The sequence below is a fragment of the Marmota monax genome, unplaced genomic scaffold (assembly GCF_021218885.2).
Source record: "Marmota monax isolate L192 unplaced genomic scaffold, Marmota_monax_Labrador192_F-V1.1 WCK01_AAM20220418_F8-fsc00050, whole genome shotgun sequence".
Taxonomy (NCBI): domain Eukaryota; kingdom Metazoa; phylum Chordata; class Mammalia; order Rodentia; family Sciuridae; genus Marmota; species Marmota monax.
In genome coordinates this window covers 2,611,315-2,672,262 of record NW_026694552.1, presented here as the reverse complement: position 1 = coordinate 2,672,262, position 60,948 = coordinate 2,611,315, and the positions used below count along the sequence as shown (strand labels likewise).

Here is a 60,948-nt window from a genome sequence, read left to right as displayed (position 1 = left end):
AGGGGGAGGTGGGAGGGAGGGAAACATCTTTCTACCGGTCTCCCTCCTCCCTCCCCTCCAAGACTCTCCAGGGCTTAGAGGGTGATTGCTGCCCAAAGAGAATCTTTTTTGGCTCCCTGGCTGGCAGGCTGAGGCCCTCCGCAGCCCAAGGCGAGCCCAAGCAGCCGGTAGGGTTATCTGTGTCAGGATCATTTCCAGGGGAATAGTTCTGGCCCCTGACTGATAAAGACAGGGCAGAGAAGAGGCAGAAGAGGAAAGAGAGCACAACTCCTGGAGCAGCCCAAGTTGGAGGAAGGTTCTATACTTTCAGCGTTCCCACAGGGATATTCCCCTCACCTTGGCAGCCAGGCTGAGGAAGGGCTCCAAGGTCCCCACGGAATGACAACTCTTGTTCCTGCAACCCTCTCCTTCCCTCTTCTGTGGACTCTGCCAGGGCAGGTCCTCCTCAGGTGAGCTGAGTGGGGTGAGAAGAAGGTGCATGCAAACACTGGCAGGAGGTTGGGGGCAACCTGGGCAGCGGGCACAGTTTCCTCTAAGTTTACAAAAAGCCCACAGTCTGGAGGGTTCCAGGGGAGGGCACACGCTCCCCCAAACAGGACCCAGGAGCTTTCCATTAGAGATGTCAAAGCTGGTAGGAAGTCTTCTGCATGGGCAAGTTTCCTGGGCCTGGGGTAGGGGCTAGGTAGCTGAGCCCCCAAATGGAGGCCATCTAACTTGCCACCTAATCCTGTCTCCCTATCAGCTGGGCCACATCCTGCTCAGTTCCATAAATACAACAGCAATATCTGGCAGTTGCCTGCACAAGAGTCTTCAAGTAACACAGGTTTGCCCTAAGACCACATGGGCTGCCCAAACTTTGGCCTTCTGCAATCACCCTATCACCCTGACTGTGCATATATGGCTGCTCACTGTCCCTTGAGGGGTACCAAGTAGCAATCATTTCCTGGGCTTGCATGCAAGGCATGCTTGGGCTCCTTGTAAATGTCTCCCAACCAACTGCCCCTTTCTTGTTAGGTCAGGAGCCAGTCTAGGTTGACAGGATGAGCTGAGCAGGAAAGATAGTTATGGCTTGGACTGAAGTGCATCCCAAGAGCAGTGTACCCCAAAGCAGAAGGAGCAAGTGTCACTGCAGTATCCTCCTCCCCCTCTTAATCCAAGGAACACCCCAGAGCTGCTTGTTTCTGAGGAGTCTCCTATCCTACTGCTTGCAGATACATTGGCTGGCAGGCAAACAAGGATGCAGAGCACAACAATAAACTTTAGACTAAAAAGTAGCTCAGAGTGGAATGGCAGTTCACCTGGAGTTGACAGGAGGATATAGAAAAAAAGGAGGGCATGAAGCTGCGACTTGCTGGCCCTCTTGGAAGAGAGGCTGCCTCAACGACCCAAGCTCCAATGGCAGCTTTTCTACTTGGGTTTGGAGACTGAAGGCAATTAGAGCAAGATGGGCAATTTGATATGCCCATATGAACAATATGGAAACTGAGGCCTAAAGACGGGGAATGACCAACCGATGTTGTTCTGGTATTCAGTAACTGATTCAGAGTTCTCCTCTTACCCCACCCCAGGGCCTTGTATGAGAAAGCCTGTCAGTTCTGGAACCTCCTAGGTCCTGTAGGTGTTTGGGACTTTTGCAGGAATGAAAGGGAGGAAGGAGTGGCTATACACAGTCACTGTCCTCTCAGGTCCTCAGACAAAGTAGCCCCAGAAGTGGGGGCCAAAAGAGGAATTGGGGCTGAAGACAGCTTATCCCACAGTATGTGCAGGGTTCCTAGGGCTGATACTAGTGGGAGAAGCGACCTGAGAGTGGGGATGAGGACTGTAGAGGGTCTGGTTGTTCCATTGTGCAGGGCCATGTGGCCTCCCAGAAAGCAGGTGGCAGGTGGCCAGCAGCAGCAGCAGCAGCACCTGGCTAGCATGGACATCCTGTGGTGAAGTTGCAGACTTCTACTTGCTCCAGCACCACCACCAGCCTCCTCGGATTTCCACAGCCTGCTTAGGCCACCTGCTGTGGCTGTTCCTGCTGAGGGCCAGGGGAGCCTCTGTCTCCAGGGTAAGGGCTTTCCCCTGCTTGGGGGAATTCAAGGAGATAAGACTCTAGGAGGTCATGGAAGAGCTGCCACTGAACTTCCCCAACTCTGGTCCCTTGGCAGCTCACCCTGCCACACTTGCCTCATAGTACTGTGGTAGATTTGGTCTGAAGTCAATAGCTCTGGGTTCAAATCTTGGCTTTATTATTTGTTAGCTAGATGATTTTGAGGATATCACTTCACCTCATGAGTTCTCAGCCTCCACATGTATATATAGTTGGCCCTTCATATTCATAGGTTCCATATGCATGGATTCAAGCAACCATAGGTCAAAAATATATTGAAATAATAGCACCTGTACTGAACATGTACAGACTTTTTTCTACCATTATTGCCTAAATGTACTAGTATAACAAGTATTTGCTTAACAGTTACAACGTTTTGGGTCTTATAAGTAATCCAAAGATGATTTAAAGCACACATGAGAATGTGCATGGGTTATATGCAAATATTACATCATTTTATATAAGGGATTTGAGCTTCTATGGATTTTGGTATCTGAAAGGGGGTCCTAGAATCAATCCCCCATGGATAACAAAGCATGAGTATAATAGGGATGATCAGAAAGGACTGATATGAGAACTAAATGAGATATTGTATGTGAAGAGTTTAGTATGGCGTTTTAGCTATTTTTGTTATTCTATTGGTCACTGGCTGGTGCATGGGAAAGAGAGGCCCACTAGCTCAAAGAAGACTGAGACTCAGAAGGACAGCAGCCACCCTGCTGCCCAGTTCCACAGTAGGAGCAGCCATGTCAGCAGTGGAGCTGGTTGTCATACCTGGCACAATGATGATACCAAGATGAAGAAGGAGACACCTGGCCTAGCTAGTAGTCCAGCCTGAACTCTGCCCCTGCCCCCAAGGTTTTGCTGAGTTTCTGGTCCCTAGTCTATATATTGGCTGGTAAGCTGGCAAGCAGGCATGCCAAAGAGACTTTGCTGCACTTGAAAGGAAACTTCTCAAGGGAAAAGGAAGCTGGCTTCTAGGCCAGGCCAAACAATACTGGCCCCTTCCTCAAAATCAGGCTGTTCAGGGGGAAAGATGGGAGTTAAGCTTCTTTGCATGATCGCCCTACTGGGGGGTTTTCCCATGAACAGGGACCTGCTTCCTCTCAATAGTTGAGTACACTTGCTAGCAGTGGCCATGGCCCTGAACCAAAAGAACTCAAAACCTAGCTTCTTGCTACAACAAATGCCAAAAGCCACACCTCCCTCTTCAGAAGCAGGGCCTTACATTCTGTTCATTCTCACGTGAAGCCCAAGCAACTGACACCAATTCTCAGGGATGTAATTTGTCCCTAAACCCCTCCCATCTTTGGCCAGACCAGATTAGCTAAACATCCCAATGGCTCTATCATAATCAAAACACTGCAGTGAGATATCACTCTTCTTTGAGTACTTTCAAAGCACCTTCACAAAAAGAACTCTGTACAAGACCACAGTATGATGTTCAAATTCTAACCCTATATCTGACCAGCCCTGAGACTTTGAACAAGTCACTCCTTTTCAAACCTCCATTTTCTCATCTGTAAAATGGAAATAACAATCCTCACCCCCCCAACTCAATGAAAATTGTAGGGTTAAAAAAATCTAATCTTGGGGCTGGGGATGTGGCTCAAGTAGTAGTGCGTTCGCCTGGCATACACTACTTGGGTTCGATCCTCAGCACCACATAAAAATAAAAGATGTGTCCACTGAAAACTAAAAAATAAATATTAAAACATTCTCTCTCTCTCTCTCAAAAAAAAAAAAATCTAATCTATGTGAAAGCCATTTCCTAGGACTAGTGGCTGAGCTGCCATGTTGGCTTATGGCTATTATTGTTCTCCTCATTTTGTACATTGTTACTCAGAGACCCATTCTCTCTTATCCTCCTGCTTGATGAGGAGGCCAGTCAGAGGTGGATGAGGATGAGAATGGAGAGTCTCTGACAAATGCAACTGGCCTCAGACTTCTTTACCTCTCATGTCCAGGGTGGCTTTGGCAAAGGAGGATGTCAAATCTGGAAACAAGGGGTCTCAGCCTATGTCCCCCTCTGATTTCCTGGACAAGCTTATGGGGCGAACATCTGGATACGATGCCAGAATTCGGCCCAATTTTAAAGGTAAGAAAAGTCATTCTATAAAACCATTCCCTCCTTACCACTTTTTGTGACACACTACCCAGTCAGCCCCTGTGAATTGCCTTAAGGAAGGAGACTGGTATTCCAGGGCTAGTTCTTATAGCTCAGAAACAGCCTCCCCTCCTTGTAGTCCAAAGGCTTGTGTAGCTGGCACTATCTTCTCCCAGCCTGAAGCTCAGGGAGAGTGTCCTCAAACCTGCTCCCTGCCTTCTGGAATGCCCTGACAATGGGCTGTGCTTTGCTACCCTTAGGCCCACCTGTGAATGTGACCTGCAACATCTTCATCAACAGTTTTGGCTCCGTCACCGAGACCACCATGGTAAGGAGTCTTCCTGTTCCCCATTTCCACCCCAATGTGAATGGAGAAGCCAACCAGGCCACACACATTTCATACCTCTGTTGTCCACTTCCTGTTTCATTGTCATGGCTAAAGCCATAGGGGTCTGAATTTGGCCACTGGGAGAATATTTTTCCCTAGCCTTAGATTTCTATAGTTAAAGATGAACTAGCTAAGCAACAAACAGATGGCCAAATATGTGAAGTAGCTCCATGCAGACAACAAGCTTTGGAATTAGACAAACCTGGGTTCAAATGCTGGCTCTACTAACAGTGGTGTTAAGGTATATCTACTTAAATCTTTCTTGGTCTCAGTTTCTCATCTGTAAAATAGAGATCATGATAGCACTCTCCTCAAAAGATTGGTGTAAAATTTAGATGAGATGATACATATAAATAAAGCACTTAGCAGAGAGCCTGGCACATAGTAGATGCTTAAATAAATGCCTTTTTCCTTACCATCTTTGCTTTATTAGCCCCAAACAAGCTCCTCCAGCGGAAAATGCCTAGTGTCCCCAATATGCCCCAGAATTTCCTCCTCATGACTCTCCTGCTCACGTAGGGTTGCTGAGCCCCTGGAAATAGCACTGCCTCTGATGGACCCATATCTGCACCCTCCCAGGACTACAGAGTCAATGTCTTCTTGCGGCAGCAGTGGAATGACCCACGCCTGGCCTACCGAGAATATCCTGATGACTCTCTAGACCTCGATCCCTCCATGCTGGACTCTATTTGGAAGCCAGACCTTTTCTTTGCCAATGAGAAAGGGGCCAATTTCCACGAAGTGACCACAGACAACAAGTTGTTGCGCATCTTCAAGAATGGAAATGTGCTCTACAGCATCAGGTACACCTGGTGAATGGCCAGGAGAATTTGCATCAAGGGGAAGAAGACAAATGGAGGCTGAGGGTGGAAGAAGTGTCCCCTATGCAGTGTTAGATCCCAGTAAGCTAATGTCACTTCTTTCTTACTGTCACCACCAGATTGACCCTCATTTTGTCCTGCCCAATGGACCTCAAGAACTTCCCTATGGACATCCAGACCTGCACGATGCAGCTAGAAAGCTGTAAGTGTCTGTAGAAAGTCATGGAGCAAGGCCTGAAACAGCAGCTAGTAAACCCCATCTCATGACATCCCAGGTATTAAAAGGGCTACTCAGAGTCAGGCAGGATCTACAGAAGCACACACAGACAATTCTTGGCACAGATAAGACTAGAATCTAGGGTTTTCTGACACTCAGTCCAGTTCATTTTTCCATTTTCTGGCCTGGATATTCCAAAGACTAGGACATGGGATAGCACAAGCCTGATGCACAAATATGCTTGTAATGACTATGGAAGGGGATTTGAAAGGGTGTGCTCTGCCTAAAGATATGTTCCCTTAGTATTTCCCTGAGTTAAGACCTTAAAGATATCTATAAAATGCCACTGTTGGGCAAGGTAGGGTATTCTCTGAACTCTGATTCCCATGAACAGAGATAATCATTATAGAGAAGTAGGAGAGGATAGTTTCAAACATAGAAAAGTGGCTATAAAGGAGAAGTCACCCAAGGGTTCCTCTTTGGCAGAGGTACCAGTCTGTGAGGGCTGTCCTAAGTACAGAGGAGCCAAAGGATGGCAAGGCTGGTCTGTCACCTGTTTCCATTCCTTCCCCATCTCCTGGGTGAGTTGAGACTACAAAATCAGAAGACATCCACAAGGTCCTCAGAGAAGTCATCCCATAAGGCTATTTCTAGTACATAATAACAGTGACACATAGAATGTTTCCTGTGGTCAGCTCTTTAAGAATTTTTAAACCACAATCACATTTGGGCCTTTCTCATGCTTTTGAACTTGGTAGGAGGGTAGGAGAGGAGTCTGGAATCTTCCTGACTTACCCACTTAGGACAGGCCCATGAGACAAATGAACAAATATCCTTTTAGGAAAAGTTTCCCTTTCCAGGGTCCCATAATCCATTCACAACAACTTTGAACACTGAGCAGAGCTGGGCACAATTGTGCACAATTAACAATCCCAGCAGCTCAGGAGGCTGAGACAGGAGGATCATGAGTTCAATGCCAGCCTCAGCAATTTAGGGAGGCCCTAAGTAACTTAGTGAGAGCATGTCTCACAATAAAAAATAAAAAAGGAACTGGGGATGTGGTTTGGTGGTTAAGTATCTCTGTGTTCAATCCCTGGTATGGAAGGAAGGAAAAAATTATGGAAGAAAGGAAGGGAGGGAGGAGGGAGGAAGGAAAGAAGGAAGGGAAGGAGGGAAGAAGGAAGGAAGGAAGGAAGGAAGACAGACAGACAGAAAAATAGAGCAGCTGCTGTTCTCATTAAACAGAAGGGGAAGTGACTCACCCAAAGTCACACAGCTACTCTGGGTCAAAGCCCTACACTGGATTCTGTGAGCCTTAGTGTTTTTGTTCCCTTCTTGACTGACATACAAGAATTGGTACTATAAATGGCATGAACTTTAATGAACTGCTCTCTGTGAGAGATTTGCATGTTCAGATAGTAACCCTAAATTTGACCCAATTCAAGGCTCTGGCTAGGAGTCTGTGGTATGCACATTGTCCCATGCATGACTGGCAAGATATAAATAGCTCTCTCTTCCCTGAGGTGAAGTGGCAGAAGCCCTGGCTCTGAGGCTGGCTTAGCTCAAGACATGTGGTCAGTACACATGCTTGCTCCTCTGGGCTTGAGATATAGCAGGATGTTCCCAGCTGGGGCCCTTGATACCATCCCAACCCTCCTGGACTTCATTCTAGGTCTGCCAGAATAATTCTTCTTTGGGCCTTTCTCATGCTTTTGAACTTGGTAGGAGGGTAGGAGAGGAGTCTGAAATCTTCCTGACTTACCCACTTAGGACAGGCCCATGAGACAAATGAACAAATATCCTTTTAGGAAAAGTTTCCCTTTCCAAGATGAGCTGCAGTTCCTAAACCCCAGGACATGTTTTTCATCTGTTCTTGCCTGCTTGTTTTAACACTACCTCTAACCCTATCCAACACCCACTCTGCAGCTCTCTGCCATCTCTGTCCCTTGCAGTTGGCTATACCATGAATGACCTCGTGTTTGAGTGGCTAGAAGATGCTCCCGCTGTCCAAGTGGCTGAGGGGCTGACTTTGCCCCAGTTTATCCTGCGGGATGAGAAGGATCTAGGTTATTGTACCAAACACTACAACACAGGTAAGAACCAGGCTTTTTACTTGCTAGGAGGAACATGAGGGCCTCCAGATGGAAAGCAAGGGGACAAGGCAGCTAGCCTCTACAGAAGTTCCAGTCTAGGTGAGAAATGATGCTATGTGCTTCATAAACTTTATCTCATTGTGGTCATGATTATTAACACATTTTTCAGAAAGAGAACACTGAAGTTCTATGAGGTTACATTAATTGTCCAAGTCACACACTTTTAAGTGGCAGATTCAGAATTCAAATCCAAATCTAAATCCAAAGCCCATATTCTCGTCCCTGTCACATGAAGTAGAGCTGTGACAGTGAGTAGCAGGAATTTTCCACTTTTCCTGGGGCCAACTTTGTGTGAAAGCTGGGAAATCCACATTTTGAAGTAGTCAATGGCTGTGCTGAACAGGGAACAGGCCTGAGATCAGCAGCCAGCTTAGCATCCATACCTCTCAGGTGTGAAATATAGGTCCAGAAATGGAGAGAGGCTGCTTTTCTAGCCTGAGTGTCTACTCTTTGCAGCTTCCCTAAGAGTTGCTGATTCCTCATTTCCCCTGACAATTTGTGAGGAGCTCAGATTCTAAGATAGAGGTAGCAGACTAAAGGGAGGGAGATCCTGGGTTCCTCCTATGGTGTTCTGATATATTTTGGGTGCTCCTTATCAACATGTGTGTGCACATATGTGAGATGCATGGGTGTGGGGAATGGGTAGAGAAATAGTTCATTGAATTCAGAAAAGGCCAGTGGAAGTAGACATTGATATAACATTTTGGGGCTAAAAAATTGGCAATTTTTATGTAGGTCAGTGGTTTTCAAACTTTGGTATGTAATATATTTCCCTGGGGAGTCTGCTAAAATGTTGATTCCTGGACTCTACCTCTCAGGCATTCTAATTACACATGCCAGGAATGATGTCCGGAAATTTGCATTTTAACAAGCATCCTGAGGATTCTAATGCAGGTAATCCAGGAAAAAAAATGGTACTTTGAGAAACTTTTTAATCTACAAGTTAAATTTTTTTGTACTTGTTTATCAGGAATTCCACTCCTTGGAATGTATTATAAGGAAATGTTCCAACATATCACATTGACTTTAGACCCCAAGATGGCTCCTGGGTCACTGTTTATACTGCCCAAACCTTGGAATTGTTCTCACTATCCACCAGTAGGGCAAGGTTAAGTGTGCCTGCTTGGTGCAATAGTATGCAGACATGAAAAAGGATGCTTGTGCTGGGTGTGGTGGTGCACAGTGACTCAGGAGGCTGAAGTAGGAGAACTGCAAGTTCAAAGCCAGCCTCACAACTTAGTGAGGCCCTGTCTCAAAATTTAAAAAATAAATAAACAAAAAGGGCTGGGGATGTGGCTCAGGGGTAAAGCACCCCTGGGGTCAATCCCTCAATCCCCAGTACAAGAAAGAAAGAAAGAAAGATGCTTGCAAGGTTCTTGTATTTACATGGAAATGTACAAATTTTAAAAAGTAAGATTCAAAGTTGAATACACAGAACATTTGTATTGTGATAAACGAAACAAAAAACATGCATTTAAAATCCTAGAAGGAAATATGAGCTGAATGTAAAGTAGTGTGATACAACAGATATGAGCAAGAACTTTGGAGTCAGATAGTCCTGAGTTTGGATTCTGGCTATATTATTCACTAGTTGAGTGTCCTTGAGAAACATAACAATCCCTTCATGCCTCAGTGTCCCTATCTGTAATATGGGAAATAATAATAGTACCTGCCTCAAAGATTTACTATAGTTTTAAATGAGATAATGTCAGGGTACTTAATAAGGGCTTCATAAATGTGAGCTTATGAATATTGTTATTTTCCCCTTCTTATTTTTTTCTAGTGCATTGGCCCCAGGCATCTGTACCAGTGCTCTGCCTCTCCTGCCAGCCGCCTTCTAAACAAGTATCAATTTCATAATGAAAAACAACTGCTATTACAGGAAAAGGAAGGAATGAACAAAGGGAAAGAAAATATAGGTACTTAGTAAAAACATGTCATGGCAAGAAGCTCAGAGTGGCATGAGGTAGGGTAGGATCAGGGAACAGTAGGTAGTCATAGTGTTACACAGGTTCTCAAAACCTTCATCAGTCATTGATGAAATCACTGGGCTTGAAAAATCTGGTAGGCCTGGTAAGAGTAAGCCTGGATCAGGATAAAATAACAATACACAGTTGGCCCTCCATGTCCACAGGTTCTACATCCAATGATTCAACCAACTGCAGATAAAAAATATTCAAGAAGAAACTGCATTTATGCCAAACATGTACAGACTTATTTACTTTTAATATTTTTTAGTTGTAGATGGACATAATACCTTTATTTTATTTATTTATTATTTTATGTGGTGCTGAGGATTGAACCCATTGCCTCACACGTGCTAGGAAAGCACTCTACCACTAAGCTACAACCCCAGCCCTAGACTTATTTTCTTTGTCATTATTCTCTAAGTAATATAGTGCAACAACTATTTACATATTGCTTATACTGTGTTAGGTATTATAAGTAATCTAGAGTTTATTTAAGGTATATAGGGGGATGTACACAGGTTATACACAAATTCTGTGACATTTTATATAAGGGACTTGAGCATCCACAGGTTTTGGTTTTGCAGAGGGGTCTTGGAACAAATCCCCCATGGAAATCAAAAGATGACTATGTATACCCTCTCGTTTTTGTTTGGGTTGTCTTAGGCTTCTTCTTCTGGAGAATCTATAAGCAACTGTTTTCTTAGCCTCAGGGTCATGGGAAGCAGGGTAAAGTGAAGATGGCTGAGCACTGGTACATGTACCTAGGGCTAATGTAACTTTTGTTGGTAGAATATAATGCTGCTGCCTAATGCTCTATGGGAAACTACGGCCCACTGTCCAGAGCCAGTCTCTGATGGGCATTGTTTATAGATGTCTGTTATATGGCTTTTCTCACTTGCTTAAGACACAGGCAGTCTTTATCCCAGTTCTGTTGCTAGACAGCTTCTGGGATACTAGCAGTTGCAAGCAAGGCTGCTTATATCTGAGTAGAGTCTGAACTAATTGTCTTGTTAATAATCATACAGCAATAATAATAGCTACTTATGAGTTGAACACCTCAAATACATCATTTTATTCAATTTTTCCAATAGCCCAGTGATGGCACTGATATTGTGACTACTCTGTTTTATAGGCAGAGTCTGAAGTTCAAAAAGCTTGGGTGTTATGCCCGGGGTCACACAACTAGTAAGTGAAAGGTTCAGGATTCAAACCCAGTCAGTCTGACTCTGGAGCCTTCTTGCTTTTATCCTCTTGCTGTGCTGTCACTCAAAAGACCTCCTGCTGGAAGCCAAAGTGCTAGGAGCAAGAGGGCATGTCCATTATGGCTGCTCTGTGAACTTTCTTAGTAGATGTCAGGCACTAACTGTGACCATTTTCAAAGGCTCATTTATTGGCCAGCTGAGGTGCCCCAAATTGTTCAACATAGACAGGGATATCCTAGTTCTGCCATTTAGGATCAGCAGAAGGCTGAGGACCCAGGGCCTGATACTTCACCTCTTTCCTTGCAGGGAAGTTCACCTGCATCGAGGTAAAGTTTCACCTGGAACGGCAAATGGGATATTATCTGATTCAGATGTATATCCCCAGTCTACTCATCGTCATCCTGTCCTGGGTCTCCTTCTGGATCAACATGGATGCTGCCCCTGCCCGTGTAGGCCTTGGTATCACTACTGTGCTCACCATGACAACCCAGAGCTCTGGTTCCCGGGCCTCTTTGCCTAAGGTGAAGAGACATGCAAGGGAACCTGCTTGTCATCAAGTTTCCCATTTCTTATTCATCACATGCTCCCTCCTGATCACTACTGACCTGGGATTTAAGGTTGAGAGGAGCCACTGAGTGGGAACAGGCATCCAACACACTCTCTTCCCCCACAACATATACCAATAATATAGATAACAATGTGGAGGCTGAGGTTAGGGATTCTGTCTGGTTAGGGAGTGAGTACTTTCTTCAGGACATACTAGCATGTCCAAGATCAAAAGACCCTCATCAAGTAAAAAGTCATACTCCCTCATGGTACAGATGAGGAAACAGCTCAGATGGGTAAAATGACCTTCTCAAGGTCATGTCCCACCAGAAACAACCAAAGCAGTATCAGGATTCTGAACCAACTTCTGTCTTCTTACTATGGGAGAACCAAGATACTATTACAAAGAGCTCTAGATATAGTGTCTATTCTTTGAAGATGAAAAAAATTTGAGGTAGCAAATAGAAATTAAAGGCCGTAGACTCTGATCATCTGGAGCCTAGTTATGTTTTGATTACGCAGAAAGATTTGTGCTGATGGGACTAGGAACAGCTCTCCCTGTCTCATGTCTTCCTGTAGGCAATTTAGAGGTCACCTCAAAGTCCTTACAGTCAGCAAGGCTCTGAGCACATCGGGGAGTTAGAAACTCATTTATTCAATAAATATTTATTGAACATTTACTATATACCAGGCACTGTACTTGATCATGGAAAAACAATGGAAAGGAAAAACAACACAGTTTCTCCTGGATCTTTCAGTGAACATATTCCCTCTTGCTCTGATTCATTAGGAACCAGAACCTTTGATCTCCCTTCTCTCAGTGCTTGTTCATAATAAGACTTTTTACTTAGGGCAGGGGGTAATCTGGGACATTCATGGCAAATTTATGAATTTGCTATATGGGGGGAATAGTGGTTAAGTGTATGAAATTAGAGTCAAGCCAATTTGGGTTTAAATCCCAGACTCATCATTTACTAATAGTGTGACCTTAAGTAAATTCCTTAACCTCTCTGTCTTACTCGAAACATGGGAATAAGAATGCTATTGCAGCTGGATGTGGTGGCTTACACCTGTAATTTCAGCAGCTTGGGAGGTTGAGGCTAGCGGACTGTGAGTTCAAAGCCAGCCTCAGCACTTTAGCAAGGCTCTAAGCAACTTACCAAGAACCTGTCTCTAAATAAAATATAAAACAGGCTAGGAATGTGGCTCAGTGGTTAAGCACCCTTGGCTTCAATCCCTAATACTAAAAAATAAAAAGAATACAAATATATATATCAATATATAAGGCAGTGTTTGACAATAATAACCACTCAATAAATGTTAATTATTATTATATGTACCATGTGTCAGATTTGAAAAGAAACGTGATGGATATGATAAAGCAGCAGCTAATATTGACCCCAATTATTTTTGATCTGCTGAGAAACCATTGAGGTAGTCCAAAGTTCTAGAGAGAGAAATAATTAAGATCAGGATCAAGTATCCAAGGAAAAGTTATTGGGGTCACTTCCTGCAAATATGTTTCCTAGATGGACAGGGATATTTATGAGGCTCTGAGAGGCAGGATGGATTTAGGCAAGGACCATAGGGCCCAGGCTGGGCTGTGGTAGCTATGTTTTGATAGTGGCCTATATGGAGACCAGAGGCAGTAAAGTAATTCAGCCCTAAGAACTCTGCCCTAGTTTATTGCTTCTGCCATATCAAGGAGATTCTTCTCTAATTCTAGGAGCTATTATAATTTATGCCTTCCTTTTGCCAAGAGAACTTCCTTTTCTGGTCCCCTCCTGTGAGTGAGCACAATCCATCTGCCCCCAGGAATCACTTAGTTTCCTCATTTGGAAAAAGTAGACTTTATTGGGAGGTTGTTTGTTTACAACATTTTGTGCCTTCTTTTACCTCACTGGACAGTAAGCAAAATACCCAGGCATGCACCCCAAATGAAACAGCCTCATTAGTCAGCCCCACAGAGCAAGAAACTCAGTAACCTAGGAAGCATCTGCTCACTCTTTTGAGTTTGTGCAGCATTAAGTTCAGTGGAAGCCCTGAGAAAAGGGATGGGGCCAAGCCAGGGGACTCTGAATTCCACTCCACAACATAACTTAAGTGTCTAGGATGAAATTCGCAGAGACTTGCTTTGTAGGGGAAAGGCTTGACTTGGCTTGACTCAGCTGGGGTGTCCATTCTCCATGATCCCATGAAACCACTCCTTTGCTCTTATGGGGGACCTCCAAAGACACTCACCACTATCTCTTTCCAAGGCCCTTGATTTCCACAAATGCAGATGCCTCAGAAAAGAGGCTAAATGAAAGATTTTTCCAGGTTAGACCTAAAGTTGTAGAATAAAGGAAGGACCCAATTCTCTCTAGATCTTGTTATCTAACTAGCCTTTAGCTTTCAGGGCAAGCAGTGGAAAGGAGAGCATAGAGAGCAAGTAGAAGCCAGTAGAGAAAAACTCATTGCCAAACCATCTATCCATTCATTCATTTTAAAAAATTAACTATGTGCCAAGAACTCACCTGGGCACTGGGACTAGAACAGTGACGAGCATATAAATAATCCCTGTCATGGAAGAGCTCACAGTCTAGCGGAGGGAATAGTCAGCTATGTGATGGATGCTAAGAAGGTATAGGTAACCTGGGCACATATACCAGGACAACCAACACAGACTGGAAAGATCAGGGAAGGCTTCCTAGAAGATGTGGTATCTAAAGTGGAAGCTGGAGGATATATAAAAGTTATCTAAGTAAAAGACAGACAGAAAAGCAGAGATTTGCTTCTTAGAAAACTACTAAAATAGTTCACCATAGTGGATCATAGATTGCAAGGGGCATGATGAGGCTGGAGAGGTAAGCAGAGGCTCCATGTCATGATTAAGTGGAGTGTGGACTGTAGCATAAGGGTAATAAAGAACCACAAAGGGGTATAAGTGTGGGGGGTAATATGATCAGATTTACATTTCATAAACAAAACTCACTATCATTTCGAAAACATATTGGAGATAGCAAATGTCAAAGCTGGGAGACCATTTAGAAACTGTTGTAGTCCTTCAGACGAGCTATAATAGTAGGGGATGAACTCCTGAGATTTAAAAAAAATATACTGATACATTCATCATTAACAAGACATTATTCCTGGTGCTTAATGTGTCCTTTCCTTTGATGGTTCAAAGCCCTTCATTATGCTCCTTTGTCATTGACTCATCATTGATTTCACAACACACATTTGCCATCCCTGGGGGCACAGTGGGACTGGGAGATGGAGAATGAAATAAGTGGCAAAGTGGAGACACCAAGGGATGTCTAATCGTAGTTGCCTAGCAACCCATTACCACCCTTTGTGGTATCACCCTAAAACAAGTAGAATAGGATTTCTCAGCCTCATAGCATTACTGCCATTTGAGGGAGATAATTCTCTGGTGTGTGTGTGTGTGTGTGTGTGTGTGTGTGTGTATACCGAGGGAAGGCTGTGCATTGTAGGATATTTACTGCCACCCTAAAATTTTACAACCAAAAATGTCACCAAACATTGCCAAATGATCCTCAGAAACTGAACAAAGTTTTTTGTTTGTTTGTTTGTTTTTTTTTTCAGTTAAGAAATGCTAAGGTCAGGGGTTGGAGGTATAACTCAGTGGTAGAATGCTTGCCTAGCATGCCCTGGGTTTGATCCCCAGCACTAAAACAAAACAAAAACTAAGGTAAAGAATTATTCCATGAGACCTTCTCCTAACCTAGGATCCATAGCACCCTTGCTGCCCAACAAAACAGAAGCTGATAAAAGAAGTCATGTGTCCTGAATTCTACCCCTGCTGAGGAGCCTTATGCCATGAGCTCAAAACTAGGTAGAATTATATCTGGTTACGGAGATGAAAGGATTTCAGAAATCTGAGCTCTACTCTCCTCCTGGCCCCACCCAGCTCTAGCCTTGTTCCAGGAGAGGTCCATGTTCAACCTCCACAAGGGTAGTAGGAGAGAAAAGTACTTAAAGACTGCCAAGGAAGGTAGTGAGAGGAGAGTACTAGAGTGAATAATTGTATGCCAACAATGCATCCTCATGATACTGGCCTATTTTCCTCTCCAGGGTGAGCCCCATTCCTAAGTAGGCACTCTTAAAAAAGAGCAGGAAAAAACAGAACTCCCAATACACACCTTCACATTGGGTAATCTTTGCTAAACCCTTCTCTCTGAGCTTTAAGTGTCCTCATGTCTCTCACATGGGCATGGTGAACCCTGCCCAGTTACCACCAGGGTTATAAGAACTTGAGGAGATAACACAGGCAAACAAATGCAGTACTCGTGATTACTGTTGTTTATTGAAATAAAAGAATCAGAAGACGAATGAAAAGAATAATAAAAAGCAGAAGGAAGTCGGGCAAGGTGGTGCATGCCTACAATCCCACTGGCTCAGGAGGCTGATGTAGGAGGATTGAGAGTTCAAAGCCAGCCTCAGCAAAACCAAGGCACTAAGCAACTCAATGAGACCCTGTCTCTAAATAAAATACAAAACAGCACTGGGGATGTGGCTCAGTAGTTGAGTACCCCTGAGTTCAATCCCTGGTATCAAAAAAAAAAAAAAAAGCAGAAGCAGAAGTAGAAATGCAAGAAGAATATAAAGGAAGAAAGGAAAATAAGTACAGGGAGGAAATGCAGATGGAAATAGAAGGTGGAGAGTGCAGAGAAGTGAAAGATGATAAGTAGGGGCTGGGTTGTGGCTCAGTGGCAAAGTGCTTGCCTAGCATATGTGAGGCACTGGGTTTGATTCTCAGCACCACATATAAATAAATGAATAAAATAAAGGTTCATCAACATCTACTTTTTATCTTTAAAAAAAGATGATAAGTAACTCAATCTCTTTGACATGAGCTTTCAGACAATGGGACATATCATGGAAAGCTTCTTCAAAAAACAAAAGAAATTCAGGATAAAACGGAAGAACATCAGGCAGTTGATACAGGCTAGAAATCCACTGGATAGACCATGGAAGGATGTCAAGATGGCTGACTGCCCTGTTGGTGGATGTTATAGGTATCCTATGTGAAGGCAATTGACATCTGGATGGCCGTGTGTCTGCTCTTTGTGTTTGCTGCCCTGCTGGAGTATGCTGCTGTCAATTTTGTCTCCCGTCAGCATAAGGAATTCATGCGACTTCGAAGAAGGCAGAGGCGCCAACGCATGGTGAGTACAACTAAGGAGGTGCCCGCTTTCTTTTTCCTTTGGACTCCTTCTTCCCTACTACTACTCCCACAAACCAAGACCCAACCTAAGCTGCAAGAACTGAACAAGCAGTTAGGAACCCTGGATTTTAGTCCCAGGCTGGGCACAGTTAAGCTAAGTACAATACCTCTTTGATTTTGTCTCCTATGTATTCAATGGGACATTAACCCCTATAAGGCAGTATAGTAGAATGATTTAAGACCATGGGCATAGTGCCTAGCATACAGTATGCACTGAAAATGTGTCAGTTAGTATTAGAACCTTACCAAGTTCATTCATATGACATTGCTTTGAGAAATAACAATGGTTGCTCCTGGCTCTCTCTGCACCAAGAAGGACCCCAGGTTTTCCACACTAATCAGTGGTAAAGAATTCAAGAGTCAGACATTGGTGCCTTTCTAGGGAGCATTATAAGAGGATTCTTATAATTAAGTTAGAATTGAAAGAACACTACTTGCCTCTTCTGATTGTTGGATTTCTTCTTGATCTTCACTGGACATATCAGAGTTGTTGAGCTTGGACTGTTGTTCTCCCTCATTCTTGTTTATTAACCCCATTTCTTCTACAGTAGAATGATCACCTAGGGAAATATAAGAGGAAGCTTGTTGTCATGACAACACAGGCAGTTTACCCTCAATTGCCCAGACAATAGGTGCTAAGTGAGTTGTCATGACAACAGAGGTACCTGGGCTATCCTCACAGAAGCAAGCTTCCAATTATGAGCAAAGCTAAAAGTCTTTGCTAAGCTACATGCTAGTTGCTTAATCTCCAGGGACACAGAGTTCTGGTCTGTCTTCAACTGTGACCCTATGTTTTCTGCCTAATTTCAATACTTTAAAACTAAAGGGGCAAGTGCAGAATGACCTCTAGGGGATAGGAAACAATTACAGTTTCCTAGGGTGTATAGCACCCTGGATTCGACTCCCAGCATCACACATACACATACAGAATCCTGGCTCTAGCCAGTCTGAACCACAAACTGTATCTGTGGTTTAATGCCCCTTGCTAAGGTCCTTCTCTGCAGAGGGTGGGGTTCCTGGATCATATAGGGGTTTGTCCAAATTTATGTACTCTTGCCTCACTTAATCCCTTTAACTGGGTTCTGGGCAGCATGCCCTCTAGTGGATTGATCTATAACTGCATGTCCTTGGCTAGGACTTTTTTGAAGAAAGACTTTCCTGTCCCATACTGAGGGTTAGGGCAGAAATATAGAATTGACAGGGAAAGGAAAGAGGATTCTCCTTCTTCTAAGCTAACTGTCTCCACCCCTTCTTTTGTTGGGTCAAACCTACTTGCAGGTACCAAAATCTTATTCTTACAGGGGGTCTGACCTTGACAACTTCTGAATGTTTTCCTTGGAAAAAAAAAAGTAGGTCACCAACCAGTCCAGAGTCCTTTTCCCAGTTACACTGAGTGTGGTGATGTCTCAGCACCAAAATATTGCTAAAGTTACCATAGACCTACTCCATGTTGACACTAGTCCCACCTCTTTCCCTGCATTCACCCAACCCCCAACTGGCCACAAGCTGTCCCCTCCTGCTCATATATAGGTTGACCCTGAGTTCATAATGGAGTCTGTCATAACCAGTGCTCAATTATTACAAAGTTATAACAGCATCTTGGGACCTGCTTAGGACCCTGAAGCCTTCCTGCAAGTGGTCTGGAGTTTACTATTAAGGTGAATAAATCTGTGCCATAAATCATGTTCCTTTTCAAGTCTCCTAAAGCTACTGTCATTCCAGTAGAACTGTAACAGGAATACTGGAGGCAACAGGCAGGCTAAACAAGTTGATGGAGAGTTCACCCATTACTAGAACCTCTCTGGGTCCTACCATTTCAGCAGAAGGAAATCCTTAGCCAAAAAAAAAAAAAAAAAAAAAAAAAAAAAAAGATAGGAGGGGCTGTGGTATAGCTTAGTTGAGGCCCTGGGTTCAATCCCCTGCACCACCAAAAAAGAAAGGAAGGAAGGAAGGGAGGGAGGGAGAGAGGGAGAAGAAAATAGGAGCCAGTCATCCCAGGGTCTTCAGGCTTAATCCTTTTCTTCTCTAATCTCTCCTCAACCACCCATTTCCACTACGTGGTGATCTCCTTCCATGTCACTTACTAAAATATTTGAGGTTTTTTCCCCATGTGTTTCTGCTTTATCTTCCCAGTTACTCTACAAGATTTATAGGGAAGGATGAAGCTCTCTTTTTTGTCATCTCTGCAGGCCCTAGCACCAGGCTTTAAAAATAGCAACCATATAACCCAGCCCACCAACTTTTGCAGGCTGTTTGGTAAGGGTACTCTGTCAAATTGGACAGAGAGAAAACCTTGCCATTATCAACAGAATAACTTGAAAATGGAAAGAATTTTCAAAGTACTGCCAAGTTCTCTCAGGAACTTAGTCCCAGAACCCTGCTTATCTCTGCCATCCTCCATCCAGCACCCTCCCCCTCCTCCAGTCTCTTTTTCCTGCCTCTCTCACGTCAATACTGATTACTTCACCTCCCACACTGTGTCTTCACTCCCCAGCTTGATTTGGAATATCTTCTCTCTCTAGCTTCTCAGTCCTCCTCCCTTACAGATATCTGGGAAAAAATGGAGTTCTATGTCAACAGCAATAGAAGTCACAAAGTGGTATTTATGGCTCCATTTTCCCTCCCCCCCCACACACAAACACACACACACACACACACACACACACATTCACACACCTCAGAATTTGGCCTAAATGGATAAGACACAAATCCAGAACTCCCTATTTCAGGTCACTCATCTTTATTCCTCCAGCTACAAGAAATACCTGTTAAAATCAAAAAGAGCCTAGACTCATTTATTAGCCATATTTTTTCTACTGTATGAAATGTCTTTTTATGGCCTGGGAAATATTTCCAAATAATTCCTTTTAGATTTACTGTGATTGGAGAAAGAAAAAATAATTGGATATAGAAACAGAAACAGCAGTTGTAATCTAACCTCCCCTGTGAAAATGAATTAGAGAATTCATGTGAGATGAGCCAAGTCCTGTGGTGAAAGAGACAATGGGAATTATCTTGAACACAGAGCTAAGACTTCCCTATTACAACCTCTTGGGGTTAAGGTACACCACAACAGCAAATTGTCTCTGGCCTACCCACATACAACTCTTTCCACAAAGACCCTGACAAATCAAGGATAGGGCAGCAAAGCTCTAGAGTTGGCAGACAGATTCTTTCCTATGCCAAAATGCTAATCCCTTTCTGGAAGTCAAAGAGCATCAGGCCATTGTGCAGGGTGGGCAAGGAGTAACTATTTTTCCTGCAAAGTATTTTATAACCCAGGGAGTTTCACTTCTGAGTAAACTTTGGGTTTAAGATCTTGAAAGGATGCTGGCTGCATAAGAACAAAAAGCTCTTCTCTTCCTATATTCTGAAGCATGTGGCTCACCAGTCCATTCGTTCACTCCACCAAAGTCTACTGAGTTCCTGTTATGTTTCAGGCACAGAAGTAGACACTGGAAATACAGCAGTGAACAAGACCAACACAATGCCTACTTGACAGGCTTGCCCTCGTGACAGGTCAGCTTCTGGTGATATAATAATCAAGGGTTACTAGGACTTACCACACCAATTGGCATTTCAATGTGCTACCATAGCTGCAGAGGTCCCATTATGAAGATCCTATGATGTCCCTCTAACCGCACAAAATGTTTAAAATATATTTGATTCACATTTTAAAAATATCTATGTCATACCCATATAATACACCTGTATCTTGTTCTTATAATTATACTAACTACCTTAGGTAGCTGTATGGTGATTAACTCTTTCTGGTTTTCCTTGGTCTTCCCTAGTTTTAGCACTAAAGACTCAAGTCTCAGGAATCCTCTCAGTTTGGGGCAAATTGAGATAGCAATTGGCATTTCAGGTGATTTCTTTTAGATAGCTTAAGATTTTGCCCCCGAACCTTCAATATTTTCTAAAATTATAAACATCTTTCAAGGATATATTTCTTAACACTTCCCTTTAGAGGAAGATAAAATCAGGCTTATTTGGGTCTTATATAAAATAAAAGTAAATAGGTTCTAAATGGGTGCCTGACAGCCTCTTATATTACTAACACTCCATTGATCACTCAGGGGCTTTTGTCTTTGCTCTTTCCTATATCTATCTTTCTGTGCTTACTTCCTGGCTCCCATCTGACTACTGGATCAATGGACGTTTTGTAGTTTGCCATATTACTTAGTGCTTAATGAGTTTATCATTATGCACATATTATATATGAATGGAAAGTGCATTGGGTAATAACTGTCACTCTGGATATATTGACCCTTGTGTCAAATCTGTTGCTCTGCTTAGAAGTACACATATCTGTAACAGAGTCATTAGCTTTACTCTGCTTTGGATAACCCATTAAGTTATTTAAAACTTTTGGAATTCTCAGCTTTGAATCAAGATAATTGAACTTTCAAAAGATACTACATTCAAGAAATACTATTTCTGAAGCTTTTGAAATTCATTAAAGTCAATTTCACCGAGTCTAAATATCTCAGCTCCACTATTTGATGTTTCATTTATTTTTTGGAACCAGGAATTAAACCCAGGGGCACTCAATCACTGAGTCACATCCCCACGCCTTTTTAAAAATCTTTTTATTTTTTTGTGGTGCCAGGGATTGAACCCAGAGCCGTGTGCATGTGAGGTAAGCACTCTACCAATTGAGCTATATCAAATTGGCAAATTTTATATATATATATATATATATATATATATATATATATATATATATATATATAGTTATATAGTTATATAGTTATATTGGTTATATGAGCCAATAATTTATGGTGCTAATCATGGCTGTACTTATAAAGATGGCTCAACTACTCTAGGCCATATTTTCTCTATATTCTCCCATTTCTCATGAGACTGAGGTCTGGCCTTGTTTCTGGAGCCAGGATGACTTTCTGCCCTTGCTGGGGCCCCCTCTTTTCCACTACTCCAGTGGAGAATATTCAGACCATTGCTACTAGTTTCTGATGTTTGTCATCTTAATATAGCTTTTTTAAATTTTTAAATTTTAAGACAGGGTCTTACTAAGTTGCTTAGGGCCTCAGTAAGTTGCTGAGGAGGCTTTGAATGGAAATGTGCATTGGGTAATAAATGTCCTACCTCAGCCTCCCAAGCCACTGGGATTACAGGCATGTGCCACCATGCCCAGCTGGTTTTGTTCTTTTGTTTACTACCAAAGATGACTTAATGTTGAGATGTCCCTTACAGTTGGCATTTCACTGGAATTTAAATGACTTTAAATTATGTTATACATTTTTAAAAGGCAGCTCAGGGCCTAACTGTTAATACAGAAATTATATCATATGTAGCACATATAGCTGCTTAGCCTTCATCTACCTCATGAAGAGTTTTGTGGCAATCAAAAAGCATGTGCCTGGTGAATCTGGAGACTATCATGCTAAGTGAAATAAGCCAATCCCCAAATACCAAAAGGTCAAATGTTTTCACTGATTTGTGGGAGATAAACCACAATAAAGAGGGGTAATAGGGAACAAAAGAAATTCAGTAGATTAGACAAAGGGGGAAAAAAGAAGAGGGGGATGATAGGAAAAGGAAAGACAGTGGAATTAATCTGATATAATTTTCCTATGTATATATATGTGAAAATACCTAAGTAAATCCCACCATCATGTGGATCCACAAGAATGGGGTCCTAATTAGAATAAGATATAACCTATGCTTGTATAATTTTTATCAAAATGGATTCTACCATCTGCATGATTAAAAAGAATCAATTAAAAAAAAAGCTTGGCTTGTGTATACAGCCACCTTCTCTGCATTAAGCTATATGTGAGATAGTTATGTGAGGCCTGGTCTTTATCCCTCTACTTTACAGGTTTGACCTCAACTTTTGCCTTTTCTTCCTTGTAATCCAGGAGGAAGACATCATAAGAGAAAGCCGCTTCTATTTCCGTGGCTATGGCCTGGGCCACTGCCTGCAGGGAAGGGATGGAGGCCCAATGGAAGATTCTAGTATTTATAGCCCCCAAACTCCAGCCTCTCTTCTAAAAGAAGGAGAAACCATGCGGAAACTCTATGTGGACCGGGCCAAGAGAATTGACACCATCTCCCGGGCTGTCTTCCCTTTTACTTTCCTCATTTTCAATATTTTCTACTGGGTTGTCTATAAAGTGCTACAGTCAGAAGATATCCACCAGGCACTGTGAATAAGGTGGAGGTTATAGAGTCCAGCTTATGGCTTTCTGCTTCTTCCTGGATGGGCTTTCCCTCCCCATTAGACTCCATTGGGGAAGACAGTTCCTTCCCAATCTCCCATTCAGAATTTCCAACTACCAGTCCCAAAGCTATGTGAGCCAATACTGCATGGTGCCAATTGTGGCTGTACTTATAAAGACGGCTCATCTACCCTAGTCCATATTTTCTCTATATTCTCCCATTTCTCATGAGACTAAGGTGCCAAGATGACTTTCTGTCCTTGCTGGGCTCCCTCCTTTCCTCTACTCCAGTAGAGAATATTCAGACCATTGCTACTAGTTTCTGATGTTTGTCATCTTAATTTATACCAGTCCTCACCCTACCACCTCTCCCCCCCAGATCCTAGCTCATACTTGACCCTCTATCCCTCCTATCACAACCTCAAATAGGAAGTCTTTCCCATACTCAAGTGCTGCCTGTGTGACCCAGTCAGGTTTCCTTACAGTGAGAGGAAGACAAAGATATAGGTTTTCTTCCTCTTAAAAAGAATGGAAGAGTCATAGGCTGAACAGGGCTAGGAAGGCATGTGAACATTGGGAATATGACCCAACAAAGGACTGTTCAAGTTTTCTGAGAAATTCAACACTATCAGAATTGGGGAAGAAACCCTTGGGGCCTCAGAAAGATCACCCCTCCATATCCACCTGAATTTCCTCATCTCAGAAATATCTATTCTATTCCATAGTTAGCATGGTGGCAGGGTTCATTATGCTAGATAGTGTAAAGAGAGAAAAAAAAATATTCTCAAAGAAAAAAATTCTTTATGAAATGTATGATGCTAGGAAACTCAATAAAAGTGAGATCAAAAGTAGTAGAACCCAGGAAGAGTATAAATATAGGAACCATCCTCGGAGAGTTTGTTGTTAACTAGGTTTTCATTTGTTTCTTCTTTTTTCTCCCAAGTCTTTATTTTCCAGGACCCTCATTTAAAACTTGTTCCTTCATTTCCTTTTAATGAGCAAGTAATGGTGCCATGCAACCCTGTTCAGGTCAAAGTGGGCTTCAAAATTCCTGGGAAGGAACTAGGCATATAAAGGACCGCTATCCTGGACAAACATTGACTCAACCAATCTCAGAGTAGTAGCTGTCGAAGTTAGAGAGCCATAATAAGTGTTGTTTGTTCACCCTTCTCGTTTCCCTTTCTCCTTCTATAGTAAGGAACAGTGAGAGATACAGCAGTCAGTTAAAGCTACTAGAAATGTCAGAATAGAGAGGCTGGTGTGGTATGTTTCAGGCCTAACATACCACTGCAATGTGGGAAGCATGGGCCTGGTACACTAAATTCTTTGAATTATCCTAACTATGGAGGAACAGAAACAAGATATGAGAGATTAAAGTGTGGGGATAACAGCTGGACCAAGTGATCAAATAATCTCTCAGACATCTTGACCTTTTCTCTGGAGCTAGAATAATTAACTATGTAAGTCCAATCTTCTCTCCCCATGTCTCACTCTCTCCCAACTTACTCATTCCACATGGTATCCAATTGAAAGTCAATAAATCCAACGATCAAAGTAAATACTATAGTCAAACAAAAAACTCTTGCTTTCTTTCTTCCTTGAGGTTGTTTGCTCTTTCCTGTTCATACAAACGCTCTTTTCGTGAAGAGAATATTCTGGTCTCTTCATCGTGAAGAGAATATTCTGGGGTGACCAAGGTAGCTTTTCTAGAAGTTATTTTTGTTTGTGATATTATCACTCTGGTGACAAGAAGACTCAAGATTTAAAAACTGGTTTAAAGGAAGAGATAGAATGGAGAATAGCAGAGAGCCCCTGTTTTCCCATTTCTGCTCAGGTAGTGCCAATGAATGAGAGGCCACAAGCAATACCCCTTTGAAAGGAGCAGAGAGTATCTCTTTGATACTCTCCATGGTGGGGCTGGGGTGTCAGGCTGCCGCAGCCCGAAGGCGGGGGTAGAGGGGGGTGGACTATGGAGATGAGCTTATTGCACAGAGCTCTGCTTGTTGTAGATCTTGTCCAGATGGGCCAACTGCACAAATCTGCCCTGTTGGAAGTCTCAAGAACAATGCCCTGGAGACAGCTACAGCACTGAGCAATAGAGCCTGCCCAACTGGGATCCAGATCAGGGCATCAGCTGGTGCTGGGAGCCAAAGAAGTCAAAGTACCAACCAACATAATAGCCCAAAGGAGCTCACAGAGCTACTCAGAGGCAGCATCAGGTGGAAGGTATTACCCCTTCCACTGGAATCCCTAAAAGGAGAAGGGTGATGCATTGTGTCAAAATCAGGTACACCCTTCCCACATATGTACAGGGGCTGGGGAAATGTTAGGTCTCACGGAGAGCATCATATGCCTAGCAATCCATTCAATCATGAAATTCTTAAACTTAGACCCTTCTAACCAGAGTGCATTGGCAAGAGGTGATATGAAAGACTCACTTGGAGGTCACTTCCATTTATGTAGTCATTTATGTAGTAATCACCCCTCCAGAGACCCACACTACTTTCTGCCTGAATCACATCTGAAGTGATTTTGAAATTTAAAATAGCATTTTTTAAAAGGGGAAAAACTTCCTACATAAATAAAGTATTTTGGGTGTTTTCATTAATTCATTGTTAATATTTAATGTCAGTTAAATATTTTATACATATATTTTTTCCAGAGAAAAGGCTTTATTTATTCAGTTGTTGTTAAGACTATCATCTCCCCTTGAGCATGCTCTGCTCTTTGTAAAACCAGCAGTCTGTCCTCCCTTTTCCACTTAATCCACTAGCAGAGCTTCTTGCTCTCCCAGAATTCACAGGCAAAGCCAAAATAACTTTCTATATGGAAGAAGGATAGTGGATAAAATTTATTTCTTTAACTTTCTCCCATAAACATTTTCCCCTACCTATCACCAAAGAATACGTGCTCTTCTATTTAAAATGTTAAGCTGGCTTAAAGTTATTTTCTCTTTTCACTAAGTTACACAAATATCCCAATGTTGTGCAGAACATATCACATCCTGGGAATCTTTATATGTATCCTCATTTGCTTCTCTCCACTCTCATTCTAGTATTATCAATACTGTAGTTCTTATCTCATCATTTCTGGCTACTAAAATCTTAAATTTGACTTCACTATATTAGTATTAATGACTTTAGGCTGCTCTGTTCATTCAGACAAATCAAACAAGCATGGGACCCACCCAGGGATTGGGAAGTCAGGGAGTATTACCATTGGTTCAGTGGAAGAAATGTAGAATATGCTCTTTGAGGAGAGAGACTGCATCTTATACAACTTGTTAGCCCACTCTGCTCCTGGTATCTAGCAATACTCCATATGTGTACAAAATAAAAGCAAGACTTCCCACTTTCCTTATCATATACCATACTTCGGTTAATTCCCTCTCCATGAATGTATTAATCACAGAAAACCAGACCTGAAAGAGATCTTATAAAATCACATAGAGTTCACACACACATGCATGTGCACACAGGCTAGTCTTTGGTTAAGTTAAAGTTAAGAAGACAGCAAAAACCTTATAAATTGCATTACTGAATTAAGAATGATAATGAATTAAGAATCATAATGTTGCCAGGCACAGTCGCACATATCTGAAATCCCAGTGGCTTGGGAGGCTGAGGCAGGAGGATTGCAAGTCTAAAGCCAGATTCAGCAACTTAGTGAGGCCCTAAGCAACTCAGCAAGACCCTGTCTCTAAATAAAATATTAAAAAGGGTTGGAGATGTGGCTCAGTGGTTAAGTGTCCCTGGGTTCAATCTCCTATACCTAAAAAAGAAAAGAACCATAATGTTCTTTTTAAATTATTTTTTAGTTGTAGTTAGACACAATACCCTTATTTCACTTATTTATTTTTATGTGGTGCTGAAGATCAAATCCAGGGTCTCACACGTGCGAGGCAAGCACTCCACCACTGAGCCACAACCCAAGCCCCATAATGTTCTTATTAAACATCAATAATACTCCATATAGCCAGCCATGGGGTGGACACCTGTAATCCCAGGTACTCAGGAGGCTGAGACACGAGGATCACAAGTCCCAAGGTCAGCCTCAGCACCTTAGCAAGATCCTGTCTCAAAAGTAAAAATAAAATAAAATAAAAAGGTCTGGGGATGTAGCTCAGAGATAAATCACCCTGGGTTCAATCCTCAGTGCTACAAAAATGATAATAGTAATAATACTCCATATATGAAGACTAATATCAAGCTATATTTCAAAAACCAATCACCAAAGGACCCTGGTGGTGGCAAGCAAGTACAGTAGTGGGGATTTGGGCATCTGCATCTGTATCCCTTCACCTTACTCCACACATTGTTCTTGCTGGGGAGACAATCATTTCCGAAGTTGCTCTTCCTAGCCTCACACTATGCTACATCATAATTCACAACAATGATAATGTCTACAGATATGGGCTGGTGAAATCATAACAACCCTGTTAGCAAATCTTAGGATTAGGAGGAAGAAGGACATCTGAGCCAATGCACCCTCACAGAGCAGTTTCCCTGAAGAAGAATGACAAAGAATGTCTGCCATCACAGGGCCACCTGAAGAAGTCTCATGAGAACCCAACTATTGCCACCCATCATAAGTAGCTTTTTGCAGCCTTTGTTTTCACCATGAGTCTTTCTACAAGTATCCTGGCACATTATACCACGTGGTGCATTACAAAGGAAGTGTACCGTTTTTTACGATCAATTTCCTGGAGTAAGGGCAAATTCTTACCATCTCTAAAATTTAGGGTGCATTTTTGCCTTACTGAGCTGAATTGAAAAAATATACACATATTCTCTATTTTAACAGTTTCCATTCATGACTGTGGTAATTAGGATAATGTGCTGGCTTTGGTACCAGAAAGACACTGGGTTTGAATTACAATTCCAGCAATAGTGTTCTTCCTGCTGGTATATAACATGTTTACAAATTATGTTACCATGGAAAATTGCTTAATTTCTATAAGCCTCAGCTTTCTGAGAGAGAACAAAGAAGAAGAAAGAAAGGCGGTGGGGGTTGGGTGTGAGGTGGTAGTGGAAAAGTCATCTCTCCTCACCAAATGCCTACTGCTTGGTTGTTCTCAACTATTTCCTGAATCCCACAAGTACTTCAAACTCCACATGTCTAGAGTCAATTTATGATCTCCTTCAAACTTTCTCCCCACCACATCTTAAAAACTTTTCAATTTGAGGAGGAAGAAATCATGAGAACACTGACTTTCAAAAAAAAAAATTAGATGTTCACAGTCCCCATAGAAAGGGGATACCTTAAATGTTGACAATGATTAGGATAATATTACTGGGGTAGAAAGGTCATGCTGAACTACCATTCTAGAAACTTGTGGTTCCTTCACAAGAGTTTCTTTGTGAATTTATGAATCTCATGGATTTACGCTTCTTTTGGCTCTTCCTTAGTAGAAATATGATATTATCATCATTTGATTGACCTAAACTTCAGGATGGTCCTTTAAGGAAGGAGATAATGTAGTTTCTTATTAATATAGCATTATCCTTCTCTGAAATGCATTCCATTGATTTTTTTACTCCACTGATTTGAAATTAACCCGTCCTGTCCCATCTCATTAGGATTTCAAATTCCAGTATTATTATGAACCCTTTTCACCTAAAGACACCTAACAGAGAAGAAATCATAGGAATTAACCTCATTCATTTCTGTTACTTACACAGTCTCCTTCCATAATATCCTGATAGTGGGGTCATGTTCAGTGTAAAGGATTCAAGGCAGAGAGTGAGGGTCAAATCTAATAAATTTAATTTCAAAGTGTCACTGATAACTATGTCTGATATTATTCTTAAACCAAGAGATATCCAATTAGGAATACAGCTACAAAATAGTATGCTTCTTCCTTTTAACCTTCCTTGGTGCAGGAGTCAGGGAGTGAATGGGGTGTGTATGCACTGCTTCTCTGATATTTTCATTTGCTATCCTCCTAACCACCTGGGACCTGAATCAGAGATGAACAGAAGCCAATCCCCTGGCATTCATGGCTACCCCACTGTAAGGATGGTTTTTCTCCAAATGTCTCTGGAAATCTTGGAAATATATCATTGTTTCATCCCCCTCAGGATATTGGGCAGCTTCTCTATTTTTTTTTTTAATTCAGAAATCCCATTCCTTTTCCATTCCTTGAGTTCCTCAACCTAGCTTCACTTAAGAGGATGTGCCTTGGTGGCCTATTTGCATTAGTAAGATGAGTCTAATAAGGTTAAAGGATGACTACTGCCTGAACATCCTTCCAGACATTCTCTATACTGCCATTTAGGAAGGGGGAAAGTCTGGTGTAAATTGGCATGTGCATTTGTTTTTGGAATCTCATGGACTCCCCAGTTTTGCAAAGAGTGTACCCAAGATTGAGGTCCTTTTTCAGCTGAAAAGTCTCCCAAATTGAGCCCAGGTAAGACAAAGCCCAGAAATTTGAACCTATCAGGTGAGTGAGCATTGTAAGGGATTCACTCAATTGTGAGCCCGATTAAGGAAAGGAGAAAGTTTCCATCATCTGCAGCTATGAGTGCCATGCTTGGAACAATGGAGGTAGAATGAATGCCAGCTGAATGAACAACTGTTCATGAAGAAATAAATGTATTTGACCATACTGTCAAAGCTCTCTGGATAGAAGCCCCAATGAGAGTTAAGTATTCTTGTGCTTCTGGAGGAGGAATAGGAGGAAATGGGGGGTGGGCAAAGGAGGTAACATGGGCCCACAGAAAACTAGGATGCAAAGTTTTGGGCTAAGTTAAGATTGGAGTTCTCTGGGTTTTGTTATTTCAGAAGTTAGTGTTCTTCAGAGGCTAGGGTATAGCTCAGTGGTAAAACACTTACCTAGCATGTTTTAGACCCTGGGCTTAATGCCTAGCACCCCCAAAAGCAAGCTAACGAAATAAGTCAGTGTTCTCTCATGATTTCTTTCTCCCATAATTGAAAACTTTTAAAGGTTTCTCTTTGTACACAGGTATAAGATCAATCCTTTAGGCTGGCTTTCACCTACCAATACTGCTTCATCTCCTTTGGATTCATTCAAAAATCTCTGTGCAGTACCCACCACAATACATCAGGCACTGTACTAAATACCAAGGACACATAGTGAAAAAGAAACACCTCCTGCTTTCAGAGGGTTTATATTCTGGCTAGAGAAACAAACTTGAATTAAGTTGTTGGAGAACAGCAATATAGAGAAAATGTTCAGGAATCACAAAAATATATAAGAGGAGGACTTCAACTATTGTGGTAAAAGTTGGAGAAGAGGATGTCATGGAAGGCTTCCCTAAGAGAAAGACAGTTTAAGATGTTATCTGAAGGGAAAGATAAAGGGAAAAGAGCAGAAAGGAGAAGGGAAGAAAAGAAGAAGGAAGGAGTGAGAGATAGGAGAGTTTTAAAGACAGAAGTAAAGGAAAGGATTTGTATTTTGAAAAAAAAATACTGATTACAGTGTGGAGAAGAAATTGTAGGGAGAGAAGAGGAAGTCATCAGGTGAAAATGGTGGTTTCTTGGGAAGAAGAAAGTAGCAAGTGCTACAGAAACATTCAGCAAGATAATTTAGTCCATCAGGGAAGACATTGTTGAAGAAGTGACATTTAAAGAAAGACTTACTTAAAAGCTTGGTAAGTCATGGTGAGAAGGGTGAGAGAGTGAGATGTGAACAGAATCTATGGCACACTAATTTTCTGCTTAAGCCAAAGCTGTCCTATTTTTACTAATTACTTGGTCATATCTTGGAATGCCATGCACCTTTTTTTCCTAGTCAAATCATGTCTATCTTTCTACAACCCTCTCAAATTCTACCTTCTCTAATAATGACCAGAGAGGACGACTGTTGCTTCTAACCTTGTGTTTCATGTTTTTCACTTAGCATTTAAGGAGCTACTATTGGTATTGTTATTTAACTTCACCCATATTCCCAAACTCCTTGTAAGATCCTTCAAAGTATGTACTGTCTTCTATTACTTCAGCATCACCCAGGATACTTAGTACAGTGATGGGCATATAAGATACTTATTGAATGAGTGAATGAATGAATGATATACTAGAGTCTCTGTAGGCCTCCATTAGTAATTCACTACTATCTGCGAAGTTGACACAAGAATGGGGGCTGCTTTCTCTAAAAGATTTCTAGTACTTGCATCCAAAGACCTAAAATCTAAAATTGACATCTCCTTCTCAGTGGTCACTGCTTCTCAACCCCTTGCAATCTCCCCCGACCTTCTATTGTTTCCTCTGTCTCCTGGGTGTCAGCCAGGATGAGAAAATGGTCTAGCTGTCCTCAGAGACTTACACCAGCCTGGACTGCTCTGCAGTGCCATGAAGGGCTGGGACTTTTGTTTACAGCTGGGAGCCTGGTGAGGCAGTGAGCACAGCTGACAGCCCCACACTGGAGCAAACATCAATCTTCCTCTGTCCTCTCAGCCAAGTTTCACAGACCAGCTCTATTGAAAGCTGGCTGTACCCGCCTGGATCCCACTGACATCCCACCCACAACTCTGGTCTGGGAGCAGCTGGGTGAATCTCAGCTTTGTACCTTTTAGGAACTGCTCTTGCTCTCTTCTCTGTCCTCAATTTCAATCACTTTATCTCAACCTCAGGGCCTTGAAAGAAGATGTTCTCTGATGTCCACATACCCTAAAGAGTACCCCACATCTCTAACCATATCTGTTCACTCCTAGCAGTGTGTGAACACCTTCATTTGCTTAATTACATGCTAAAAATACAACAAAAAATTAGAATGAAACCACAGTTTCAATGTGTATGTTGCAGAACCTGTCTTTCCAAGCTGAACAGTTTTCATGTCTTTAAAAGTGTGTTGCTAAGTGCAGTACTTCATGTCTATAATCCCAGCTACTTAGGAGGCTGAGGCAGGAGGATCACAAATTCAAGGCCATCTTGGGCAACTTAGTGAGACCCTTTCTCAAAATAAAAAATAAAAAGAGCTGAAGATATAGCTCAGTGGTAAAGTGCCCCTAGGTTCAATCCCCAGTGCCAAAAAAAAAAAAAAAAAGTGAGCATGTGTGCACACTCAAACACAAGATCTGTCTTTTCAGATAAACCACAAACCAGGGAGCTGGGGCTGTGCTCAGTGGTAGAGCACTTGCCTAGCAAGTGTGAGGCACTGGGCTTTATCCTCAGCACCACATAAAAACAAATAAATAAATAAATAAATAAATAAATAAATAAAATAAAGATATTGTGTTCATCTACAACAAAAAAAAAAATATGTTAAAAAAAAAACACAAACCAGATGGGACATGGCACCTTCCAAAGGATACCCATGAGATCCTGAGTGAGAGCCTCTGTCACATATTCTATTCCCTGGTCTCTTCCCTCCTTAGCAGCTTTGTCCTCTGCAGCACTCATCTAGGGTGAACATGAAGGCCCATTACACTCCCAGTTCTCTCTTGCCCCCAGATTCCCTTTGCCTGTGTTTCTCTGCCTGCTAGCTGACATGGTTTTCACCAATTAGCTGAGGCCTCTTTCTGCAGTTTTCAACCTCCCTCCACTCCTAAATGCCTGAGGGATCTGAGACACTTCTTTTACTAACAGTGGCTCATTACAGCGATGCTTCTTATGAAATCTGGTGGAGGGGGACTGTAGGCAAGAGGAGATTTCCTCCTAGGAGACCTTATCAGAATTTCTGGGGAAGAGGCTTCTTTAGATTTTAGTCTCCCCTCCCCAAATTCTTGCATGGTCCATCTCTATTAACAAGCATCCATTCTGCCCAAATTTTTATTTAATAAGGGGACTTCTAAAGAGAAACTCATGTGTGTTCTCCTCCCCAGAAATGATAAAGCACATTTAATTTTTTTCTCTTTTAAAAATATTTGATTATGGAAACGTTCAAAATTACACAAAAGGCTGGGCACGGTGGCATGCTCCTGTAATCCTAGCAGCTTAGGAGGCTGAGGCAGAAGGATCACAGGTTCAAAGGTAGCCTCAGCAACTTAAGAAGACTCTAAGCAACTTAGCAAAACTCTGTCTCAAAATAAAAAATAAAAGAGCTGGGGATGTGGCTCAGGGATTAAGTGTCCTTGGTTCAATCTCTGGTACCAAAAAAAAAAAACAAAACATAAAAATAGGAAAAATAGTATGAACCTGCATGTACCCATCATTAAGCTTCATTAATTTAGATGTATCACCTTAAGTACTAGTAGCTTGTCCTTTTTAAATAATATGACAGCTAATATTTTCAAATTCCATAACTTATATCATTTCCAGTGAAAAATGAGCTGTAGGTGGATGTTAAAAGCATAAGCAAACTTAATTCTCAAAGAGTGGCTCAAAGCATCTTCTTGAGGCAAAGCTCAAATTATAGGTATCAGCAAACACTGGTAGAAATCAGTTCTCATCTTTTTTGGTTGATGTGTAACACAGCCAACTTTATATGATCATTGTAAGTGAAGCACAATGTTCATTTAAAAAATTAGGAAATTGCATGCTAAACTAATAACCCAGGAAGAGAAAAAAAAAAAAAATGTCCAAGTCTGGTATCCCAAGGTCATCCAAGGACATTTTTAATTAGGTTCAGCTTCTCAGTATTTTCAGTCATTTGAAATAACCTCTTTCTGGCAAACAGATGGGTCAATCAGCAGTGGAAGTTAACTGCAGGAGGAGAGAATAGGTATTACTAAAACAATAAAATTTTCCCGTTACTACTTCCAATTTTTGCTTTGTCACAGGCTAACAAACTAGAGAGATTCAGACTAATTTTCTGGACTGGTTTTCTGAAATTGTATGGAATGAGGCAGATATAAATAGATGGAAAAGCATCATCATTACAGAAATACCATTTTGCTTAGGCTTGAATTATTACATTTTGTTTTTAACTTTCACATCAAATAAACATTCTTTTAAAAACATCCAATAAGCTAGCAAGAATCAATTTTTTTAAATGTCGAAACCTTAGGATACACCAGTTTCATCTACTACCCAAAATCCACAGGAGGACATTGGTGTCTCTCCCTACCCTCCAGAACAGACTACTGCCTTTCAGACATAGGAAGGCTCTTAGCCACAAGATAAAACAAGTAAGGCCAGCAGATAATGTTGGGCAGGTTGTACCTTGTACAAAAGTAATAAACTAAGAGAGCACAAGTTTAGGCTGATATTTATTTTTCAACTGCCCGAGAGAGGCTGCAGCAGTCTGGGGGTGGGGGGGGACATTTTTCTCATTGTTCCACTGAGTGGACATGTCCCTGCAATTTGTCTGCCCCCAGGTGGCACATGTTTCTAATTAGCACAAAGGCATTGTATGAGCTAATGGTGGTCTTGCAAATTAACACAGGGTTCTTGGAGTCACTGGGTGTACTGTGAAGGCTGGGACATAAATAGTTTCTGTCTGGCCTTGGGCCTTAGAACCAAACAAACCTAAGCTATCTTTCCCTTCCAATTGAAATAAAATGTGAAGACAATGGTTCAGCTGTAAATTCTAAAGAATAACAACCAGCATTTTCAGAGGACCCACTTAAGTCAAGAATCTGCTGAAGCCTTATCCCACTAATAAGTGGAGATGAAGGGGATATTCATATTGAGAAAGTAGTATTGCATAGTAAGATAAAGCCTACACTTTAGAATCAGAGAAGTTTAAATCCTTGCTCTGCCATTTACTTGCTGAGTAACTAGGGGTGGGTGTTTTAACTTCTCTGGGCCTCAGTGAGGATTTGCTAAGATAATAGATGTAAATTGCTGGCCACAGTGCTGCCTGGCACATGGGAAGAATTCAGTTTCTATACCTTTTTCTGCTACCACTATGACTCCAAAGTTAATTCACATTAATTAATGTCCTTGACCTTGAAATCTCACTCAGTAAAGCATAAGGATGGGTCTATGAAACAGAATGTTGGAACAACACAGGAGACATGGATCCCAGTGCCAGACATACCTCATGTTATGGTAACCTTGGGTAAGTTATTCCTGCATCCTCACCTCACACCATCAATAAAAGTGAACACTCCTAGCTCTGATGCTGAAAGGAATGAGCAGAGGAAATCCCTCTTTGTCCCCATTATGCCTTTAGTATAGTAGGCCCTTTTACATACCTTATGTCCTCTAAATCTGTACTGTTCAGCAGAATTGTGATGGTGGGATTATTTCATTTCTATGCTAATACGATAGTCACTAGCCATTCATAGCTATAGAACCCTTGAAATGTGGCTTGTAAAACTGAGGAACTGCTTCTTTAAATTTTTTATTTAATTTTAATTATCTTACATTGAAATAACCACATATGCTAGTGGCTACTATATTCAAAACTGTGGCTCCAAGATTTTGAAGCAGAGTTATTTGCTCCTATTTAATATACAGTGACATTGGACCTTAGAAAAGTTACAAAATTTATTTAAAAAAACTTAAATAGCTATTTAAGTAGCTAAACCAGATTCAAAGCAGAGAAGAAAGTTTAGTAGAATCATAGGGTCAGATATACAAGAAATTATAAAAGCACCACTACTTACAAGTTATATGACCAAAGAAATATAATTAAAGATTCTAGACTTCATTTTTGGTATCTACAAAATAATGATAATTGTCACATAACTTACAGGCCTATTGTTAGGATTAATGGGTATAGAGCAATATAAAGTGTATATCCAATAATAGGTTATCAATATGTCTGTTTCCACACCACACTGATTCCTCTATCACTCCTAAGAAATTAAGACATAAAAAGATAAATGTACAGTAGAGACAGCACTGAGAAACAAAAAAGCAAGAAGGAAAACACTCATGAGTTTTTATGTGATAATCATAGAATGTAAATGAGGAAGAATATAAAAATCATCAGCATATTTCATTTACTTGATTTGCTTTCTTACCCTCTTTTTGACACTCCAGTCAACATTAGCCAAAGCAGGGTATACCTATAATATATCTTGAGGCTCTGCAAGATAAGCTATCATGGTTGAACAAAAGAAGTACTGTTAAGGGCTTAGGCTCAGAAGCAGGTAAAGTTCAAATCCTAGTCCCCATACTTGATTACACAGATATGAAATAACCCCACCATCACAATTCTGCTGAACAGTACAGATTTAGAGGACATAAGGTATGTAAAAGGGCCTACTATACTAAATGCATAATGGTAAATGCCCCCAAAAGAGTGATTTCCTCTGCTCATTCCTTTCAGCATCAGAGCTAGGGGGTGTTCACTTTTATTGATGGTGTGAGGTGAGGATGCAGAAGTAACTTACCCAAGGTTACCATAGCATGAGCTATGTCTGGCACTACACATTGGTCCTCAATCTGTAAACCAGGACTGATAATATGCATTGTCACATTATATACATATATATATATATATATTTGCTTTACATTCTGTGGCACCCTCTAGTGGTGTGTACAAAAATAAGCATTGCATTTCTGCCCCACCAAGCGGTGGTTCTCAAACTTCAATGTGCATTGGAATCACTGGAGCAGTTTATAGCAATACAGATTGTCAAATTCCACCTCCAGAATTTCTGATTTGTTAGGTTTGAGGTGGGACCTGAGAATCTGAATTTCTGACAACTCCCCAGATGATGCTGATACTTCTGGTGTGTCCAGAAGATACTTTTGAGAACTAATGTTCTTTAAAAATCCCTGGCTGCTATGTGTACAAGTATACAGGCTTGATAAGGGAAAGATTTTTGTTGTGATTTTGATGTAGTAGTACCCATCTAATGAGAATTTGGGAAAGAAAAAAGAATATCTATGAAGGTTATAAAAATAACATCTAAAATGTAGAAAGCATGAAAAAAAAAAAGGAAGATCACAACTTAAACACATTTTCCCAGGGTCAGATGGCTAATAAGTAGTGAAAGAAGGTTTACAATTAAGTGTCTAGCTCTAAAGACACAATAAAATTTAGTATTACCACTACTGAAAATAAGAGTGTAAACACACCTGATAAAAACTTTTTAAAAAATCGGTTTTCAATTCCAGGGTCTAACTTTGTCCTCTCAGTTGTTACCGATCTTTATTGGCTAACTAAAGTCATCTTTATTTTCCATCTGGGAATACTATGAGCAAAATGGTTGGATTTACACCAGCATCAGCACCTAGGGTCATTCCTCAACTCTCTAAAAACTCCAAGGGAACCAGACCTCAGCAATCAGGGACACTGAAGCAGGAGGATTGCAAATTGGAGGACAGCTTGGGCAACTTAGCTGCAAGATAAGTTATCATGGTTGAACAAAAGAAGTACCGTTAAGGGCTTAGGCTCAAGAAGTAAGTAAAGTTCAAATCCTAGTCCCCATACTTGTTGACTACACAGATATGAAATAATCCCACCATCATAATTCTGCTGAACTGACACAAAATAAAAAACAAGCCAGGTGCAGTGGCACACATCTATAATCCCAGCGACTATGGAGGCTGAAACAGGAGGATTGCCAAATTCAAAACCAGCCCCAGTAACTTAGCAAGGCCTTAAGCAACTTAGCAAGACCCTTGTCTCAAAATAGAAAATGACAAGGGCTGGGGATGCAGCTCAGTGGTTAAGCACCCCTTGGTTCAATCACGAGTACCAAAAAAATAAAAGTAAAAACACATAAACAAAAGGAGGCTGGCGATGTACTCAGTGGTAAAGTGCCCCTGGGTTCAAGGATCAATCTCCAATACCAAAGGGGCAGGGGACACAAGGGACAAAAAAGAGAGGGGGGATTTTTTTAAGGAAAGAAATTTGCAAAAATATTTGGATCTTGGGTCCTAGACCTCTGGCTAACAGGGTTATTTACAGACGCTGTTTTTTTATTTTTCCTTAAAAGAATATCCACAACAACCCCCCCCCCCCTACCCTCTGCTGCCCCCATTGTTTGGCTTGTTCAGCAAACCAGGAAGGTGGGGGCCGGGGAGGAAGACAAATCCCATAATTCCAGGGACCAAACAGCCAATCCTTTACTGGGATTTGGCGGCATCTAGCGGCAGGCTTGAGAGGTATAAACCTTACCCAGAGAACTTTCTGGAAAATTAGCTGAGTGCGTATTTGAGGAAGGACACAGTGCTTGGAGACCAGGAACAAAAAGGTAAGAGAAACTCGGCAATCACAGGAATTTGGGATCGCCAGCTGAGGGGAAGGGAAGTGTGTTGTATGTATCACTGGAAAATACTTTTGCAAAGAGAACTGCCAGCAACTTGGTGGGCGGGGTGGGGGTGGGCAGGAGAGGGGAGGATACTAGAGAATTGAAGCCGCCCCTTGTTGTTGCTAATATGGGAATGGGAAGGTATGATTCTGAACTATTGGAGAACTAATTTAGAATAGGATTTTGGCAAAAAGAAAAATGTGGAAGGAAAGTGTACCTTCAGGGTCTAAAATCAAATTGGTAGGGTAGCCGAGCTACTTTGAACAAAAGCCCCTTTTTTTTTTTTATGACCACCTTGCCTAAATTATTTTCCTTGCCGTTCAAACATATACAGATAGAAAACCAAAAGAGAGGAGCTCACGTACACACTCACTCTCCTCTACCCCCGCCCTAAAGCTAGGGCGGACGCCTGCGCACACCCACCTCCTCCGGCGCCACGAGGGCTGGAGCGCGATCACACCCCAACCCCCCAGGCCACGCGAACTTGCCCGCGCTTGTACACCCTGGCCCACACGCCAGCAGCACTCACCACCCCCATTCGCGCACACACATCAAAACTTCGATTTTGCCTTTTTTTTCCCCTGCTCGGAGAATTGCGCAACAGGCTCGGGGGCGTGGCTTTACTTTGACCTCGCTCTTCCCCACTCGCGGGGACCTTAGCTCATTTCCGCCTATCCTATTTCCGCAGGCCACGTAGACACTTCCTTTCCCAGCTGGGGGAGGGGCACAAACCCATAATGCCTCCCTGCCAGAAAGAGAAAAAAAAAAAAAAAGCCCCTCTGGTCTGGTCAGGGGAACTCTGGGTCGTGAAAATAGGCCACGTGAACACTCTGCCCTATAGACTTATGACCCAACGGCTGTCGCGCTTCGGAGGGCGGGCTAAGAACCTAAGAGGGGGAACGTCATTGGCTAAAACTCGCACTAAAGGAAGACTATGGTTGGTTGGTTTCAGGCCTTAACCATGAAGAAGCAGGTTGCTAGCACCCGCCTTTACTGCGGCTAAGTGTCACTGCTGACGTGGGGGTGGTGGTCCAATCATTTGGTTATGGAACATTCTAAAACTTAGGCAAGACGATTGTGATTGGTTGATGGGCATAGGCCCGCCTCCAGAGTGACGTGTCTGCCTATGGATATCAGTTGCCAGAGAAACCTGGCTTTACTATGGCGGTTGGAGGGACGGCAGTGATCACACGTCGGCCGCTGGAAAGAACTGGATTCTCGTTTCAGGTTTCGGGGTGGGGGTGGGGAAAAAGGATCGATGATTTCCTCTTCTTGTGTATATAGACAGGATTAGCAAGTGGCTTTACGATCGGCAGAGCTAGATTCATTCCTGTTCGCCAACGCCCAGCCTGGGCAAGGCTTCTGTTCTTTCTGTGTCTCGGTTTCCATGTTTGTAAAATGGTGATAATAATAGTATCTACCTCATCAGAGACGTGTACTCAGACGTGTACTGTATTATGGTGCGTAGAAGGCACCTAATAAGAAGCCTGGCTCTTAAAGATAATTAGCTATTGTTAACGGAGATAAATATTCGCTTAACAGAATGAGAAAATTTATAGTTGATGTAAATACTGTCATTATAGTGCCTTTTCTGCATATCATCTTTCCTAGAAGAAATTAAAGATAAAAGGGATAAATTAATTTTTACCGATGAAATAATGTGCTACCTGAGAAATGCCTCATACCGCGGGGATTGGAATTTTCCCATATTGAAAAGTTAAAAGATGGGGGGAGGGGGGAGATCGGGAACGAGAGCGAGGTAGAGATGAACCATGCGCGATAAGTAGGCCTTGTTTGGATCCTGATTTGAGCAAGGCAACTGTAAAAACCCGTTTAAGACGCATCAGGAAAATTTGAACGCGGATTCGATATTTGATGTTTGTTAAGGAATTGATGTCAGTTTTTTTAGACATTACAGTGGGATTGTGGTTATGTTTTCAAATTGTCTATTTTGTGGACATATATGTATAAATGCTTAAGGATTAAATAGTATATTGAGATTGGTTTCAAAATATGTTGGATGACTAGGATTTGCTTCAAAATTTCAGCGGTAGAAGGAAATGGGGAGGAGGGGTATAAAGAAAAAAAAATGGGGCTCTAAATTAATAATCATTTAAGCTGAATGAAGGGTAGATGGGTTTCTTTATATTAATGTTTTCCTTGGTATATTTTTGGAATTTTTCATTATACAGAAATAAGCTATTCAGTGAGCTAAAAAAGTCAGGGGGGGGGAGCAGTGGGTGGGGTTACAGATGAAACAAGATGGCCTTCAGTTGGTAATTACTGAAGCTAGATGATGGATTCGTCGTGGGTTTGTAATACTGTTCCCTCTACATTTTTATTCATTTGAGATTATCCTTAATAAAGAGTAAACATTTTTCAAAAATTAGATAAAGGTTCAACAAAGTAAATTTGAAAATATAACCACAAGAAAGGGGAAAATCATTTTTACATTATTTATCAGCTTTGGTGTCCTTTGTGTGTGATAAAATTGCATTGGCTCATGAAGAAGAAAATCATCATCTCATATATTTTTATGTCCTTTCCTGTCCCTTTGTTTGACCTTCCAGATCACCATCAGAAAAGCTAAGTTTGCCTTACAGTAAGGATCAGGAGATCTGATCTGTTTGCAGAACTACCCCTGATTACAGAGCCTTGGGTAAGTGCCTTCCTTCTCCTGGCCTCAGTGCTCAAATAAGAAAATACCACATAACCTTCTTAACTGTCCAAGAATATTTTGAATATAAGCCTCCTATCTGGAAAGTAAATTCTGAAAAAGGAATAATGGAGGCAAATCTATTGCTGCCTCTAGTACAGAAAGTGAATAAGCATCTGAAGGCTGCATAATTTTATATCCTTTAATAAAAGATACTAAAATGGATCCCCTGCAGTAATTTTACATATCCAAATATTACATTATTTATTTCTTTGCTACAGATGCAGAATAGTATTGTGGTTGAAATTAAATAACTGACTTGCTAAATTTAAATTCTGGCTCTGCCATTTAACTTTGTGAATCCTGAGAATAATATTTATTTTGTACCTAAGCTTTCTTATGTGTAAAATACAAATAATAATAATAATAGTTCCTTCATATGATTGTTGAGGTTGAGGGGATTACATGTAATGTAACCAAGACAGTACGTAACACATCCTGTTTTCCCTGTGGACACTTATAAACACTTCTAAAACAATGGATACCTCTTTTTTGAAATGAAAGAAAATTAATATTGTTGATTTCAGTAATTTTCCAGAAAAAGCAGTTACTACTAGAATTCTGAAATTATGGCTTCTGGCTTATTCTAACAATCTAAAGGTTTTTAACTATATTCAGTGAGCTAAAAAAGTCAGAGATAATTTCCAGGAGCCATAATTTTAACTAGCAAATCATACCATATTCACTCTGCTAATAGTTGTTATGTTATTTCTCTTTATTCAGACTAAAAAAAAATCTGATAAACAAAGGAAATGTTCAGCATCCAAAACAGAAAATTGATATAAATGTAACTAACAATGGCACATGTGAATTTAAAGGTTTTTTTCCACCAGACTGTAGGAGTTTATAATTACACTCATCCTAGTACACACATAAACAAAAGATGTTAGCCTTTGGAGTCTGATTCACAAATGGCCGATTGCTTACATGAAGAGGGGAGGGAAGATTTTCCCATCTCTTGACAGCTGTGTTTTCTTATGAAGCCACAGTATTTTTTCTTCTTTATTTTCCTCCCTTTTGAAAGCTAGGTTTTATAGGAGGGTCCTTCCCTGGTTGGTAGAAGAGATAAATTACATGGGTAGGCTCAGAACCCCTTTCCATGAGGCCATTTAGGGAATGATTAAAAGCTGATGGGGGAGGGTAGACCATTAGGTCAATAGGAGCTCAGAGAAAGCAAGGGCCAAAGTGATTTGAAAGAGCAAGCTTCAAAGAGGAAGACCTTGACTTGGATCTCTAAGGATGGGCAGAATCTAGAAGGAAGGTGGGAATTCGATCCAAATGATATCCCTACAAATTATAGAGTAGACTCAATTTTACTTTTCTCACCACCTTTTACTCTCCCTAGAATTAATCACTTTTATCATTTTGCTCTGTTTCCTTCCAGACTTGTGTACTATCTTGAATGTCTTCATGTCTATTCATAAGAGTTGTGATTTCAGTTGTAGTGACATTCCCTTAACTAGCATGATATTCAATATTATAATTGTAACACATTATTTTGCCAATTCACTATTGATATCCTTGTAGATTTACTCCAGTGTTCTGCTATTTCAAATAATACTGCATCAACACCCTTGGTGCCCATTTCCAAGTGTTATTCTAGGGCAGTATTTGTGTCTTGAGCTAATAATTAAACCATCATGATATTGGTGTGAGAACATTAAAATATAGCACCGACGTGGATGGACTCAACACAGTGATACCTTTAAAACTAAATAATCAAAAATCATTGGGAAGAAGGTACCTTAAAAGACTCACATTACTTTGGGAATTTGAAATGTTGTGAAATAGCATTTCAAATCATTGGAGAAAAGATGGACTCTTCAGTAATGAATATTAGGAAAAGATTGTTATAAATTTGAGGGAAACTATAAGAAGGCATAAGAAATCACTTTCACAATATTGGTTTTGGAGCCTTTTCTTAAGCATGACATAAAGCCAAAGGTCACAAAGGAAAATATTGACCAATTTTGTCTGTGATAATGAAATAATGCATATTCACACGGTCTCATAGTATGATATCATTAAGCACTTGAAATATTTTGAACATACAAAAACCCATAATTATTATAAATCAATAAAGCAGCAAAAGACCTCATAGAAAAGGTAATGAAAATACTCATAAGAAAAAAGATAAAATGGCCTAAAAGAGATATTCAATACCTCACAAATTCAAATAAAAAGGGCTGGGGTTGTGGCTTAGCGGTAGAGCGCTCGCCTCCCACGTGCGAGACCCTGGGTTCCATCCTCAGCACCACATAAAAATAAATAAGTGAAATAAAGGTGTTGTGTCCAACTACAACTAAAAAATAAAATATTTTTAAAAAATTCAAATGAAAGTACCTTACTAAGTGTTAGATTGGGGGGGGGAACAACTTCTTTTAAAAGAAGTATTTTGGGGTGTAGTTAAGTGCTGGAGAGCTTTCCTAGCATGCACAGGGCCCTGGATTTGTTCCTCGGCACCGTAAACAAAAGAAAGAAAAAGAAAAAAACAGTGTTGCTAAAGGTATGGAAAAATGAACTTACATATTTCTGTTATGAATAAAAATTAAAGTAGTTATTTTTAAGGTGAATATATTTAAAATTATAAAATGTCATTTTTTGTTCTTAATTTTTAAACTTAGATGGAAAAACTACCCATCTGATAATATAGAACTTTAAAAATCCTAAAATCAGACTAAAAGAATACCCAAGGGGGAAATATTTGCCAAAAGAAATTCTGGCCAGGCACAGTGGTGCATGCCTGTAATTCCAGTGGCTCCTGAAGCTGAGGCAGGAAGATCACAAGTTCAAAGCCAGCCCCAGCAAAAGCAAGGTACTAAGCAACTCAGTGAGAATCCTGTCTCTTTAAAAAAAACAAAAAGGCTGGCGATGTGGCTCAGTCGTCAGGTACCCCTGAGATCAATCACAGTACACACCCATACCCACCACATCCCCAAAATAAATTCTACAAGTGTTGAAATCACTTGTAGAATGAGCCATACCTGGTGGTTCATGCCTGTGATCCCAGCTGTTCAGCAGGCAGAGGCAGGAGGATCACAAATTCAAGGTCAGCCTCAGCAATTTAGCAAGGTTCTAAGCAATTTAGTGAGACCTTTAGAATTTAAAGAAAAGGGGAAGGGAGCCAGGAATGTGGCTCAGTGGTTAAGCACCTTTGGATTCAATCTCTGGGGCCCTCCAATGAACTCAAGGACAAAAACAAATGGACAGTGGACATTTTTTAAATGTTGGTGCCCACTGAACAATGAAAGTGATCCATTTTTCTTAGCGGATTTATACATTTTTAAGTGAAGATTCTCCATTGCTGGCCAAAGTATGGGATATGATTTTTGCTGTGCTGCAGATTGAACCCAGGGGACTTTACCACTGGGTCACATGCCCAACCCAAAGACAGGATCTTGCAGAATTCCTCAGGCTGATCTTGAACAGGTGGTCCTGCCTCAGCCTCCAGAGTTGCTGGGGATTTGTGCACCGAACTGTGATTGACATTTTTACCTGCTATTTTTAGGATTATAAATTGATATAATATAGAGGAAGAAGAAATTTTGGCAACATTAAGAGCTTTAAAAGTGTTTTATCTCTTGGCCAACTAAATCTGCTTTTTTAAATATTTTTATTAGTTATTGATGGACTTTTATTTATTTATGTGGTGCTGAGACTCAAACCCAGTGCCTCACACATGTTAGGCAAGCACTCTACCACTGAGCCACAACCCAGCCCTAAATCTGCTTCTTATAGTCTTATAGGAACAAAAGGAAATTATCCAAAAGTGTTTATACTATGTTTAAATAATTTGTTAAAGGATGAATAGCTGGTAGAACACAGACTATTTCCAGAAAATGAGTGGCTAAGGTATGCCATTCAGAACAGCTCTGAAAGCATATGTGTTATAACCTTAACATGGGAAAAAGATTCGTTACAATAGTTTTTTTTTTAATGAAATCTGTTGTTTAATTGTATGAGTTAATTTCTTCAAATGTAGAGACCAAATAAACTTATGAAATTAAAGCAAAACTGTAGCAAATATAAACATGTTTTCTCAATTTCTGAAGCAGATGGGAAAGTGACTGTTACCCCTAGTTTATATCTCCATTTTAGGGACTTAAGTGCTGCTGTGCAAGAAGTAGGATAGGTATAGTACAAGCCCTGTGGCAAATTGAATTGAATAATACAGTTTCGTATAGTTTTGGAGGTTGGGGAAATGGTGTAGGATAGGAAAGATTTAGAGAGGAGGTGGGACTTTTCTTGGTATTTAGTTAAAGCCTGGTGGACAAAGAGTAGGTATGCTGAGTAAGCTATATTAACAGTATGAAACTCAAACACTCAGTTTAAAAAAGGTGATAAATAATGGCAGCTTTTTAGTGAAGACAGGCACAGAGATCCATGTCTGTCATGGATCCCTGAAGCAGTATATGCAAGTGTATGTAGTAGGTTCAGCTATCAAGTTTCTCAGTAAGGAATTGCTAATGACCATTTATCTTTTCATAGCAAATTCATTTTTTTATTAAAAAGAAACATTTTGAAAGGGATAACATCATGATACACACCACTATCTGAATCTTTACATGCTGTGTCTATCCTCCTTAACCAGGTTTCTGATTCCCACAGGGCAAGTCATCATATTCACAGATTGTGTTACTTTGAAGGTTGGTTTTGCCCTTCACTGCCTGCCCAAAGCTTTGTGTCCTTGCAGTTAGAAGGTACTGTTTGCTTAGTGATACTAAAAAGTTTTCCTAATCCAGGGCTCTCATTTTCAAGCATATCTTAACTGGTTTCCCCTTTGGGCCTACCCTTTAACTGCCCACAGGAGTCTTAAGGGTTATTGATTGGCTGGTGACCCTCTCTGGATGAAACTTATTACTGGAGATACCTAGCTGAAGGCTGGTCAGTCTTCATCCCTTTTTCAGAATCTCCCTGACTTTAACAAGCTGAAGAATATGTAGGTTTCCAGTTCCTCCATGTTACAAACCCCACTACAGCAGACATCTTTGTATCTACATTTGCATGTGCAGGTATCCCTATAAGATACTGTGCTAGCAGTTCAGCCACATCACATTCATGTAATTTTTTAAAAAGCCTGTGAAGGCTAGGAATAATTTGTTATAGGCATAAATGAGAAGAGGCTGATAGCATACTTACCTTGTCCAAGGTCTCACAACTCTGTGTTGGAACCTAATTGGAATAAATGTCCGTCTGATAAACTGACTCTTGTATTTTCTTTCACCTCTATTGAATACCATGTTTATAAAAGGTATTTCACTTAGATGACTTCACAAAAGTTTATCTTAATTGCAGATACCTGTTTCCTTTCTAGGCTGTGTCTCTCACTTCATCCTTCCAGATCATCCCAGAAGATCTGTAAGATTCCATCTGGGAAATCACTAGGAGTTCTTGGAAGGGAAAGAAGGAAGATTGTGTAAGTCAAAGGAATTGTTTCATCTGTCACACCATACGAACAGTAGGAGACTGTTTTCATCCTTATCTTATTAGTTCTACTTCCTGCAATTTTTCAGTTTAGATAATCTCTTTCCCTTGGAATTCTCCATTTCTTTGGCTTCCAAAATAACATTCTCCTAATTCTGTGGCTACTCAACATTTGTGTTTCATTTGTTGTCTCTCACCCCTTAAGTATCTTTCTTCCCTAGGTTTTCCAGTATTCCATACGTGAAATTCTGCCTCTCTTAACCCTGAAAGATTTCACTTACTTTCAGTGTCCACTACCAGCTAAATAACAACCACTGTTAAACTTCCATTTCTGGCTCTGAACTCTCACCTGAGTTTTAAAGTCACATGCTTAACTGCACAGTTCACATGCAATAAGTCTAACACTAAACTTCTTTCCCCTGAAGTCACTTTCCATCTATATATAGCGTCTCACTTGGTGAAAATACTAATGACCTCATCACCTGTCCTCCACCTGTCATCACTGGCTCTTCCCTCACCAATTTTTCACCTCCAGCGAGTAGTCAACAAAAGTGGTATCATATGCCTCTTGTGCTCGAAAAAAAATTCCATGCCTATAACTATCATTGTATTAGTCTTATTTTATAACTGTCACTTTAGATATTTGAATCCCTCACACTTATAGTATTTGCCTGGAAGCAGATATGCAGTATTAGATGACTAACTGAATAGATTAACTAACAAATGAATTACCGGTGCTTTTATTTTCTGCAGATTTCAAACCTTTAAAATCATTCTTAGTTAATTTAATAATTACCCAGGCTTAAAATGACAGGATAATTACACTTTTTTCTCTCCTCAGTTACCATATTCTTCAGTATAAGTTCTGTAATTTCTGAAGAATTCCAGTTTTCACTGTCATCAGAGTAGTTCAGGCCTATCTGGACTTACCAACAAAAACCTTTACTCTTATATTGCCTCCAGTCAGCGAAATTAATTTCAACTGTAGTTCCTTTCATGATTTGCCATTTAATTCCTTCTTTCTCTAAAATTACTTCCTTGGATTATGGATGGCATTGAAGAACTAATTTATGGGCATATTTGATGAGCAGTGGGATGGGGGGAGGAGGTAGAAAGTTACTAATAAATGGTCCTGAAATAGGATATGAGATCCAAATTCCAAGACAGTTAGCATGTATTTTGCTCTTATGGGCTTTTATGAAGATAAAGGTTACCATAGAAAACAGTCAAGTAAAATACTTTATATTTACAGTGGTTGGAATAAAAACAGGGTTGAATGAGTTCCAGAAAGCAGGGTTCTCAAACTCGTGGACAACAATCTGCCGAAGAAGACAACTTTAAAAAACCAACTCGAAGCAACATGCAGAGAAGTAAGATGAGAGGGGCCTCCTCAGGAAAGAAGACAGCTGCTCCACAGCCAAAGAATCTTGAGCCAGCTCTCCCAGGAAGATGGGGGGGTCGCTCTGCAGAAAACCCCCCTTCGGGATCTGTGAGGAAGACAAGAAAGAACAAACAGAAGACCCCTGGAAATGGAGATGGTGGCAGTACCAGTGAAGCACCCCAGCCCCCACGGAAGAAAAGGGCCCGGGCTGACCCCACTGTGGAAAGTGAAGAGGCATTTAAGAATAGAATGGAAGTTAAAGTGAAGATTCCTGAAGAATTAAAACCATGGCTCGTCGAAGACTGGGACTTGGTAACCAGGCAGAAGCAGCTGTTTCAGCTCCCAGCTAAGAAGAATGTAGATGCTATTCTGGAAGAGTATGCCAATTGTAAGAAATCACAGGGGAATGTTGATAACAAGGAATATGCGGTTAATGAAGTTGTGGCAGGAATAAAAGAGTATTTCAATGTGATGTTGGGCACTCAGCTGCTGTACAAATTTGAGAGGCCCCAGTATGCTGAGATCCTTTTGGCCCACCCTGATGCACCAATGTCCCAGGTTTATGGAGCGCCACACCTACTGAGATTATTTGTAAGAATTGGAGCAATGTTGGCCTATACGCCCCTTGATGAGAAGAGCCTTGCATTATTGTTGGGCTATCTGCATGATTTCCTAAAATACCTGGCAAAGAATTCTGCATCTCTGTTTACTGCCAGTGATTACAAAGTGGCTTCTGCTGAGTACCACCGCAAAGCCCTGTGAGGGTCTACTGACCACTCACTATTATGTCTGGTATCTGTAAACACTTTCTGTTCTTAGTCCTTTCCTTGTAAAATTGATGTTCTTTAAAATTGTTAATGTATAACAGGGCTTATGTTTCAGTTTGTTTTCTGTTCTGTTTAAACAAAATAAAAGGAGTACAAGCTCCTTTCCTCATTTCAAAGTTGCTACCAGTGTATGCAGTAATTAGATAAAGAAGAAAACATTCAGTAGAACATTTTATTGCCTAGTTGACAACATTGCTTGAATGCTGGTGGTTCTATCCCTTTGACACTACACAATTTTCTAATATGTGTTAAATGCTATGTGACGAAACGCCCTGATTCCTAGTGCCAAAGGTTCAACTTAATGTATATACCTGAAAACCCATGCATTTGTGCTCTTTTTTTTTATGGTGCTTGAAGTAAAACAGCCCATCCTCTGCAAATCCATCTATGTTGTTCCTTAGGCATTCTATCTTTGCTCAAATTGTTGAAGGATGGTGGTTTGTTTCATGGTTTTTGTATTTGAGTCTAATGCACGTTCTAACATGATAGAGGCAATGCATTATTGTGTAGCCACAGTTTTCTGGAGAAGTTGATATTTTAGGAATTGTATTTCAGATCTTAAATAAAATTTGTTTCTAAATTTCAAAGCAAGAAATTTTGCAGTGTGCTTTTAATGTTACTGAGGCTAACTCATTAGGCCCAGGAAAGATCTAGGTGGTATCACTGAAGAGTTCTGACTCCAAGTGAAAGACTTCCTTTTCCTGCTAGGTGTGGTAACCAGGTGTGTGCCATGTGAAGCCATTTCCCCTGCTCTCAATGTGGCATGGTTACCCACCTTAAGTATTGTGTCCATCAGAGATACTTGCAGATTTTTGGTCAAGAATGTTAGACTTCCTAATACCAGTGGAGGTGTCATATTCCCATTTTTTAATTCCTTCGATAAAATATTGGGAATTCCAGATAGAGGATCTCTGGAGCACAGAGGTAGTACTGGATGCCTATGTTTACAATTATATACTGAAGTGAAAATTTCCCAGTCAAACCAAGTTTTTTTCATGACAACACTTTAATGTGTTTAGCAAGAAAAGTATTATTGTCAATGTTTTTGGAAAATACAATGTGGAAAGAAGAATCACCTCTAATACTAACTGGATCATTCAGGGTCCCAGCAAGAAACAAGTGAGACTCAAAATGGATGTATTGAGGAGCATTTAATTATAGAGAAATTTTTACCATGTTTTCAGCAGAGGCTTAAGATTATTGTGTGTCTTAGCTCAGGCTGCCGTAACAAAGTGCCACAGACTATTGAGCTTAAACAACAGGAATTTACTTCACAGTTCTGGAGGCTACAGATCATTTAGTTGTTGGCAGAGTTGGTTTGAAGCTTCTCTCCTGGGCTTGCAGAAAGCTGTTGCCTCCCTGTGTCTTCAAATAGTCTTTTCCTCTATCTGGCTATAACCTAATCTCTTCTTAGAAGGACATCAGTCATTAGATTGAAGTCTACCTAGTTGACTCATTTTGACTTAGTTGTATCTGTAAAATCCCTATTTTCAAATACAGTTGCATTCTGAGTTACTAAGGGTTAGAACTTCAACATGTGTTTTTTGGGGGACACATTTAAGCCCATCACATCAGGTTTCTACTCCTAGGGAAAGGGTGAGATGGGGTGGGAAGAGGGGATGAGCAGGGGAGGGGTTGCTGGAATGGTGTACAGCTGTAGGGAAAGGACATCCTCAGCAGCTGTGATAGAGTTGGCGCACAGTATCCCTGAAAAGAATCCAGGATGAAGAGACCTCATCTGATCTCACCCTTCCTTCCCTTACTCTCTTGCTCAGTATTTCCCTTTGGCCAAACTGGAAGCCAGAAGACAAAGCAGACCTTTGATGTAGTCCATATTGGTAATCTTGGGGTACACAGATAAGGGAGGAAAGAGGATGGAGGGAGGCTGGGTACAAATTGGAGATATCTAGAACACCTGAGATAACTATAATTACTCTTGCTATATATCCATAGAATTATGCATATTTATCTATAAGAAAGATCATGCTTTTGACAATTAGGATCAGATTCTACAGTTCTTGTAAGTATGTTTCTTGACAAATTGATAAAAAAGATATTCAAACTTAAAACCAGTTTCTTTTTAAATGACAATAAAATGTAAAAACTTTCTAAATATTAGGTTATTGGCAGGGTGCCAACAGGAAACATCAAGTTAGATCTTAGCTTTCATGCTTAAACATGTAGGATTTATCCGTTTTTTTGTTTTGTTTTGTTTTTGTTTTAATATGGTACCAGGGATTGAACTGAGGGGCACTCAACCACTGAGCCACATCCCCAGCCCTATTTTGTATTTTATTTAGTGACAGGGTCTCACTGAGTTGCTTAGCACCTTGCGGTTGCTGAGGCTAGTTTTGAACTTGCAGTTCTCCTCTTCAGCCTCCCAATCCACTGAGATTATAGGCCTGGTTTTGAACTTGCGGTTCTCCTCTTCATCCTCCCAAGCCACTGAGATTATAGGCGTGAGCCACCACGCCCAGTCAGAAATATCCCATTTTCAAATTGCCATAAAATAACATACATATGACCTAGCATGCTGGTGGGAAATCAACTTCAGTTATTACCAGTGGTTCCCTATCTCCATTAGTTGTACAAATGTTCTAGAGTCTCAACCTAGCATAAAACCTGAGGATACCCCTTGTTGTCGGCTGTCTGTCTACATTGGAAATAACATGCCCATTTTCTGAACAGGCACAATATCTTCAGATCCTTTGTCCCTAAGTGTTCCCATCCATCTATCTGTGTAGGGAGTTCTTTGTCAAGAATAGACACTGAGGAATGGGATATATCTCTATAATAGAGTACTTACTTGCCTGCCATTCATGAGGCCCTATGTTCGGTCCCCAGCACTGGGGTCCACCAGTCTTCCTGACATGGAGAAATGCTCATATCTGCTACTAAAAGGGCCTACAAACCCTGACCTCTCTTCTCTTGCTGGCTTCCAGTGCCCTCCATTCCCATCCAGGGACACTGGGCTTGATTTCTTCAATGAAAACAATCCTTGTTAAAATGTAAGAAGTCTTGACTTCAAGCAGCTTCTGCTTCCAGCTGTGTCACAAACATCCCTTTCCCAGATCTCTGCTGGAAATGACAGGAGATAGAGTATATAATATGCATGTTAATATCTAAATGGCTGATTATTTAATGTTTTACAGTTCATTATTTTGGCTGGCTTGTTTCATTTTTTAAAAAAATTCTTAGGAATATTATAGAATATAATTCTTAAGAATAAAATACTTTAATAAGACCCTAAACTGGACCATCCTATTGATTTTTTTATTTGTTTTAATTGGTTACACATGACAGTACAATGATCTTGACATCATACATTTGAATCAAATGGGATATAATTTCTCGTTTTTCTGAGTGAACAGTTTGCAGAATCACATTGATCATGCAGTCACGTATATACCCACAGCAATAATAATGTCTATTTTATTCTGCTGTCCTTCCATTCCCCCCTTCCCCTCCCCTCCCATCACTTCTCACTACCCAATCTAGTGTGACACTCTTTAAAAAAAAAAAAAAGGTAATTCTAATGAGTGTATCTAAATTCTTACCTGAATATCCATTGATTTAGCATGTTTCTCTATATTGAACTACACAGGTAGTGTAGTTTCATCTATATAGGTAGCTAGATGGCCTTTCTTCAAAGAGTAGGGTTTTTTTTGTTATTTGTTTTCTGTGGTACTAAGGATTCCCAGAGCCTCACACATGATTAGGCAAGTACTCTACCATGGAGCTACATCCCCAGGCCTTTTTATTTTGAGATGAGGTCTCACTGTGTCACTGAGGCTGGCTTCAAACTCATGATTCTCCTGCCTCAGCCTCCCAAAGTAGCTGGGATTACAGATGTAAGCCACCACATCCAGCTTAAATAGTAGTTTTAAGAGTATATTTACTCGCATGACATTCAGCACCTAGCTAATATAAGTCCATAATAAATGGCTATTTGGATTGTTGTGTATTATTGTTAGTATCATCAACAACATAAATAGCACCGTTTTCCATCCAGGAGAAAACATGGATTTGTACAGAATCATGTTGTGAAATAACTTATGTGACACTCATAAAGCACCTAAGAAAAAGGTAGCTATTGAATATAAGGCATTTTTGCCTAAGGCAAATTTCTGGCACAGAATAAATGTTCAAAAATGACACCTCTCTCCCTTCCCAAAAAGAAAGGGAGAAGAATATATTTCTCAAACTGGTAGTTCTCAGCCTGAGGTCTTCAAACTTGAGGGCTTTAAGGATACCATTAAGAATTGAAGAGTTCTGGTCTTCATTGTTTTTTTTTTTTTTCCTAATTTATTATGGAGTTAATTCTTAGTTGACAGTTTTCTAGAATCATTTGAGGTAATAATTTAAAGTGCAAAATTTCTGTGTGCAGTGTTGCCTGTTTATAATCCCAGAGACTCAAGAGGCTGAGGCAGGGGGACTGCAAGCTTGAAGCCAGCCTCCTCAATTTAGCAAAACTCTATCTCAAAATTAAAAATAGAGGGCTGGGGTTGTGTCTCAGTGGTAGAGCACTTTCCTGGCATGTGTGAGGCCCTGGGTTCGAGTCTCAGAACCACATATAAATAAAATAAAGGTCCATTTACAACTAAATATATATTTTTAATTAAAAATAAATAAAAATAATTTTTAATAAAATTTTTAAAAATATGTAGCTAAGTGGTAAAACACTCCTGTGTTCAATTCCTAGTGCTTCAAAAAAGCATAATTAACTGCAAATCAAAATGGTGATAATGATTAATAGTTTCCTTTTGTATGGAAAAGTCAATTATCAGAATTTATATTTTTTCCAAAATGCAAGAATCTAAGAGGATAGATGTGAGAGAGATTCCAGATTTTATTTAAAAATCAATTTAGAAAAATCTTTACAATAAGCACTAGAATATTTAAAATATTAAAAACTGGTCTGGGGATATAACTCAGTTCGTAGAGTGCTTGCCTTGCATGCACAAAGCTGTGGGTTCAATCCCCAGCACCATACACACACACACACACATACAATATACATATATATATATATATATATATATATATATATCTGCATGTGATGGTGCATTCTTAGAATCCCAGCTACTCCATAGGCTGAGGCAGAAGCATTGCCAAATTCTGGGCCAGCCCAGCCAATTTACCAATGCACTATAGCAAAATAAATAAAAAGGGCTGCGGAGTTGTAGCTCAGTGGTAGAGCACTCCTGGATTTCCTGGATTTACTCCCCAGTACTGAAAAAAAATTAGAATGTGTAAATTCCTAAATTCCAAAGAAAACTCCATTGGTCCAGGAGTAGGCAGGAAAGGAGAGGAGGGGAAGAGGCACAGAAAACACATGGTAAATAGAAAACAAGAATGTGAAGGTAGACATATTAACAATATGTCAATAATAATAAATATATGTAGAATAAGTTCACATATGAAGAGAAAAGCTCAGATTGGCATTTTACCAAAGATTCTAGTTTCATTCTTTTTCTCAGAGGTGCACTTAAAAGTATCCAGAAAAGTTCAATGGATGGAGTGAGGTGTGGTGGTACACACCTGTAATTCCAGCCATTCAAAAGGGTGAGGCAGGAGGATTTCATCCTGGGCAACATAGAAAAGCCCCATCTCTAAGTAAATAAAATAAAATAAATAAATAAAAGGATGGAAGGGCATTGGTAGAGTGCTTGCCTAGCATGTTCAAGGCCCTACGTTCAACCCCCCAGCACTGCAAAAGAAAAAAAAGATTAAAATATATACAAATATACATCAGGCAAATAAATACTAAGCAAAAGAAAGCTAGTATAGTAAAATTAATGCAAAAACAATAGTAGTGTTCATCCATAGAAGCATGGCACATGACAAACACTATATTGAAGCAAACAGTCAAAATACAAGAACTGCTGGTGAGATATCAACATGCAACTTTTGTCTAATACTATGCCTTTAAATTCAAGTTTTTCTCAGTTCCATGGTTTTGCTGCTCACTCTAAAGAGCCCTATGGTCACTTTCAGTCACAAGCCTCAATTCAGTGATTAGGATGTCCTTTACCAAATCATAAAGACCTCCTGAATTTGATTCAGAATTAAATGTTCTCTGCCTAACTAGCACCAACTTACGTGACCCTCCACCTTTAAAGGAAGCTATATGCTGAGTTTCTCTTCTGCCTATCCTCCTTCCCTAGCTTGCTGATTTTGACTTCAGGCCTATCTGGGTGTCGAATGGAGGGAATAAAAGGGAAAGGAGCTATATGTTCTTGACTGGTCAAATAGTAACTTGACTTCTTTCTTAGCTGATCTAGCAGATGTTTAAAGCTGACTCATCAGAGCTCCCCTACTACAATTCTGGTATCGACCACAAACATTCTGTTAATGTTTCCCCTTAAGTTTTGGGTTTTCCAGCTGTCCATTCCATAGAGATTCTCTGCAGGAATCCATAGACCCCAAATGGTTTTCTGGCAAGCCTCAATGTCCAGCAGCTTGCTCTCTTCCTGGTCTATTTCTGGTACATGGAAAACACATATGCATCTTTTCCCCCAACAGATTGGTAAATACATAGAAATTCACAATAAGGTCCTCTCTCCTTTGTTCCTATCATTACCACAGCCACATTCTCTAACCAATAAGATTTCTCATTCTGGAGTCAGATTGCATTCCACTGTGCCTCTGAATTTCAAAGATACATATCAAGTTTTAAGGGACCCAGTTGAACTTAATGCATTTAATGGGGAAGCACTCCAATCTACTACCATAGAAGTATATTCCAAAGAAATCCACCTCACAAAAAGTCCCTCTTTTTTTGACCCTTTTAACACTTATGGTTTTTTTCTTTGTTTACTTATTGTTGGGTTTTTTTTTTTTTTTTTTTTTGGAACTAAGGATTGAACCCAAGGGCACTTAATCACTGTGCTACATCCCCAGCCCTTTTTATTTTTTTTTATTTCGAGACAGGGTCTCACTAAGTTGCTTAGGGCCTTGCTAAATTTTTGAGGTTGGTCTCAAACTTGCAATCCCCCTGCCTCAGCCTCACTAGTCACTGGGATTACAGGCATGCAGCACCACACCTGGCACCATTGATTATTTGTTCATTCTCATTTTATCATAGACCAGTTACTATAATATAATATAATATATAATAATATATATAATATAATAATATATATAATATTATATACAATATTATATATGATATTATATATAATATTATAATAAATATATTTTATATTTATTACCTCTTCTACACATTAAAAGACATGACTTGACATATTCTACCATAAAGAATATTTGCAAATAAATGGAATAGGAAAACACAAGTATAATCTTTGGTGTAATTTCTGTATTCCAGAATAAGTTGTTTGATAGATACATAAATAAAGGAAAGGGAACAATATTATCACAGCATTTTCACTTTGGTAGTTACTCAGTGGATTTGAAAATAGGGGATAAAAATCACACCATGCTATTTGTCTCATGTTTTTTCCTGAAACTCAACTTAGGAAATAGGTTAAAAAAAACAATAAAGCATATGGACTTAAGAGCTCCACAAGTTTAGAATGAGAGTTCCAGTGGCAAACTTACCAATAGCTACAGGATCTGGTAAGATCTTTCCCCTCCTCTGACTTTCTTTATCTATCAAAGATAACAAAAATAACTGATATTAATTATATACTATATGTTGACCCTAAATGGTCTATATAATAAGTAATGTAAACTTCACAACAACCGTAAGAGGAAGTAATGTGATTATCCCCATATTATAAAAGGAGCACAGAAGGCCTGTAAACACAGGCCTATGATATAATATATGGGTGAGGCTATGGGTTCAGTTCTCAGCACCAAAAATATGGGAAGGCACAGAGGCTAAGGACAGACAACTAAGAGTGGCAAACTTGGGTTCTGCAAACCTAGGATTAGAATCCAGTTAGTAACTACTATAACTACGCTCACCCATGCTAGGCAAGTGCCCTAACACTGAGCTACAACCCCAGCCCTATAACCAGTCTTAACTACTGTACTATCCGACTTCTTCAGAATCTAATAACTATTGAAAAATGTGAAAATTGAATTCTCATCTGTGGAAAGTACCCTATATGAGTTCAGATATGACCCTGTATGAGATAAGGCCATCCTAGAATCAGATGCTAAAACAAGATCAGACATACACAAGATATTTGTTGAGGAAATACCTATGATAGATGGGGAGAAAGCAAGAAAAGATGAGGAGAGTCTTCAAACTATAATGCATATCTCACACCTGTGAAAGGAAAGGAAGAGGATTAGGCAGGAAGAGCCACAGACTACAGTGTATTAGTGAGGATCCATAACAAGCCAATGATATATCAGCAAATTTTAAAGGAGTCCCCCATCAAATAGTAAATGTTTCACTGTAGTGGCCCAGCTATGTTCAGTCATAGTGTGGAAGCAATCTGTGGAATGTGTAGCCTTAATATGAATCACAAATGTAGGGTAGATGCAGTGACTATTTCTTTGTAGTTATTCACATACTTTCTGCTGACTGAAGCCCAAACATGTTCCTAGAACTTGAGCCTGATCCCTTCTTCTCTGCTTCAACAGAGACTCCTACTCTTTTGTTGGTGTTGTTGTCCAGTATTAGCAATTGAACCCAGGAATGGTTTACCACAGGGAAGCATGCTCAGCCCATTAATTTTTCTTTTTTTTTTTTTTTTTTTTTTTTTGAGATACGGTCTAAATTGCTGAGGCTGGCCTGGAACTTGTGATCCTCCTGTATCAGCCTCCCAAGTAACTGGGATTATAGGTGGACACCAGAGACTATCTGAAGGGTTCTCAAACTTACACACTGTCTCCTAAGAGAAAGGAGATCCAAATTACCAGAGGGCTCACTCTCTAGGGTCTCAAATGTTCAATGCTTTCTGCTCTGGAAGAGGTCAAGCAGTCACTTCTTAGACATGTGGACCAGGAAGTGAAAAGGGCCTGTCTTAGTTTTACTCTGCTATAACAGAACACCTAAGACTGGGCCATCTATAAAGAACAGAAATGTATTCTCCCACAGTTCTGGAAGCTGGGAAGTCCAAGGTACCAGGATCTGGTGTGCACTGTCCTACTATGTCCTCAGGTGGTGAAATGTGGAAGGGCAAGAGAGAAACCATGTGCTCTTATGGCAGAGAGAGAAGAGGGAGAACCCACTCTGGCAAGCCCTTTTTATAGCAGCATTAAGCCATTCATGAGGACAGAGCCACCTTTCATTAGGCCCCAACTCCAGTACATGAATTGTGGGGACATATTCATACCACAGCAGGAGCCCAGAGAACTGGGCTCTGGACGCTGATGACCCTCCACCATCAATGCCTTAAGAAGTATCTTTATACCAGCTCACAGTCTGACTGCCTTCATCCCCAAGTCGAGGAATGGGTACACAGCGCATGTATATTTTCAGACAGGAGGTGACACCTCTCTTCTCCCAAGTTGCAGGACCACGAGCCTTTGTGAGCTCCCTTTACCTGGGGTCTCCTGTACTCCTGGGTCTGGGCTGACTCAGACATCAGATGCTCTGTGCCAAGCAGACACAGAGCTAAGTCATCACAGAACCAACAAAACAGGCCAGGGCATATCCTAGGCCCTCCTGGGAGTCTGGGCAAGGCGGGTGGGAGAGAGATGGGTGAGGTCTTGTCTGCTGGCTAACCTCATTTTGCCCAATTGTTTTGGAGGCGACTTCACTGGACACTGAGGGAGGGGTCAGCCCCCTCTGCTTCGACCCCAATTTACCTGCTCTTACCTGGTGCAGACACCTGCCTGCTCAGAGACTATCCTAAGCATGTTTCTAACTAGGAAGCTTTGGGGCCTCCCCCCTTACAAAAAGATCCCCCAAGGAGAAGGGGCAAAGGAGGGAAAGGCAGCATGCTCCAACCTGCAGTGTGGACCATCGTCGTCCTCCAGGTAAGTCTGTTCCTCTCAGCCCAGCCATTGGCTCCAGAGATCCTGATTCCTGCTGCAGTCTGGAGCAGAGAACAAAGGCAGACCCAACCTGGAGAGGAGTGTGGCTTGGGGGAGCCCTTCCATGCCTGCCTGCACCTTGCCTCCCCATAAGTGCCAGGGGTTGGATGTGTTCTGCCGTATAAAACTGGCATGGTGAGCCCCTGGAATCTTACATCATTCTGGTCAGAATTCCAGCTCTTCCAGCATCCATCAGGCTGCCATGACCTTGAAGAATGGTCTGAGAATACAAGAGTTACTAAAATGTCATAACAGAGAAATAAATGCAAAGGGAACTTCATGTTTGTTTGTTTGTTTCATAAAAATAAGTTACTCATATTACACTTGATTTTTCTTCATGATTTTTAATTATTTGCTTTAGTGCTTTAGAAAGACATGATGCCCCTTTAAAGTCTTATGAATATTTTCTTGTAGTTTATTTTTCTTTCTAGTTTACACTCCCCTACACAGAAAATTATACTTTCTCATTAGTTTAACACCCTAGTCCTTGAGGTGAATACCCTAGGTTAATTTTAGCTAATCAGCTGTTAACACCAGTAACATATTATTTCTAGACTACTGTGTAGTGGTTGATAGATTTTCATGACTCTCTCCACCTGCCACAGTGATCAGGTTCCAGGTTGTGGAGTCTCTTATCACGGGTCCCTAAGAGACCATGTGGAGCAGAGGCCCTTTACTCTCGACCTTCATTAGCATATGTTGGGCATTTATTTTGAGCTTGAAATAATCCTTTGCTGTGTTAAGTCACTAGTATTTTGTTTTCCAAAAGGATTGGGGAAATGGGGCAGGATTGTAGGGAATACAGTCTCAAAAAACATCCAAAAGTTGTCCCCCATTTCCCACCCTTGGGAGCAGCAGCCACTCTCATTACAGGGATGCAGAGTGCTTACCTCTTTTCTGTCTTTTATCAACATGCCGCAGTGTCCACAATGGGAAGCTGGCACCTATACTGTGTTCCACTCACCTCCCTAACATTCCTGCATGCCCACCATTTTCTGAATCAAAATGGACAGAGAGCATTGATGTGGTATGGGAAGTGCAACCTAATGACCATCCTCTTCCCAGATCCCTCCCCAAAGTCCACCATTTTTTTTGTTTGTTTGTTTGCTTGTTTGTTTGTTTTGTTGTTGTTGTTTTCTTTTTTTTGCCATAAAATCAATTGGAATAGGGGCAGGAAAGGGGTAGAGGTAATGCAGTCCCAGATCCTTTGTGGTCTTGATCCTCAACTTCACCTAGTCTTAGGACATCTTCTGGTCATTCAAATCTCTTCAGATCCAGAGCTGACAGCAGTTTCCTCTTTTTCTTTCTAGTGGCCAAAAGTACACCAGTCCACCTCCAAGGCTATGGGGAGGTGATACTTAGGTGGACATGTACTATAAAGTGACTTTAATACATGTCAGCCCTTTGTCTAGCAATGTCTGTTAAAAGGGAGCTCAGGTCTTCAATTACCCCAACAGTTCTTCAACAGGAGCTGTCTCACCCCTCCTCATCCCCTTGCCTGACACTGCTAATCTTTTCTGAATTTGCTGAAAACACTAAAGTGTATCACCTTCCTGGCATTTCTTTTTACCTTTCTCAGATTATTAGGGAGGATTTGGGGGTGAACAGACCATGTCTCTTCTTTTCTCTCCTACTCCCTGGACTCTCTACAGCCCCTCCAAGACCCTAAGGGATACCATTTCCCTTGAAATCCTGTCCAGACACTGAGATAGGGCTCAGGAAGTGAGGCCAAGAGTGATAATGAGAGATTTTTACTAGTTATTTTTCAGTATTTGTTCTGTTCCTTATTGTTGCTGTTGTTGTTGTTGTTACTATTATTATTATCAGCCTAATCCTGCTTGTTATTAGAAAATAGAAAAGAATTACTTTCATTTGGGAAATCAAGAGGTAGATAAAATGTGGTGTGGGTAAACAAATAACTCAGCCACCTGTTTTCGCTGCTCAGTGATAATACAAATATAGATCCTCTATGCAGTCACTATTTTAGAATGTTTGAAATGTACAGAGCAGCTGGAGGCTCCCTTATGAAGGGCCCCTGTATGATAAGCTTTTCCATGAAGTCAGACACTGTGGTCACATAATCCCACAGTAAGGAGGACACTTAGGACTTTCAGATCTTAAAAGCTTGTTTCAATGTTCTGGCCTACAAAGATTACATTGATTGAACTTCTGCAATTGCTATATTTCCAAGCTCTTTACCAAATCCACATCCCTATTAACCCTTTTCAATTACAACACATTATAAAATTTGAAGAACTGCCAGGTATAAAAACATTCAAATTCCTATAAAAAATGATATTTTCTTAATTAACTGCCCAAGACACCTCTACAATGATTTTCCCCCTACTGTTTTTGGCTACAAATTAGTTAATCCTCTCTTCATGTGACATTTTTTGTAGTATTGTTTTCCCTAGAAAAAAAATTAAAAGATAATTCAATCTTTGGCACAGTTAATCAACTTTATTTTAGAGAGAGAGGGAGAGAGAGAAAATTTTTTAATATTTATTTTTTAGTTTTCGGTGGACACATCTTTATTTTTATGTGGTGCTGAGGATCGAACCCAGCACCCCACGCATGCCAGGCGAGCACGCTACCGCTTGAGCCACATCCCCAGCCCATCAACTTTTTATTACTGATTTTTAAATTTTCAGTGTTATAACTCATTATTGGTAATAGGTA

At 40.7% G+C, this 60,948-nt stretch overlaps 3 protein-coding genes across 7 annotated transcripts; 2 read left to right on the top strand and 1 right to left on the bottom strand.

Annotated features, from left to right (window-relative positions):
- Nucleotides 1-4,437: 4,437 nt before the first annotated feature.
- LOC124076705 (glycine receptor subunit alpha-4) lies at nt 4,438-5,757 on the top strand. Its single transcript, XM_046420769.2, has 3 exons — nt 4,438-4,530; nt 5,170-5,393; nt 5,531-5,757. The coding sequence occupies exons 1-3, from the start codon at nt 4,438-4,440 to the stop codon at nt 5,625-5,627; spliced, it is 414 nt and encodes a 137-aa protein (XP_046276725.2). The 3' UTR covers nt 5,628-5,757.
- A 9,972-nt stretch (nt 5,758-15,729) lies between these two features.
- Tmem31 (transmembrane protein 31) lies at nt 15,730-38,778 on the bottom strand. The gene is made up of 6 exons (XM_058571603.1): nt 38,497-38,778; nt 19,197-19,279; nt 17,168-17,289; nt 16,341-16,596; nt 16,105-16,195; nt 15,730-15,875 (listed from the first exon to the last, which is right to left on the bottom strand). Exons 3-6 carry the CDS (start codon nt 17,264-17,266, stop codon nt 15,806-15,808), a joined length of 516 nt encoding a protein of 171 aa, XP_058427586.1. The 5' UTR covers nt 17,267-17,289; nt 19,197-19,279; nt 38,497-38,778; the 3' UTR covers nt 15,730-15,805.
- Nucleotides 37,768-48,902, top strand: Morf4l2 (mortality factor 4 like 2). Of its 5 annotated transcripts, none has more exons than XM_046420772.2 (5): nt 37,768-37,910; nt 40,538-40,626; nt 43,308-43,498; nt 45,998-46,099; nt 47,360-48,902. In XM_046420772.2, the coding sequence occupies exon 5, from the start codon at nt 47,384-47,386 to the stop codon at nt 48,248-48,250; it is 867 nt and encodes a 288-aa protein (XP_046276728.1). In that variant the 5' UTR covers nt 37,768-37,910; nt 40,538-40,626; nt 43,308-43,498; nt 45,998-46,099; nt 47,360-47,383; the 3' UTR covers nt 48,251-48,902. The 5 variants fall into 5 exon arrangements, with proteins under 5 accessions (XP_046276728.1, XP_046276727.1, XP_046276729.1 ...); XM_046420773.2 differs by lacking the exon at nt 37,768-37,910 and adding an exon at nt 39,053-39,194; XM_046420771.2 differs by lacking the exon at nt 43,308-43,498.
- The last annotated feature ends 12,046 nt before the right edge of the window (nt 48,903-60,948 follow it).

Coding starts and splice junctions, on each gene's coding strand:
- LOC124076705 (XM_046420769.2), top strand. CDS start 4,438: ATGGGCTGTGCTTTGCTACCCTTAGGCCCACCTGTGAATGTGACCTGC. Junction 4,531..5,169: donor CCGTCACCGAGACCACCATG/GTAAGGAGTCTT, acceptor GCACCCTCCCAG/GACTACAGAGTCAATGTCTT. Junction 5,394..5,530: donor AATGTGCTCTACAGCATCAG/GTACACCTGGTG, acceptor TGTCACCACCAG/ATTGACCCTCATTTTGTCCT.
- Tmem31 (XM_058571603.1), bottom strand. CDS start 17,266: ATGGGGTTAATAAACAAGAATGAGGGAGAACAACAGTCCAAGCTCAAC. Junction 16,597..17,167: donor AAATCCAACAATCAGAAGAG/GCAAGTAGTGTT, acceptor AATTGACAGCAG/CATACTCCAGCAGGGCAGCA. Junction 15,876..16,104: donor ATTTTCCTTTCTTCCTTTAT/ATTCTTCTTGCA, acceptor GTAGGCATGCAC/CACCTTGCCCGACTTCCTTC.
- Morf4l2 (XM_046420771.2), top strand. CDS start 47,384: ATGAGTTCCAGAAAGCAGGGTTCTCAAACTCGTGGACAACAATCTGCC.